This window comes from Anas platyrhynchos, chromosome Z, assembly GCF_047663525.1.
Source record: "Anas platyrhynchos isolate ZD024472 breed Pekin duck chromosome Z, IASCAAS_PekinDuck_T2T, whole genome shotgun sequence".
Taxonomy (NCBI): domain Eukaryota; kingdom Metazoa; phylum Chordata; class Aves; order Anseriformes; family Anatidae; genus Anas; species Anas platyrhynchos.
Genome location: NC_092621.1, coordinates 50,417,781 through 50,489,869, shown reverse-complemented (window position 1 = coordinate 50,489,869; position 72,089 = coordinate 50,417,781). Strand labels below are relative to the sequence as shown.

Genomic DNA, 72,089 nt, shown 5'->3' with positions numbered 1-72,089 from the left:
TCTGACAGCATCCAGGGATTAATTTCAGTACTACATTTTTGGTCAGGTTTTGTTGTTGTTTTTCCCCAAACTGTCTTCCTGTGTGAAAAAAAATCTGACTTTATTAAAATAACATCAGAGGATAACTTCAAAAGAAAATCTCAAAAATCTGTGTTCATAATGTATATTTAAAATATTTAAGTTAATATTTAACCTGTCTTTATCAAACTTTTAATATTAATCATTGAAACTTTTTAATAATTACTGGAAACAAAATCCTGTTGTCTATTCAATTTGAAGCAAGCTCAATTGATAATGATTGAATATTACTGCCATGTGGCAGCTATTCAGTTCTTGTGTGAAATGACTTGGTGGTCTAAGTGTGGTTCCTGTCATAAGTGCTGCCAAAAAAAATGAATGAACTTGCAAACATATTAGCAGTCTTAGCTCAGAAGCCAAAGACAAAATGATCTGAGAATTATGGATATGGAATAGCAGGGGGACATGGAAATCAGTTATATTCTAAATCAAGAGAATAAAAGTAAATATAAACTGAAAAGTTGCCTATTATTTCAACATGAGGAGTAAAAGAAAATTTAGGCTACATTGAAAATGATGTACAATAACAATGCTTGAGATCAGGTGTCTCATACTTTTGAAGAGAGATTATTTTATATACCACTTCTGCTCTCATACGCTAACTATTGTGTGCAACCAACTTGTTCATGAATTGGCAATTGTGTAACTTTTTTACAGCAACTGTTTACACATAACAATAACACAGGAAGGCATTTAACATATTTGTATTTAATTTCTTAAATGAAGTGTAGCGTCTGGACATCAGAGGAGAACCAGTACCATAAAATCAGTTAGCTCTCTGCAGACCACCAACACGTGTTTCATAAACTACAGATTTTGTGATCAGCTGCCCTAATGAAAGTTAAAAAATGCTTATTTTGAAGCAGAGCTTGAATGTTGCTTTCATAGAAAGTTGAATACAAAATAAAAGGAGTATTTAGATTCAGATTATACTGCATCTGTTAACCACATCACTCCTTCTAAATGAAGCCATTCTATAGAAAAATTCTTTGATCCATTTTAATCGGTAATTGCATCACTTTTTCATTGATACAGGCTGAAATGAAATATTGCACTTTACTTGAATTCTTTCTTTTTTTTTTTAGGATGCTATGCAAATTACACCAACTTTCAAGCATCAGAAAATGCATTTGGTGGATGAAGGATTTAATCCAGAAATTATATCTGAACCTTTGTATTTCTTGCATGAACCTTCATGTTCCTATGTTCCTTTGACAAGAGAGATATACAAAAATGTGGCTTCTGGTGAAATATGTTTGTAAAGTATAAAAATAAAAATGTTCTACAATATAGAAAGCAAATTTTAAACATACTACTGCAATAATTTCAAGAAAAATCTATACACAATGTTTGTTCTAAAACCATAAAATGATCAAGTTAGTCTTTCTGTGATAGTTTGCTCCTTCATAATACCGACCCACAAGTTATTTGCATCATTTAAGCTGCATTGAATCTGTTCATGTTGCTTCCAATGGCTGCACATAGAAATTTTTATTTTACACATCTTGTTGATTAAAATTATTTTTGTCTAAGCCATCAGTATCTTAATTTATTTGAATGTTTTACTGCTTTAGATCATGATATTGATTCTGCTTTTAGAAAGCAGAAAATATTAGATGTCAAAGAAATTAATAAAATACAGAATGCGCACCAACAAAATACTTCACAGGTACTACATATAGGTGTCAGTTCAATATTTGTTAATTATCTGATATGCGTGTAATTAAAATATTTTATGTGGTATCCACTTTCAGATTTTCTTAGAAAATAAATATTCTATATTAAAATACAGCTCTAGTATTTAATTATCTTATCATTTTTCCCAGTTTAGACCAGCACTGATATAGATTAAACTAGTTGTAAAAATTCAGCCATGCTTTTTGTTATTACTCCTGAAATAGAGTTCTCATGCAAGCAGGACAGAAATGACTCTTACATTTTGTATTCCAGCTTTTGCTGGAAGTGAACATCTAGCATAAGTTAAAAGGTGCTATATAGGTTCCCAGGAAGAAACAGATAAGAGAATACATTAGTGTATCTATGGAAGTACTTTCCTGGACTATATATTGTTTACTGTTTTTAAAAATCAAGCAAGTTCATACTTAGGTGAGGGAAAACCTCCCTGTAAATTTTCCTAAATTCACCTGAACAGATAAATGAAACAGCTATAATATTAAGCTACTTCTTCTCACATTTGTAGCCCATTTCACTGACTTGCACAGATTTCTCAGACACAAAATAAGATTTTTTTTCTTGGTTTTCAATATGTGCTATTGCTACCACTACTACTGCCATAATGAATTGAAATGTGGTAACTGACCAAAACACTACTTGTCTATTGAACAAACAGAAGCCAGTTGTACCCCACAAATGTTCATTATCTAATTTAAGAAGCAGTTTGACTAACAAACAAAAAAATTTTAATGTGACCATAAATGCCTGTGATCCTCCCTGTTTTCTTTGGTGGACAAAGTATGAGGTGGTGTATCTTTTAGGACCTAATTGTGCTTCAGCAATTCCAAATTATGAGAAAAAGTCCATGTGCGACAAGACCTAATACATCCAGTGGAAATGGGATACTCAACATCTAAAAACTGGTAAATAAAACAAGTATATAGAATGGGAACATACTCTAACCAGCATACAACATATACCAATGGCACACTTACATTTCCCTTGAGGCAAAGTTTCTGGGCTTGGAGTGAGGTAAGCCAAGTTCCATGAAAAAAAAAGTTTTCCAAGTTCTTATTCTTAAGAACTGGCTGTTTGTGGACTAGGAAGAATACAGAGGACAATGTGGGACTAAGGTAATGTCTGAGATGGGAGGAAACAACCTTCATATGGTTCTCCATTTATGGACATCCTAGTGTCAGAAAAGAAGTGGTCAGTTACTAAAGCCTCTCGAATACACTGATTCCTCCACCTACTTCCCCCATTGGTCTTCTAACACACAAAATAGGGCTCATCTAGAGCTCAAAACTTGACACTTTTTTCCCAAAATGTAAAAAGTCTTCAGATTATGCCATGGTATTCACATGGCACTGAACAGGTTAGTGAAAACAAAACATCAAAACATTTCTAATTTTCTTATGATCTATTTTTTTTTTTCAATACACATATTTGCACCCCTTCAACATATATACTTTCAAGCTTTATGGGCACTATCATCACTACATTATTAACTGTTCATAGCAATGGATTCAATTTTAGGTTAGCAGTATTTAAAGAACTTCAGAAAATCCAGACAAAATTTGGTCAGACATTTAGCTTGATTTTTCTAACAGAGATGTATTACAAACCACTCTTTTAAGACAATGAAATAATTAAGATAATGAAAAACACAGACATCAATTCTATCCCTGGCTGCACAGTTAAAATTCAGTAGCTTATACACTTGCACCTATGCTGACCACAAAACATTTAAATAATAGAACAAACTGTAAACATAAAACTGGAAGTACTAGTACAATGTAATAAAAAATTGCTTCAGAGAAAGACACTTGAAGACCTATAGCTTAATTGGAGTCTGATATTAAAAGAACAATAAAATTTGTTATAGTATTCATATTATCTTGCTATTGTGATTTACTCATCTCAAGAAAAATACTTCAGGATTTACAAGTGACAGTCATTATTAGAAAGTAGGCATTATTTTGTGTTTAGGAAACTAGAAGAAAAAGCTTCTAATATGACACAGTTTTGTAGGTACAACAAATGGTAAATACTGCATCAAAACAATAAATACTGCATCTTGAGGTTCAACAAGGCCAGGTGCCAGGTCCTGCACTCAGGGCACAACAACCCCATGCAACACTGCAGTCTGGAGGAAGAGTGGATTGAAAGCTGCCCAGCGGAAAGGGACCTGGGGGTGTTACCAACAGCTGGCTGAACATGAGCCAGCAGTGTGCTTAGGTAACCAAGATGCCAACAACATCCTGTTTTGTATCAGAAATAGTGTGGCCAGCAGGACTAGGGAAGGGATTGCCACCCGTGGTTCTGGTGAGGCCACATCTTGAATACTGCATTCAGTTTGGGTCCCTCACTACAAGAAGGACATTGAGGTGCTGGAGCATGTCCAAAGAAGGGCAACAAAGTTGGTGAAGGGTCTAGAAAATGAGTTGAATGAGGAGCACATGTGGGAACTGGGTTTATTTAGCCTAAAGAAAAGGAAGCTCAGGGAAAACTTTATTGTGCTCTACAGTTACCTTAAAGGAGGCTATAGAGAGGTGGGGATTGGTCTCTTCTCCCAAGCAACAAGAAATAGGACAAGAAGAAATGGGTTCAAGTTGCACCAGGAGAGGTTTAGGTTGTATATTAGGAAAAATTTCTTCACTGAAAGAGTTGTGAAGCATTGCAACAAGGTGCCTGAGGAAGCAGTTGATTCGCCATCCCTGGAGGTATTCACAATGTAGATGTGGTGCTTAGGGACCTGGTTTAGTGGTAGAGTTGGCAGTGGTAGGTTAACAGTTAGACTTGTTCCTAGAGGTGTTATCCAATCAAAATGATTGTATGATTCTAATATAGCATCCTGCTTTCAATAAACTATGCTTCTTACTAAGTAATGTGAAACAAATTACCAAAGCAATAATTTTGTATCAACTATAAAATATATTTAGCTGTAATGTTTAGATATTGACTTAATTTCTATACATTATAACCAAGAACTTCAAAGTATATACATGCACATTTTTGTATAATGTATTTTTTTTAACCTATCTTCTCCAAAGAAATAAAGAACATCTTTCCAGTAACTGAAAACGGTAATATAAACAGATAGAGGCATAATGCTTAATGCCTGAGGCAGTGAAAATAAGGAAGAATAGACATTATGTGACTTCAGGGCATTTTAATGTAATTATAAAATTGATGAGAACAAAGTCTTTACCAAGCATTATAAAAGACAGATGTTATGACAAAGAATCTATATTAATATAATCAGGTCATATTTTTAAAAGCACATCAGTTGTAAGCAAAGAATATTTTTCTTCCGCTTTGAGGATCTTCCTGAAAGTCACAGAACCTGTCAGCATGGCATTTTGTTTTAGAAACATACATATCTATTTGATATGCCAGTAAGGCATAGATCATTTATAATCTTTTATAATAATTTGTTGGAAAGCAATTGAAAAATATTTCATTTCAAAACCAAAGCAACCTAATCTTCTGAAAGGAATTATTAGAATAGTACCAAGGAATCACAATACTGTTTTGAAAGGTTGTCTTAGCAGGCATGTAGACACTACATATGATTATGTGTGTAAGGATTTATTTTTAAAAATGCTATCACTGTATTTGGTCATTTAAAACACAACAAGATGGTAGCATTTCTGAATGTTACTGATACTTGCATTCCTCTCCAGTAAGTTTCAACACAGAATTTTACGAAGAGTAGTCTGATTTTTAATGACAGAATCACAGAATGGTTGAGGTCAAAAGGTATCTTCAGTGGCCATCTTCTCCAACTGCCCCCCTCAATCAGGGCCAGCTAGACCAATTTGCCCAGGAACATATCCAGATGGCTTTTGAATATCTCCAAGGAGGGAGTCTCCACAATGCTCTGGGCAACCTGTGCCAGGGCTGTCAACCTCCCAATACAAACATGTTTTCTGATGTTAAGGGGGAACCACTTGTATTTCAGTTTGTGCCGATTGCTTCCTCTCTTATTACAGAGTCCAACTGAAAAGAGCCTGGCTTTGTCCTGTTTGCACGTCTCTCAGCTACTTGTACAGCTTGATAAAGTCCTCCAGTCTAGGCTAATCAGTACCCAGCTCTGTTAGCCTTTCTTTGCAGAAGAGATGTTCCACCACCTTAGTGCCCTTTTGTTGGACTTTCTCCAGCATGTCTATGTCTCTTCTATTTGGGAGACCAAAACTTGACAACATAGGCCACCAGTGCTAATGAGAGGGGAAGGATCACTTCCCTCAACCTGCTGGCAGCACTCTTCCTAGTGTAGCTCCAAACACTCTTCTTTTTAATATTACCTAAACATAAGTGTCTTCTAATAATGAGCTAATGTTATTAGAGAGCTCCCAAAAATTCACACAAAACTCCGGTTGCATATCCAACTTTATTTTCATTATAAAGATGCTTTACAGAACATTATCTGCCCATTATGAGAAATAATGCCTTTGTTCCTCAGCCTTGTATCCTCTACATTCAACTTCTTCCCCACATTCATTCTGCAGAATGTGTTAAAAGTACTTGTGGACTAGACAAGGCAACAACTGTATCCTTGCTACACAGCGAAAGTCAGTAGCTTACTCACTTTCACATATGTCCTGGTTTCAGTTAGAACAGAATTAATTTTCTTCCTAGTAGCTGGTGGAATGCTGTGTTTTGGCTTAGGATGAGAAGAGTGCTGATAACACCCCGATGCTTTAATTGTTGCAGAGCAGTGCTTATACTAAGCCAAGGACATCTCAGCCTTTTGCTCTGTCCTGCCAACGGGCAGGCTGGGGGTGCAGTAAGAGCTGGGAGGGGACAGACCCAGGACAGGTGACCCAAACTAGCCAAAGGGGTATTCCATACCATCTGACGTCATGCTAAACAATATATAGGGGTGGCTAGCCAGGGGGAGGGGGCCGGACTGCTCGGGGTTAGGCTGGGCATCGGTCAGCGAGTGGTGAGCAATTGCATTGTGCATCACTTGTTTGTACATATTATTATTATTTCCCTATTATCACCATTGTATTATTATTGTTATTATTATTTTGTTATTATTATTTTCCTGTCTTATTAAACTGTCTTTATCTCAACTCACGGGCTTCACTTTCCATTTCTCTCCCCCATCCCAGAGAGGGAGGGGGGAGGGTGAGCGAACGGCTGCGTGGTGTTTAGCTGCCGGCCGGGTTAAACCACGACAACATATGATGCCCTTATTTACAGGCAGCACACTCCATCTAAAAGTGTGTATCCTGAGTGTTTTCTAAAAGCCCCAGAAAATAAATTACATCTCTTTTGTTTCAAGTACAGCTCAATATTACTCACTAATCAGTCCACATCGGTGGTGGAGCTACCACTACTTTGTATATGCACATGAAATATAAAATAGTCTTTATAAACTAGAGAAGCAGTAAGATGAAAAATGTGTAAAGAGCTAAATGCAAGGAGGAATAAATTGTAACTATGAAAAAAAGAAAATCGTTTAACAGATATTCTCTGTAGAGTAGTGTGTATTGTTTAGAGTGATCAAATCTAAGACCATTTCTTCCAGAGTAGTTATATGCTGACTGAAGTTGATTCTCCAAGCAGACCATGAAAAGGAGGCTGCAACTACAAAACCATTGAGGTCACTTTGCATACAGAGCACAATGGTAAAGCTAATTTGACCTGCATGAAAGCTTATTCTTCCCACAAGAGTAACATGATTACATTGCTTCCAGAATAGCTCAGAGCACAGAGAGAGGATCTGAGTTACTTTTACGTCCACATCCATTCATTCCTCACTGAGAATACAAAATGGCAATTTTTACAACCCCTGACTGTAGACATATCACTCAGTTAATCATACAAGCTGTCTGAAAATGACTATCTCTTCCTACTAATCATAAAACTTTCAAATCTGGGTTCTTTAGTTGTACATAAATTAGATGTCCACAGACTAGTGAAGAAAAAGGCCTCTTTGAAAGGACTTTTCACATGGGTTTCTCTTTGTTCTCCTTTTGTCCTATCAAATTATAAGAACAGACTTTTAGAGGCAACAGAGCAGAAGCATAGAGGAGATCTATGTGAAGAGCTCAATGTCTGAACAGTAAACCAAATACTGCCTTCAAGGTGAGAGAATAGAATGAGACCGCTAGCACTTTCACACAATAGAAATTAGTAGACTGAAATGCTTGTTATTGGAAGCTTAAAAATAAATAAATAAATAAATAAAATAAATAAATAAAATCACATTAGGCCTAAACTTCTGGCCAGGACATTTCCAGTCATTCATGATGGACTTACTTGAAAACATTATAATATGACTTCAATTGTGAGCTACCTAGTCATTATGGACATTCTCAGAAGACTGTATGTCTTCATGAAACAAGGATGCGTCACATGTATTGCTCTGGTAAGTAATATCTGTTGGTGAGATATATATCAGGAATACTCTATCTAGAGATGACTTTCCGTGAAGATGTGCTAGATTATTTCTGAGGGCCCCTTCCTGTCTTATGCTTTGTAATTTTTATTCAAAAATGGTAGGAGTTTTGCCACAAGACTAGAAGTAATTTGGCTTTGTATGCATCACTAAGGTCTAGGTGACCTGCCAAAATTCAGGTTCTGTGAGGTTATTCTGGTAAGAACAGAAACAGATGGCAAAGTCACGTGCTTTTCCATACACTTTCATCTGCTTCACAGTTCAAAGCCTTTAGTCACCTCTGTTAAACTCCACTGTTAAGCTTTCTTTCATGATTTTTTTTTTTTAATTTTGTTTTGTTTTTTCTTTAGGTACTTTCCATGATCATCCACTTTCCATGATTTTAACATCTTCTCTGTTTCTTTTTTTGTTTTGTTTTTAATTCTTTCTCACACCTGCAAAAAAAACAGTTCAAAAGTTCAAAACAATATCAATAACATCTAGATTTGTTATTTCAAACTCCTATATGGATGACATTGTTTTTGCTTTAGATGAAGATATGCATTCAATTTTACAAATTTTATTACTTTAAAAACTTATTTTCATAAAAGAATTCCAAGATCTATACAACAACATTAAACAAATTGCTTAATGACAAACAGTTGAAACTCAGTGCTTAAATAGACAAACCACCATTATAGAGACTAATTTAAAATAATATGGTAAGAATTTTTCATATAGAAAAGCTTCTAAATACATAGCTAATTAATCAATATCACAGCTTTGTGTGAAACAATAACCTACAGAATTAGACACTTAAAGAATTTGAAGTACTGAACATTTCATATGCTGACCAAAAAAAATAAAGCGTACTACTGTCTTTACTCAAATCATGTAATCCTTTTAGCTGCAAGGATATCAGAACTTCTATTTGCTAATAAAGCTGCTTTTATTTTAAGATCTGAAGAAAGTAAGCCTGTATACAGTTGAAAGAACCTTGTGTTAAGCTTCTGTATCAGTAAAAATGATAGAAAGATGTATCTATCATTTGTATGTAAGTGAAATATTTAGCAAAGACTTGCCCCTTGTTATTTTTATCTAGGAACTTATGACCTTTAGACTTCTGAGATTTAGAGCTTGCTATTGTCATGGATTTTATTTTTTTTTTTTTCCAGTATAAATCTTCTGTGATAACCATATCTTGAAGTCTGTTTCACAGAAAAAATGAATACACTTGTACTGTCAAGGCTTCTGCCCATGCTGGTGTCACACATGTAACAGTTCTGCAGCCTCCAGAGAATTCTTGCATCTAGACTACTGTGCAAAGTACAAACTCAGCATTCTGCTGTTCCTACACATGATTTAATTTGTGCAAGAATAATCCTTACCTATTAATAAACCTGTATTAAAAAAAATAATAAAAATAAGACAAACAGACAAACAAACAAACAAACAAAAACACCTCCAAATAAACTGCAAACTGAAAAGGAGGTCAAAGACACAAAACATTCTCTGGAGGACTGACTTGAGGAGACAATGTTTATTAAAGAAGGAAAAGCATTAAAAACAAAACAAAAACAAAACAAACAAATAAAACAAAACAAAACAAAACAACAACAACAACAACAACAACAAAAAACAAACAAACAAAAAAAAAAACAAACAAACAAAAAAAAAAAACAAAAAAAAAAACACTACACATCTCCCCCCACCACACCCTTTCCCTCTTTTGGAAGAGATAAAACTAGACAGTTCTTTAGCCACAAATCCTTGCAGTCTCTTTGGATTTCTATGGAGCCATGCTGCCAACAGTCATGTAAGAGACCACAGCCTGTCTCCTGCACAGGAACCTGGAAACACAGTAGATCCTGGGAAGCTTTCACTGTGTGCAGATACTAGGCATTGCAGGAGCTCCAAGCCACATGTGGGCTGGTAAACATGCTGCCAGAAAGCAGTGTTTAACCTCATTAAACACTCAGGGCATCTAAGTGTTGTACGGCTTTCAAACTGATGTTTCACATGCTGATTTTAAAATATCCCAATGTTTTTTATGTGGCATTGCTAATTTTATGTGGCATTGCTAATATTCTGTTAGGCTTAAAAGCCTTTGTTCACAGAGCTAGATTAAGTATAATTTTTTTACATGACAAAAAAGTTTGACATATTCCAACATTTTTAATTAAAAGTTGTAATTAAAAGAACACTTATAGAAATAAGCAAATGAGCAAACAAGAGAATTCCATAACTGTTGGGAAAAAGAACAGAAGGCCCTAACTTAAGTGAACAACAACACAAATGCTGACCATTTTACAATCTCAAATTAAAACATAAATCTCATTAGCTGGAAAAAAAAAAAAAAAAAAAAAAAAAAGGAAAAAAAAAACGAAAAAGGAGGAAGGGAGGGAGGGAGGGAGGGAGGGAGAGAGGGAGGAAGGAAGGAAGGAAGGAAGGAAGGAAGGAAGGAAGGAAGGAAGGAAGGAAGGAAGGAAGGAAGGAAGGAAGGAAGGAAGGAAGGAAGGAAGGAAGGAAGATAACATTAAAAGTATTTATACTGAAAAGGGAAAACTAAGTTTTTTTTTTTTCAGAGCTTTGTTCATTACAATTTATAACTGTGGTTTTGAAATACACAAAGCACATTTGAACATTATGCTTAAACTTTGAAATTCGGTGCAGAAAGGAAGTTAGGACTGCTGTAAATATGCAAAAATCCTTCAAAACCTCACACAGAGCAGAGAGGAACAGGGGTGAGCAAATTTCAGTCCGAGAAATCCTGAGCTGCTGATGAGACCTCATACAATAAACCAACATGAAGACCAGAGTTTGGAACCTAAACATACTGAAATTGGACAAAAGAGTGAAATAAAAGTTCTAAGATGAGGGATCCTTACCTACAAGACAGATAGGCTAATCCCAAATGGGCACAAAGATAAATATTTCAAAATAAATTATTTGGTATAGTTTTATTCAAGAATCATATTTATACTATTTTCAGAGGTCCTATAGCGAAAGAAAAGTTCTGAGAGACCTCAATTTGGTGTCAAGAAGGGAAGACACTGAGAAAAAAGACTAAATGTGAGTTTTAAACTGTTCAAGGTTTATTGGAATCCAGGCTTAGATAACACACTTCTCAATATAACAATAACAATAACAATAACAATAAATAATAATGTGACAGTATCTTTAAAAGTAACAGAACTCTTGATTGTAGAATCCTTAATGAAGATAGTCTATAGACTATCTTAATAGAGAAATCTATTAAATGGTTATTCCTTTACCTATATTCTATTGAGCAAGGCCTCTCATATAATTTTTCTGAACTGTTCTTAAAACATCAAGGAGATGATACTTGAAATTAATTAGTACTAAAAATCAACATTAGAACTATGGCATACTAATGGGAGCAGTTACAGAGGTAACCTTACGGTAATGAGAAAATACTGCCATAAAATGGCTGCTAAATGTGGGCAGGTGAAAATGTCTGCCAACCTGAGAACTTGTCCTGGGAAGTCAGCATGGGAACCTGTGGCATCCCTGAGTATCTCTGGACACTTGAGAACTGCAGACATCCTGAATATGCCACTGATCAGGGCAAAACAAGAAACTGACAAACAACTTACTGTCTTAAGAAAGGGGGAACAGACACTGGGAAAGTATGAATTGATGACTGCAACTGGCAGTTCAAGTGAAAAGAATAGAATATATTTTGAATATATATACATGTAAAATTATTTATTTTTTTTTTTCTGAGAAATAAGAAAATAGGTGGTGATTACCACCTATTGGCTGTCTCATGAAGAAGACAGAAATCAATAGTATCTATTGGTAACTTGAAGTGATGGTGTTCTATGGTCTCTTTTATCTCTATAACATGAACAAGGCCAGATGAAATGGAGCCTTTCCCTCTGAGGAACTTTCTGTGCTGTATATGCTTCTCTTTCTACTATTTTCAAACAGCTGAAGCTTTGCTGGCACATCAGGTTGGCAACTCCAAAATGCTGCAACACTCCAAAACTTGTGATACAGATCAGCTTAGAATTTAAACTCTGTTCACTATTTTTGTTTCCTCTCTGGGCCCACTTCTTGGGAGTCTGAGATCAGTTTTATTAATTACACTCTCTGAAGCCAGTACTACCATGATCTGGCATCAGTTTGATGCATTTAATTCCAATGATTTTATGAATATAAGACTACATAAATCTGTCATAAGTACAGTCTTGATAAGTATAACCTGTCATAAGAGTATTTGCAATTATAGCATCGTTATGTCTGTAATCTATAACAACTATACTTACTTCCAGAGTATTACTGATGTTGAAACTACAATATTGATCTATACTTGCTACTGATTAGTATGTGACTGATTCTTACTGCCTTTAGTTTTCTTTCTACTACCTTTAATTGCTGTTGCTACTAATTAGTACCATACTTTAAAAATCTAGTGCATTTATTTGCTTCCTGCTAATATCTGTAATAGGTTATTATCTATCTATCTATAGGTTTGCCTTATTAACCATAGTATATTTGGGAGTGGTGGTTGGTGGCAATCTGTAATGGATAGAAATATTCAGAAAACTAAAGCCTCCGTGTCCTTGTTTATTACAGGATCCTACAAACCTAGGCTGAGTAACCCTTCATACATCTTTTCTCAAATTACTTCACTAATCAGTACAAATTTCTGAATACAGCATTTGCACACCATGCAAATTAAGTAATTTTGTTACTTAAAAACACAAATAAATATGGAGTAACCATATCCTGAATACACTCTACACTAATTCATAAAAAGATTTTTAGCAGCTTCCATATGTTAAAAATCTGGATGTTTTATTATCACTTTCCAAGGTACTGCCCTAAATTAATAACAAGGCTCCTTCAGAAAAATGTCTTTTGTGGCTCTAGGATCCATCAGAAAACCTGATACTTATAAAGGCTGTATTTCTGAACTATAACAATAAAACATACCAACATGTTTTCAAACTTTGTAGGGAAGTCACAAAAATAAATAATCAGTACCGAAAGTTTGAATAGCTATCAGGCTTCATAGAACCTGATTATGTCATGTTCCTTGTCTGCTTACCATCACTACACTCTGACAATGCAAAGATGCAAAGAGCACATGCCCAGCCTTTGGGAGGCAATGTAGTGCTGAGGAGCAAAGGATAGGATGCAGACAATAAAATAACAACAAAAAATAATGACATGGCATGTAGTTATCCTGTGTATCCTTCCTGTTGTTGAGTTGTTGAGGCAGATGACTGCTGCCCTCCTTGCCTGCAGGCAAAAAAAAAAAAAAAAAAAAAAAAAAAAAAAAAAAAAAGAAGAGAGACTTATAGACTTATTGTCATTTGCCATGCCTGATACAGAGTTCTGTCTAGGCAGGCTGCTATAGTCTCTATGACACTACTACTACAAGCATGAAACTCTTCTACAAGCTGTGATTTTATTCCTCCAGCTAGGATTAGTTTATTCCACAAGCTAATAAGGCATGAAATTTCCTGCCTTGGCATTCTGTAGCAATTGCAAAAGCAACTCTAAAGCTCATTTCCCCAGTCTGGTATCATGGTTTACATACAGACTGAAATGCAGGAAGACATACTAACCACGAAGACTCCAGTCAGACCATCTGTTTGATGCCCATCTTTTAATATCTTTGCAGTCAGCTGAGCTGCAGAGATCTTCCTGAATTCCTTTTTCTTTCAGTGGTATGGAATAACTCATAAGACATTTTCACTGTTGTCAACACAGTGGCACCTTAGTGGAGAGTATGCTAGCTGAGAAAACGCTAAGAGGGATTATCTCAGCTTGTATTAGAAATTGTTTGGCTGTTAACATGCTGTGAGGGGATTCTTAACACTACTGAGACAGGAGTATGAAATTGTGATTAATAATGTTGCAAAATCAGACCATTTATTAAGTGGTTATGGTACTAGTGTACAACACAGGTTACTAATATTCATTACAGTAGGTCTTTTAAAAAAATTGTCCACTGCACAGACATATCCTTGAAAATTTCTTTTTCAACACCTTGGCATGAAAGTTACATTTTGCAACAATATCATTAATATAGATATAAAAACTTAAATTACATCCAGCTGAAGGTTTTCTTTTTTTTTTTTTTTTTTTTTTTTTTGGCAAGCAAAACACTTCCAGAAACAAAAGCATAGTTATTTGCTTACATAATGCTTTTTTTTTTTTTTTTTTTTGGTAAGTGTCTATACTTGCCTCATTGTTACCACTTTCTTTTTTGCTTTTACTGCCAAGTTAGCATTTGGACATACCTACATATTTACCTCCCTATTCCTGAGATAACCATTTAATAACACAGACACACCCCAATCAGTTAAAAACTGAGAAAATCACCAATTGGTCTGAAATGTTCACATCTTACAACTTAGAAACACCACAAAGAAACACATGCACATACAAAAATATTTTATGTCTATGTAGTAGTGATTATATCAAATAAATACAAAGACATTAATATATCTGATTAAGTCACTTTTTTTTGTTTCTCATTAACTTCACAAGGTGTATCAACCAAGGTGGTTTTATACGACAGATCTAATCTATACTTATGAGAAATTACCTGGAATCATAGAATCAAAAGATCATAGAATAGTTTGGGTTGGAAGGGACCTTAATCATCTAGTTCCACCCAACCAGGCATGGTCAGGAATCCTACCTGAATTAACATAAAGGATTTGTTTTTCTATAAACACTTTTCAGAAAACTGTTAAACACATGTAGCTCCAGGATGGAATCAGAATGGAATCAGAATGTCATGATGGGCAATTGTGTCACAAACTAGCTTTAACAACCCTGGCCAATGTCACCTGGGATCTCCCCTACCCACTCAAAGAGCACAAGAGCTCCATTTAAGCTCTAGCCTGGGCAGCCACTCCCATCTGAGCTATGCTGTCTGGTCCTGTGGATGAATCTTGCTTTATCTTTGTTTCTAGTTCTGCTTCTGATCTTTTTCCTGTCTGGACACACTGTATGGATCCTGGAACTCATTCATCCCCATTCCTTATATGGGACTTCTAACAGGCCCTATGTTGAAGTACTTTAGACCATGGTGTGTTCAGGTGCTGCAAGACTGCCCTCTGGTAAGGAAGGGTACCACTGACTGTATTGTGGATGTCCTCTGGACCTGTCTTGTCACCTCCTGTTGAATAGCCTTGCTGTTACTGCTTGAATGTGTGAAAGGCAATTACAGTAATATTCATCTCAGTCAGATCTTCAGTCATCTCTCAAAGTAGGCTGCCTTGTGAAGGGGGAAAGGTGAATACTAGGGAAAAATGGGGAGCACAAAGAGCATGTCAAACATTGCTTCAAGCAAGCTTGAAATTGTGTTTGAAATTTTTGATTTGATTTGATTTGATTGAAATTTTCTGTGCCAGAAACTCTTATTAGCTGTAAAGAAAAAACACAAGCTCAATACAGACGACTTAATACAAGAACAATTTGCTTCACAATCATGTTTACCAGGATCTAGGTAGAAGATGCTTGAGGAGTGAGTCTTCCACACCACAAAATGATTGTGGTTTAAGTATTCAGAAGAAATGGCCCAAACATGTGTGGAGAAGTGCAAGTATCTGTAACTTTAAGTACCTAAAATTCTTTTCTCCCCTCGCCCACTCTAAGTCGGTTCTTCAGCTTTCAAGGGAGATGTTTCCCCTCTTTATTTCCATATGACAGGAAAAGAGGCTGTGAAAAGAAACCTGGGAGAGAAAAAAAAAAAAAAAGTATTAAGTGTATTTCTTTCTATGGAATTTACAGAAGTCAATATTTTAGCACATACTCCAGTTATACCAGACGACGAAGTACTTCTGAAAATGGTGTCACGTATAGAAGACACTTTTTTAAAAATGTATGGACACATTCAGAAATGGCAGTACAATTACAGGAAAACACTATTAGCAAGAAGCAGTACTGACAAACACCAAGGAACATTTCTAGTGCAATCAGTAAAGTGAAAAATAATGAAAGCACAAATAAGTGACAGATGTTCTCTGGCATACTATTTAATATTTTGATGGAAACATTAAAGCTCAGAAAACAGAGGCAAGTTGAAAACTATCTTAGACATGCCCAAAGGCACAGAAAGCAAACACCCTGTTCTAATCCTTTGAAGGATGATTCTGACAACACTTTCACCTAGAAATTTCACAGGATAAGAAAAAGACTTAATACTTCCAACTGGTAGCTATTCAAAGCACCCTGATTAGAAATATATATATATATATATATATATATATATATATATATGTATATATGTATATATATATATATATATGTACATATATATATATATACATATAAAATAAACTTTGATCTTCCTAGAAAATACTCACAAAACAGAAGCAAACAGAATGCAAATACTAGGCATCTGGTTCAGAGAGAACTTCTTAGAGATAGTTTGTCAATCCACATTGCTGCAGTTTTGCTCAAGGCCTTCATATCTCAGATGTGCTCCTTGGTGTTTTGAGACAGGTCAATATGCTGGAAAATTTCCCTGGTGATCACTAGAAGACTTTCTGCTGGACTTCTCTGTTATACTATTCCAACACAGATAAGAGTACATAGAAGTATGTTTTTATTATTCACCAACTCTTTAAAAAATGTATTGGGATGCTACATTCTGCATTAGTAGTCTAGAACAGCAATTAGAGGGTAGCCACAAATGAAGGAATGGAATGCCCATAGGTTAGTAAGGTACTTTCAAATCATTCATAACTTCAACCAAGTTAAACTAACAGTCAATAAAGGATTTAAAACAGATGACACTTTATACTGAGATGAGCTCTTTCACTTCTCAGTTCAATTCTTTCTAGCTTTCTCCTTTTTTTTTTTTTTTTTTTTTAGTTTTCTTGTATATCTTGCACCTGACTGTCCATATTCACCACCATATTCTTCCTAAAGGATTTACATTCATATTCAAATCTTCATCTGCTTGTCATTTAAGATATGCTTTTGATCTTTTTTCTACAAATTATATCCTCAAGTTAGGTAAGTGACTCTTTGACAGGTCAGCTGCCATTTCCTGTACTTGACTAGCAAAGCAGTAGTTTTGTAAGGAGTAAAATCAAAAATGTATTTGCCTGAGGCTATCACAGTAAAATATGAAACTCTTCCATATCAGTAATATATTTCATCTCAAACGCATACACGGGCAACTAAATAAATTTAAAAATAATTTTTTTTAAAAAGTGTGTCTTGCAGATTGCTACCCATTCTTAATGCAGATCACTTCTGGATGACAGTGAGACTGAATCACAGCTCTATCTTTGTAGATACAAAAATAAATAAGTAAATAAATAAATTAAAAAAAAATCACTTTGTGAGCTTATTCAACCAGCACACAATAAAATTATTTCAGGAGTGAGAAAATCTGAATATTTCCATTTGTTTCTATAGAAGACTATAACTAAATTTTACTGGAACACTAAAAAATTGGCATAATATACAGGAAAATGGGTCCTAGTACAAACACAATTTAATAAATTCTGGAAAAGCTATAGATTTGCACAAATGTGCAGAAAGCAATAAAGTGCACTATTTTTTATGCTATAGTATATTGACAGTAAGGCTCTCTGTTAATATACTACACCTATCAGAGATGATATTTCACTGTTATTCTTGAAAGGCTGACGCAAGTCTGTAGTGTTGAGATCCTATAATGCATGACTCGAGACAAAAAACTTCATGCAATGTAAGTACTTTAATGTTCTCACAGAAATACAATATAAGGAAGCTTCTAAAATATTATAAAAATGACTTATCACTTCCTGGATTTGAGTCCTAATGGACTTGATTTGAGTCCTAAATGCTTTGCAATGATTAAAACCTTCCATAATGTCCTGTCCCTGTCATCACAACAGCCCTTGTCTTGACCTCCTGCACTACCTCTAGAGTGATTATACCACTCATTCCCAAGTTGCTCACATCACATTATTTGTCAAGAGTTAGTTCTGTGTGGCTGCTTCAGTCCTATGACTTGCTGACTCAGCCATCCATTCCAGATTTGCTTATTGCTGGTTTTGTTTTAGATTTTAGACTTTGCTAGAAATAATGTTCACAGACAGGTTGTGGAAATAATATTTTCTATATTACGTTTCTGTAATTTAAAACAGGAAGAGCTTCAATGGTTACTAAGTGGCAGACAATGTAAAAGACAATCTTCAGACTGTAAAGCTGTTTCCTTCTATCTCAATATTTTCTGAATTTTCAGCATTCTCTAAAAAGTTGAAAAGCTAGCTGTTTTTAAGTCATAGACGCTCTTTTCTTCTAGAAACTTCTACTGCTTTCTCTGCTGTAAAATTTGAAACTTTTATTCCACAAGAACTGTCAGAATTTTAAAATTACTTGAATAAAAATTTAAATACATAGATGACTATTCAAAGGTATGCTGTTGTTATACTATTGGGGGGGAGAATCATATGCATAAAAGAACTTATTTAAAACAATTTAATAAATTAATTAATCATTTTTTTTAAGTGAAGTATTTAATTTTCTTGACATTTATACTTCTACTAAGTATACTTATACTAAGACATAGCCCTTAGTAATATTAGCTAGGTTCAGAGTTAATGTGAATCTAGAAGCAGCACTATATTGTATTACCTGGACGTTATAACGTGTCAAAATGATGACATTGAAACATTATGTTTTTTACATGTGGCAATTTGTGTATATTTTCGTACTGCCTAGAGATGTTACCAGGAATGTTTTAGTTTTATCTAATCACATTTTTCAAAAACGTTTTTTTTCCTGTGTTGCAGCAGAAGTAAATTAAAATCTTTCATTATTGGGTCATACCTAACTCTTGGTTAGGTATGTTTTCTGTTGAAGGGAAACTGAGTACAATAATTATAGTGTGCTAAGTTGTTTAGGGCCCAATGGTTTGTCTGTAGTCTGAGTTCTATATAACATCAATAGCAAAGAAGACTGCAGCTCATGAAATATAAAAAAAACAACTGAATAACAGGTAATTTTCTTGCTGGATATTGGGTATTCATCAAAAACATGTATCATTACATGTAAAATATAGGATCATATAAGAGTTCTCTTTTTTAAAAACATAATCTTTTGAATAGTCTTAATTAAGAATTCTTCAAAATATTAATAAACCACTTCCAAGTATGTGCTAAGTTAGCAGTTATCAATTTTGATTTCATATTAATATACTTTTTTTTTTTCTTTTTTTTTTTCTAAGAGCATTATACAGTGCAGAGACATTGTCTGAGTAGCCAGGGATCAGGTTAGAAAAGCCAAAGCTCTTTTAGAATTAAATTTGGCCTGGTACATAAAGGGACACAAGAAATGCTTCTATAGGTGAACTGATGATAAAAGAAAGACTAGGGAAATTGTGTACCCTCTCCAGAAGGAAATGGGAGACCAGGATACAGAGAAGGCTGAGGTATCAAATGACATTTTTGCCTAAGTCTTCACCAGCGAGAACTCTAGCCACATTGCCCAGGCCCCAGAAGGCAAAGGCAAGGACTAGGAGAAGGATGAACTGCCCAGTGTAGAAGATCAGGTTTGAGACCAGCTAAGGAACCTGAGGGTGCACAAGTCATAGATTCATAAAATGACTTGGTTTCGAAGGGATCTTAAAGATCATCTAGTTCCAATCTCTCTGCCATAGGCAGGGATACCACCCACTAAGTCAGGTTGGCCAAGGCCCCATCCAACCTGGCCTTGAACGCCTCCAGGGATGGGGCATTGACAACTTCTCTGGGCAACCTCTTCCAGTACCTCATGGCACCTGATGATATACATCCTCAAGACCTGAGGGACCCAGTGGATGAACTTGCTAAGCCATTGCCCATCATATTTAAGAAGTTGTGACAGTCTGATGAGGTTCTTGATGACTGGAAGAGGGGAAACATAACCCCTATTTTTAAAAAGGAAAAAAAGGAAGAGACCTGGAGAATTACAGGCTAGTCCATCTCACCTCTCACCTGGCAAGACCATGGAGCAGATCCTCCTGGAAACTATGCTAAGACATGGAAAATAAAGAGGTGATTGGTGACAGCCAGCATGGCTTCATTGAGGGCAAATTGTGCCTGACAAATTTGGTGGCTACCTAGAATGGGGTTACAGCATTGGTGGATAGGTGAAGAGCAACTGACATCATCTACCTGGAACTGTGCAAAGCATTTGACATTACCCCCAGGATATCCTTGTCTCTAAATTGGAGACACATGGATTTGACAGATGGACTACTCAGTGGGTAAGGAATTGCCTGGATGGTCATACTAAAAGAGTTGCAGTCAATGGCTCAATGTCCATGTGGGGATCAGTAACGAGTGGTGTTCTTCAGGTGTCAGTACTGGGGCCAGTGCTGTTTAACGTCTCTGTTGGTGACATGGGCAGTGGGATTGAGTGCACCCTCAGCAAGTTTGCTGGTGACACCAACACTCTGAAGGGAAGGGATATCATCCAGATGGACCTGAATAGGCTTGAGAAGTGGGCCTTTGAGAATCTCATTGAGATTCAACAAGGCCAAGTGCAAAATCCTGCACCTGGGCCGGAGCAATCCCAAGCACAAATGCAGCATGGTCAGAGAATGGATTGAGAGCAGCCCTGAGGAGAAAGACCTGGGGGTGTTGATTGATGAAAAGCTCAACATGAGCCAGCAATGTACACCTGAAGCCCAGAAAGTGACCCATATCCTGGTCTGCATCAAAAGCAGTGTGGCCAGAAGGGCAAATGAGGTGATTCTCTCCTCTTCTCTTCTCTTGTGAAACCCCACCTGGGACACTGCTTACAGCTCTGAGGCACCCAGCACAATGACAATGAAGGATTAGAATGAGTCCAGATAAAGACCATGAAGATGATCAGAGGGCTAGAGCACCTCTCCCATGAAGACGGGCTAAGGGAGTTGGGGCTGTTCTGCCTAGAGGAGAGAAAGCTGGGTAGGGTGGGGAAGGAGCATTTGTCAGGGAGTATTCTGATAGGACATGGATTAATGGATTTAAACTAAAAATTGAAAGATTTATATTAGTTTTAAGGAAGACATTCTTCACTTTGAGGGTGGTGAGGCACTGGAACAGGTTTTCCAGAGAAGTTGTGAATGCCCTGCCCCTCAAAGTGTTTAAGGCCAAGATGGATGGGGCTTTGAACAACCTGGTCTAGTGGAAGGTGTCTATGCCTATGGCTGGCGAGTTGGGATTAGGTGATCTTTAAGGTCCCTTCCAAACCAAACCATTCTATGATTCTATGATTCCCATGTTTTAAAGCAAGTACTAAAATGTTTTTTTCAAATCACTTTAAGAAATGAGTATGAAGCTGAGCTTTGGGTTTGAATCAAATTGCCAAAATTAAATTTCCATTATTCCTTGTGTTCTTCAGTTTCAAAGACATGAAAAACAAATGAACTGTTAAGATTGGTGGCAGATTGGTACAAAAAATCTACCTTCAAAAGCTTTGATGGAATCAAGTCTTTCCCCTCAGCAAATAAAGTAGAAATGCTTAGATTGCATGATGTGGTACGTATGCCAGGAAGCCTCAAAAACAAATTTATGATCCACTATTTCAGTTATTATTCTTCTATAGCCATTTTTGTTTCAAACATTGGGGAACGCAGTGTGCATTGTTATTTAGAGTGATTTATGAGCTTTTGAGTTTATGGAACAGAAATCTGTATCACATCTACTATGGAGGAGAAAATCTTCTTATAGTAACACAATAATTCGAAGAATTGACTGAAGTATTAAAATTATGTCTCTTGGGTTCTTTATTAGTTCTGTGATTTTCTACTACTTAGTGGACTACCAGGAGAGCAATTGCAGTATGTGACATGCTTCAATGTTGTTGATATCTTCCTTTTGTGAGAGGGCAGGTCTGTCCCTTAATGAGACAATTGTGCTGTGGTTTAATCTGCGTGCAGGCCTACTGGCTTGCCAAAAACAGTGCAAATCAGCAATCTGATTGCCTGGCTTCTGCATTCTTCATTATCAGCACAAATCCTGTTAGCCCTTTTTCAGCTATTGCTTTCTTGCAAATAAACATTTCCATTCATATGTCATATATGAGGGGGAGCTGTGGGAACTGGAGAAAAGTTTAGCCTAGAAAAAATAAGGCTCAGGGGAAACCTTATCATGTTCTACAGTTACCTTAAGGCTATAGAGGGGTGGGTTTCTTCTCCCAATCAACAACTGATAGGGCAAGAGGAAATTGCCTCAAGTTGCACCAGGAGATGTTTAGGTTGGATATTAGGAAAAAATTCTTTACTGAAAGGTTGTGAAGTATTGAAACAAGCTACTCAAGGAAGCAGTTGATTCACCATCCCTGGAGTTTTTCAAAAGATGTGTAGAGCTGTTGCTTAGGGACATGGTTTAGTAGTAAAGTTGGCAGTGCTAGGTTAAAGCTTTGACTTTAGAGGTCTTAGAGGTCTTTTCCAACCTAAATGATTATATAGTTCTTTGATCTGAGTAGCACACAGAAGCTAGACAAAGAAAATTTTGCAGGAAAAGCTCCATAGTTTTGGGGCATCACTGCTTTATGTCAGTGTGTAGTCATTTTTGTTAGGTCATTGTATAGAATGAACTATGTTAAATAATGACCTTACTTTTTTTCAGCTCCACTGCACCCTCCAGTATCCTCTGACATATAAAAAGATCTTCTTTGTCAAGAGAAGGAAGACATTTCTCATAGACTCAAAAGTGACATAGCTGGCTGGCTTGGTATCTGAAGAATACAATGGAAAAAAGGGCTACACTGTCTGCTTTTCGTTAAGACATACCATTTTGGGGAGTAACAAGATTTGAATATCAAGTGCTAGTGGGACAGATGTGAAGTACATTCTTGCAGATATCACAGTAATACTCTGCAGCCCTAGTCAAGAACCAGGACAGTATCCTGGTACATGAGGTAAATAGGTTAGGGGTGTGGAAAACAGCAAGAGGCCAGTTTATTCTGGTGTGATACTGGCATCAGGCAGACCTATGATGGGATCACAGTTGGATGTGGCATGGGAAAGGAACTCATACTGCAGAAGAGTCCATATTGTGAACCAGTACTTTTGGTCTTATGACTTTAGCAAAGTCAGAATTACTCAGAAGTGCCTGTATACCCTGTAAAACAATGCATGTACTTAGTCTACAATAAGTACTGCTGAATTGCTGTCAGGATGCACTACAGTTGTGTTCAAACTGTTTGTAGCAAGCACAACTGCAGAGAATATGTTATTCAGAAAACAACCTCAGTTTTTCATGGTTTGTGTGACTACAGGCTCAGTTGCAATAAAACACATGAACATCACTTTTTAGGCATTGGAATGGGTTGCTCAGGGAGATGGTAGAGTCATTGTCCTTGGGGGTGTTTAAGGGAAGGTTGAACATGGTGCTTAGGGAATATGGTTAAATGAGTGATATTGGTTTTAGAGGGATGTGTTGACCAGATGATCTTGGAGGTCTTAATGATTCTATGGTTATGTGTCTCAATCCAAGGGCAACCACAATGGAAGCCTGGCTCCATCAACATGTTGACATGCTTGGAATGACAGACTTCAACAGCAGCAGTATCAACATCACGACGAGGTGCCCACAGCTTTTTGCTAGTGTCATTCCTTCGGCACGAATTAAGACCTTTCTGTGGTACGCTGACCCTGAACCAACCCTACATTTCCATGTGGACTAAACAGCCCTCGCTCGGCCGCCACCGCCTTGCGCAGGCACCGTCCCCCGGGGCTGCTGCCGCCGGGGGTGGAGAGAGGCGGTGGAGGCAGCAGCTCCCTGCCTTATGCAAGCGGCTCAGGGAGCGGCCGCCCCCGCCTCGCCGGCAGCGCAGCGCGGCCCCGGCAGCCCCGAGCTGGGGGCGGGAGGGCCGGAGGGGGCCGCTCTCTCCCCTGCCCGGCCCTGCCCGCCCTCGCCGCTCCCAGCGGGGCGTGCCGTTCCGCAGGTGCAGGGCTGGTCGCGGCGGGCGGGCGGCGGAGAGAGCGGCCGAGCAGGGGCTGAGGCGGGCGGCTTGCGGCAGCCGGCGGCTGGCTGGGTTCCCCCCGTGCTGCAGTTGCCCGGCGGGGGTGTTGTTGCGGACTGCAGGCGCTCCTGTCTGTAGGAGGAGAGGCAGGGGAAAGCCTCGACCTCTTTGGGGTCTCCTGTCAGGCTCCGCTCCCTGCCAGGCGGCTCCCCAGGTGCCGACTCCGTGCCTCGAGCCGTCTGGCTGTGGGGACATGCGTGTCTGGGACAGCCTTGCTCCATTCCTAATGCTGCCCTCCTGGGTTCCAGGCGTTGCCGCCGGGATTGCCTCCTTGCACCTCATCCAGAAACTCCTCTTCCCCTACTTCTGGGCTGACCTGAGATACTTGCTGAAAGTACTGATGTATGGGCTGAAAGTGGAGATCTACAGGCTGCAGGGGAAGATTGTCACCGTCCTGGATAAGTTTGTGAAGCTGGCTGAGGAGCAGCCCCACAAGCCGTTCCTCATCTACGAAGGGAAGGTGCACACCTACCAGGATGTGGACAGGCGGAGTAACAGGGTAGCCCAGGTCTTCCTTCACCACGGTGCTCTGAAAAAGGGTGACACAGTGGCCTTGCTGATGGGCAATGAGCCCGACTTCATCCATGTGTGGTTTGGACTCGCCAAGCTGGGCTGCGTGGTGGCTTTCCTCAACTTCAATGTCCGCTCCAGATCTCTCCTGCACTGTCTCAGTAGCTGTGAGCCCAAGATACTGATTGTGGGAGCAGGTAGAGTATACAGTTACTTTGCACATCCAAAGCTTTAAATGTCACATCTCCCCTGTATATGTGTCTTCAGCTCCTACACTGAAAACCAAATTTTCAGATGTTCACAGAAAGAAAGAGATCTAGGGCTAGAAGGGACTTCAAGAGAGTATAATGCTTAAGCCACTTAGCCAGAGTCAAGTATATCCATGCTTTGGGGGCATTGTTTTAAACTGTTCTTAAAAGTATAGGTTGCTGGAAAGTTTGCAACATCTAAATGTAGCCTGTCCCAAGTGTTTAATTACTTCAAGAGTTGCCAAACAGGTGTCAGAAAAGGTTAAAATGACCTTAATTAAGAATAATTTCAAATTCTTTTTAAATAGTCAATTTTTATCTTATCCAAGTCATGAACTTTCTTTTTCTGTTCCATAGTTGTAGTGATCAATTCCTTTATGATCTAGAAGGCCAAAGCTACATATTATACGTATTCTGCTGTACCACTATGCACAGAGGTATACTTGTTTTCCAATAATTAAAATTGGGAGTTTTATAGATGCAGAAGATAGATTTGCAATAAGCAAATTAGTGTTGGCATCAGATTGTAGAAGAAACTGCCGTGTCTGAATAGGTGATAACAATGTTTTATATAAGTTTCCAATGTACTACATTATTTATTACATGCTTCAAAAGAATTTAAAATCTTAATGTAGATATATTGTGCATTGTATGTTGTAATTGAGCTTCAGTTATATAGATGTATAAACCAAAGCCAGAGATATAAAACGTAAAGTTGTGCTGCTGAGCATCTCAGCATTTATGATTAATTGCAAGTAAAACTACAATTGTGAAAAAAATGACACAGAACCTTGACTTTTTGGATGGGGGAAGATATTTCAAAATATGAGTGTTGTCCTCCCTCTCTAAAATTATTATTTCAAGTGTAGTATGCCGTATTTCTAGTTCACAGCTTCATTTTCTGTTAAAAAGATTGTGGAGTTTTGTTTGCATCAGTGACACCTAACTGGTGGAATTTCCTTTTGTGTGCTCTGTGCAGCTGCTGCAAAAATATGCTTTAATAATTTTGTTTAATATTTTTCCCTTGCATATTTTTCAATTCAGATTATGTAATTCCAGTTGTTTATGCCATGGCGGTTTAAGAATAGAGTGCTTGTTAATTAAAATGAGCCAATTTAAATATAATCCCAAAGCAAATGATTAAAATGTTTCTGAACTGGCAATTTTTAATTTTGCCTTCTTACTTAATAAAAAAAACAAACTCATTTAACATACCCTCTTTGAATATGTGCTTTTGAATGTGACTGAGGAATCAAATTAATGTTAAGGCAATTCTTGATCATTGACTGCGGTTAAAGAGAACTTTGGATCAAAATTTGTATCTAGAGGTCATCTTTATTAAAATCAGAGGTTAAATAATGAATGAGAAAAGCATATGCAAATCAGGAACAGGATCCGTGTTGCTCCACTCTTAATCTGATATCAGCAGCTTCTAGTTGTAGTGACTATGTTGAACCACAAACTTGTTTTAAGAGTCTGGCCATCTCAGCTCACAGGGGAAAAGCTGTGTGTGAACATGTAGTATCAACAAGCTAGTCTCTGAGTTGGTCTTTTACATGTTGGTGAACCTTATTCATGGATTTCATTGTGTGCATTAAGATAATCGGTCCCTCAAGCCTACAAGGCATCACAGTATTCTTCAGGATTTGGAGGCTCAATTTGTGCATCTCTCTGACAGAACTGGAAATTCTGTTTCGTCCTTGTTTGCTGGCCTTGTCATATAATAGAGGAGCCTCTCCAAAGGGGTCTCTGAGTTTTGCAGTTGAAGGCTCATGTGCTCTTTAGTGGCCATGAGGACTAACTAACATCACTTGCAACAAAAGCACAGTATTATACATCTTTATTACACATAACACTTCCCAACGTTTATGAAAATTGCAGGGCAGTATTTAACACTGAAGTTACACAGTCAATTAGATACATTACCAGAGGTGTATTAACATCTTTTCATCCAGTGTTTGTGTTTAAAGGGATTCTACCTTAACAGTAGGCATGACCTGAGCTTTCCTTGTGTGCTTTGCACTTTTTCCACTAAATTGGACATTCTTTAGCAAAAAAATATACACTAAAAGCATTCAACCAGTGGTCCAATATCTATCATTGTCATAGTTAGAATCATGTTTGGCAAATAAGAATTTATTTATTTATTTATTTTAATTTTATTGTTAGACATCAATTTATAAAGGTATTCTTTCTGAATAGAGGAAATTCTATTTTTCAGCTGTATGCATGCTTTGCAGACCCCACAGACAAATCTAGGCTTGACTCAGCAACTCCATTAAAACAGTTACAAATCTATCTTTTCAAGACTTCAGATGACCTCTTATCTAGTTTATACTAGTGTATACTAGTTTATACTGCAGCGCAGCATAAATCATCTCTTTACAATTTGGTCATTAACTGTCTGTGCTCAGCATGACCAAATTTGCTGTTGAAATTCTTGTCTGTAATGACACATTAAGTCTGGAACATGCATTTAAATCCACTTGAGATTTAATTTCTGTTGAAGGGGACTTCCCACCTTCTGCTGATATCTGGAACAGTTCACACAGATCATTGTTTATCGCTAAATCTTCTCTGTTCGGAATATGTTGGTGTCTCTGTGTGCAACAATTGTATGTGAATTCTTTTATTAGTGCATCCTGTAATTTTTTCAAAAATGTTTTAGTTTTTTTTGAATGTGATGCCCCTATCCAAATAGTCCAGGTATTGTTTATGGTTGTATTTTCTTCCATACCTTCCATGCTTCCAAAATCTATCCCATTTTGTGGACTTTGTACTCTTCAGTTGTCTTTTTTGTCTGCATATTTTTCAGAGGATGTGATTTGGTAGCACAGTTCAATTAGTACAGTATTATCTTCCCTTGCAGTCAGGTCTTGTTCAGTTCTGACAATTCTCTGATATTTTAAATACTTTATCTAACTGCAGATTGGGATATTTTAGTAATACTTAAATTTGGGGATTTGGTTTCGACTTAGGTATTCTACAACCTCTCTGTAACTGAAACTTTGATTCTTCAGACTCTGATATGTTATTCAAGCTCCAGAATTTCTCCTTTTATTGGTTTCTTGTATGAAATGGTTATCTCTAAAAGGCTGAATTTTTAATAGGATAACAATGTTCTTGTAGTTCATTTAGCATAATCTAGTATCTTGGTTCCTTCCTTCTCATTCAAGCACTGGCTGTAAAAGAAAGAGATTCTCTGGTTTGCTAATATTTATACCCTGTTTTCCTTGCTAGAATTTGCACATGTCTTTGTAGAAATTAATGAGTTTTTGCTTTAACTACTATCACTTTCCTGCTGTGCTCTCAGAGCATTTCAGCTGCTCTGGGATTTTTAGCTCTTACTTCAGTTTATTGTGTAACATTCTCAGTATTCCATCCCCAGAAACTCTCTGTCACCACTCCCATTCTGGGGAATGTTTTTTGTAAGAGATTCAAAAGTTGGAGTTTGAAACTGCCTTTTTAATAAAACAGGTAACTAATGTGCAAGCAAATAAGGAATTTGTGAAGGAGAAGGAAGCTGTATGCCTTCTCTCTGTAAGACTGCTAGTATCAGTTTAGCAGGAATCTGACCTGTTTATAAGGTGCTTACCTGTACTACCTTTATTACCAGATTCTGCTGCCCGTATTCCTTTAAAAAAAAAAAAAGTGCGATAAACAGAGGAGTAAGGTACTGTTCTGTGTTATCTTTTAAGGCCCTATGGCCTTTCTAGGGACTATTTCTATTCATTGGAGTCTTACCTGACCAAGGAACTACATTTTACCTTTAGGACAAAAGCTGTATAGAAGTAATACGTTCATAACCTAGTGACCCAGTATAAAGGTACAAATTGAATTTGTTGGTGTGTTTATAGTATGTTATAAACAGAAGAGTTCAGATCTTTGTAGGACATCCCTGATTGCCATCATGACTTCTGATTCAAGGATTCAGTTGTGAAAGGATTGCATTACTAAGCTCCAGGAGATTGGTTTACAACAGTCCTGATAGCAAATGGTGTTCAGAGTATATTCAGAGTACATGCTGTATGGATACGCATGGACAGCCAGCTCTAGGTGACTGTGCTTAGGCAAAACCGTGACTGTTTCAGACCAAGATGACCTCCAGCAGTTGTTCCTTTCCAACCTCATCCATTCTGTGATTCTGCCATTCTCACAGCTGTGCAAGGTATAGCATTTTCTTGGCCAGGGTTCTGTACTCTTTAGGCATCATCAGTGCTTTCTGCTGCTGGTGAGCGTAATCTGAACTTTTTGTCATTTGAGCTCAGAACCAGGGTTTATTGCTGACAGGTGTAAAGTTAAGACAATTCCTGGAGAAAGAGATTTAGGAAAATATTCTTGGCATTTGTGGATTATGATCAGGTGATATATACGAATACCAGTGTCATCTCTCATATGTTAGTCATCTGGAAAAAAAAAAAAAAAAAAAGGAATAGATTTTGTCAAAACCTTCATCTTTTCTTAAGTTTGGAAGAAATGATTAAAGGTATCTAGACCTAAACATCCAGATAAAGGAAATCACAGAAGACCTGCAGAACAGATTCTTGACGCTGTATCTGTTTGATCACTTGTTTTCTTTCAGTCTGTGTCTCTAAGACAGTGCTTGATCAGAAAACAGTGCCCGCTATGATTCCCAAGCTGGTTTCTGCTGTACTGCCTTTATTGTGCTGCCTTTACAGTGACAGTTCGAGATTCCAGCACTGATGCTGATCTGCAAATGAAATGAGATTTCTGTTATTATTGCTTAGTGAGAATAGACCCTAGGTGTAAGGAGACATTTAGGGATTGGTAACTAATCAGGTAACTGGTATCAGGTAATACAGGTAACTAATTTTTCTGATGCCAGGCAGTGTGGGAAACAGTTTGAACTTGCCATGGCTTATGGAGCATATCATTCAGAGTGCACATCAGATTTGTTAAGAACCATTTCATATAACTTGCTCTCTGAGTAACTTTTTGTTCAGTACAACTAGATCTCATAACCTCATTTATTCCTTTCATCAGTGTAGGACTTGTCTGTTTGCCAATAGGCTGCATTGTTTCTTTGCTAGAAATTAATATAACAAACCCTTTGTGCAACTTGAAGCCTAGGACAGTAGGTTAAAACCAAAACACATTTTACTTGTTTTCTCAAAAGATGTAACTTCATGTGAAGTTAATGTAACATAGTTTCAAAAACTTTCTTTTAAACAATAAGTTTCTATAAAAGCAAGAGAAAAAAATGTTTGAAGAAGCATATTAATTTCGACAAAATAATAGATTTTTTTCAGTGGAAGCCAAATAGTTAGCAAATGGGGAATATTCACATATAAAATATGTAAACAGTGCGCACAGAACTTCTGACTACATTGCCAAACGTTAGATAAATATTCATGTCCTCCAAAACAAATAAACCAAAACCTGAGTATAATTTCATAGTTTAAAGAGTCAACAAGTACTTGAGAGAAACCACAAGTTTAAATAGCTAAATTGATTTACTATTATTGCTTTACTATATGGTTGAGTACACATACAAGGTACTTCTAAAAATAATTGAACTGTAGATCCTCCAAGAGGGCTATTTATTCCTGACACATGGACAAGATTATTTGTAAAGACCAATGAGTTCTACACAACATCCGGCACAGAAGTTTTTTGTTCACGGAACAAAACATTAGTTGACTATCATCAGAATTATTCTTTGGGAATATATTAGTACAACTAAGAGTTATCTTCAAACACCCTATGCTCATGCCTGTTCCAGAAGTAATTTTAAGTTTCTGGCACTTTGAAAACAGCTGTTTTAAATTACTTTCTTCTTTGGGAAATGACTTATTGTTCTCTGCTATCTAGCTAGAAACTTCGTTCAAGATAACATATCATTACGAACTGTTCACATATTGTTCTGAGTACTAGATTCCCTAGCACAAAAGAAAAAACTATTGTATAATTCACTCACAGAACAAGTGCTCAATAGCAGTTAGAAAAAAAAAAAAAAAAAGTAAGGCCTTGTACAACAAAAAAAGCTTTAGGTTATATGTGTGTGTGTTTAGAGAAACAGTGAACAGTGTGCATGCCTAATTTGAACAATGATCTTAATTATTTAGTGCAAAAGTGTTTCAATCTACTAAAAGGGAGTTATGTCCTCCTGTCACTCTTGAATCTTAACTGATTATGCGTGTACAGTTGAAATCAGTAGTTGCTATTTTCCTTCCTTAAAAGACACAAATGAAAAGAGGAAAAAATGAAACAGAAGAGAGAAATCTTTTTGATAAACTTGCAGTTCATGTTACTCAAACACTTAGAGAAGTGGGTGCACATCTTATCTAGCATTTCTGAATACTAAAGAAGTATGAAGGAATTCACAAATATTTCTGTTGTGCAGTTCTGAACAAAAATGTCTTCTGTAGAGAAAACAATAGTTGGCCAGTATTACACTGGCCATCTTTATCACTTTAAAAAACATGGAAGGCAAAACAATTAAAGGCAATGCAAGGAGTAAATAATCTAGCTCTGGAAAATAAAGAAATTCAGTAATGGCATATTTAGTATCTGCAGTACTTAAAAGTGTTTTTTTTTTTTTTTTTGGTTGGTTTTTGTTAGTTTGTTTGTTTTTCAGGCCTTTTGCAAGAGGATAGTTTGTAATTCAACAATATGTAAACTTTCATTTACAATTACACTTCAGTTACACAGGAAAATTTTGCTTGATAACTTTTATTGCACATTTTTTCTCAATATTTGTACATCATGCTGATTATTTGGTAAGGTCTCTACACAGGACAGCCATCTGAGTCTGGCGGTCTGGTGTATATGATTGCTGTAAGTTGGAGAAACCACAAAATCCTTGGCATTAATAATTCAAAATCCTTAACATCTTTGCTGGCACTGTAGTTAGTGCCAATGCATCAACAAACAGTGGCAGAGGATGTTACATACTTTTACTATTTTTGAGAAGAGAGATTGAACTCCAGCAAATTCAAACACATGTTTCCCTTGCTAGATTCTCAGCCTAACTTGTACCTACACAAACTATATATTTATATTTATATTGTGTATTTACAAGACATTTAAGAGGAAGATAAAAATCACAATTGGAAGCTATTTAGTACATAGTTATTCTGTCACGCTTGGTGTATTAACAGCTGTTTTTCATGAGAAATATTACTGTTATATTTTAATACTTATGACTAGAAAAACATGCCCTAATTGTACAATGTGACAGCAAAGCAGAATTACTGATGAGTGAACCTGGACTTTTAGTGCATCAGGTTTCCTGCAGTTGACATTACTGTCCCTAACATGACGTTGCATTCACTTTAATTATTCTATTGCTATGTGTAGTGAAAAGGGACTGTACTCTGGTGATTCAAACAAGAGGCTATCTTTTAGATTTTCATAATTATTTAGGTAATTTCTTCCTCAAATCATTCTGCAGGGTAAGGAAGTTAGGACACCAAAATTTTTATGTCACACCCTATCAGAATGTTTTCTAAACATTCACAAAATATACAGAACTTGCCCTCTGGCTTCAGGTTTGTAAGACCTACATATAGTCAGGGACAGTACGCTATTCTCTGTTACGGTAACAGATTAGTATGTCATTCACTAAAACATTTACAGCAGTCTGTCACTAGCAAAAAATTTTTTGAAGGATTAAAAATCTTGCATTAATATGGTGCAAAGTATATGAGAGTGAGTTCTATTAATGATACCCATATTTAATATTTTCAAAATGAGCTTGGGGTTGACATTGGGAGTTCAAATGCTGGCTCTTTCAGAGCCTCATTATGAGGTTCTGGGTGAGTCATTTCAACTTTTTATGTTTATTCATTTATAAAAAATGAGATAATAACATACATTTATACCCACAGGGATATTTACAAGATTAATTGCTTAGGCTGAGATCCAGCAAAGCACTTAAGTGTAAATGTTTCTTTAAGTATATGAATGATTCTATTGAAAGCAATACGACTATTCTTGAGAATTTTGCTGGATTAGTACTTTAATGCCTGTCCAGTATTCTGTGAAAGTGACAGATTGTAAAAATGCTTAAAAAGATAAATACCAAATGTATTACTTAGGAACTGACCTCTACTTATATATATTTTTTTTTCCTTTTTGTTTAATCTAGGTCTCTCTCTCTGTTTCTTTTCTGCTTAAATGAACAAAATAGATCTTATTTACACTACTGTTGTTATAATTTTATAACAGTGAATTTGTATTTATATTTAGGTAAAAGCTAATGGAATGAATTCCTTTTAGTGAGTGAATGTTTGGTTATAAGAAAATAAAATCGTTTGATATACCTAAAATCCCATTCAAATATAAATACTGATATTTGAAACAATCACAGAAAGAGCCACATGATTTTTCAGAAGTGTATGAATAAGCCACAGGTCAGTATCACATTTCTATTCACTGAAATTCAGGTGTCCATACACATGATGCAGGTGTACGGACACCTGAATCATGCACAGGTACACATGATACATTTTACTTTTTTTCACATGATACTTTTTATTTTTTTTCCCCAAATCAGTCACTTCTGTGCTAATGAAAAAATACTGTTTGATGAACAATTGCTGTTGATGGCCTCCAACAAAACCTATATGTTTGCCCTGCATCTTTAACAGATTTGTTCATCTTTAATTTAAAGCTTAACAACACTTCATTCTGATTTCAGCAATAACAAAGGGTTACCCAAAATGCAGTGGGAAGCAGGAACTAGTAATCAAGGCTCAGTGTTTTGCCTTGAGGACAAGACAACAATTATACATTGTGGAGTCAGAGAGTAATCAGTACTTTTACCACCTTATATCTAGTTTTCAATGAATATCCATTCCAACTCATCATTATTTTACTTTATTATTTATTTACATTCATAGGGCTAAATACAATCCCTATTTCTATTATAGAAATAAGAACTTTTGAAGGAAAAATACCTTACTTGCATTTAGTTTTGTGAGGATGTGATGTAAGTAACATTATTTTATGTTAATCTTTAAGATTTGCTTGGGACACTAGAAGAAATTCTTCCTAATCTCCAGAAGGACATTAGTGTTTGGATAATGACCAAAGACTCAACTTTTCCAAGTGTGCATACGCTTTTAGACAAAATGGAGGCTGTTTCTGAAGACCCTGTTCCGGTTAATCGACGCTCTGCCAATAACCTCAAGTCATCTGTTTTGTATATATTTACTTCAGGAACAACAGGTACTGGTCTGCTAAAGAGGCAATATTTTCCTAAAGCATTCATCTAGAAACCTGATTTTCTGACACTCTAGTCTGTTTGTTAATCTTTTCATAATTGAATATCATTGTTTCATATCCTTTTGGTAGGAAATAAGCACGCTTGTTATAGTTGACTTTTATATTAAATATTTTATGTGCCTTTTTTATTTGTCAGATTGTACAAATAGTGCTAAGGTGTTTATAAAACGTTTTGCTTATTCTATGGGTTTTCAACAGTAGTAAGTGCTGTTTTGTGATCATATGCCACAGTACAGCTAACGTACCCAGAATTTTAAAAAACAATCTTAAAACTAGCAAATTGACGTTTACTTTTTCTTCCTTGAGTTAAGTTCTATGCAGGTCACTGTAGTGACAGAAAATAGGATTAAGTTACTAGCCTTTAAGTTTAGAAGCAGATGGCTGAATTTATTACCAGTCCTCCAGCAGCTAAGAAGCTAAGGCTTAAAAAAAAAAAAAAAAAAAAAAAAGTGATCAGTGACATGAAAAGCAGCATGATGTTGTTAAGATAAGCAGATTGGCATTCTCCTTCAGCTGAACACTACAGTAGCCACAAGAAGGATTATAATGAAGATTCATATTATGGCTTGTTTCCTCAATATAAGTAATTATTTAATTTATTTGCTTCAAATTCTTGGGAAAATTTAGAAACTGAAAGAGATGGTCTAGAATAGTGTGTGTATATATGTACATAAAATATGTATTTTTAAAGCTATTAATATCGTCCAGATGTCAGGTGTGTTGAAAAACTACTAATATAACTGAATGTTTACATATATTACATTTATTTACATTTATATATATTTTTTTCATACTATGCAATTAGAAGAATAAGACTGACTCAGCTTGAGAAGTGTGGGATAACTAGTTCTAGTCTAAAGTAATTCAGCATTTTCACATTTTTGATAATACCAGAGCATAGTTTTTAGTATAAAATCAATGGTGTATTTGAAACTTATTTGAAATAAATTATTACCTTGCACGGTCTATAGTCAGCTCTTTGTGTTGAAACCCCCTAGGGAAAATATAGGGCAGAAGAAAAAAACTCAGGACTCTCCAGCATCACAAAGTTATGGAATAGTCGAGGTTGGAAGTGATCTTTGGAGGTTTGAACCTCCTGCTCCCTCCTGGTCAAGCAGGAACACCCAGAGCAGGATGTCCAGGATCATGTCCAGACAGCTTCTGAAGATCTCCAAAGAGGGAGACACCAGAGCCAGTCTGAGAAACATATTCCAGTGGAATTCCTTCTTGCTATATGTTCATTGATAACATAGGCTTAATGCATTTTCTCTGCAGTGTTTCTCTTCAGTGTGAGTTTTGGAATTGGTTTGAAGCATAGCTAGAATCTCCAGAGATTACACTTCCAGTTAACAGCTTCAGTTAATCCTCAAAGTAACAGTGGCTATATTAGAATAGGTGATAAAACTTCCTGATCTTTTATAGCTTTTGAAATTTTAATAGTTCTCACTGTTCATCAGTAGGACTAAATCATTTTGAATGAATGTAAGAACACATATCAAACAAGAACACATTAAAATACGCACTCAAAATAGTATGTACCAGAGTAGAAGTCCAATGAACTCCTGTGTGAGTCTTCGTGTTCCTGAACAGAAAGTCTCTGCTGAACCTGAAGAATCTCGTACGGAAGAATATAATTTGAATGGACTCTCAACATCTTTTGCTGGATTGTGTCAAATTCTACATAGTCTTCATAGTGTTCTGAAAGACTATTTAGACTTAGATGAGCATGTTTTTAGATAAGCATCCACTACTTTGCCTGGTACAGCTCATGTACCTTAGCTCTTAACTACATTGCAGTCACTTTGGCTCCTGCTTGAAAGATGTTGCTATATTTTAAAAGAAGTACATATGGATAATGAATGTTTTTAACCCTTTTTTGGTTCTGTGTAATTTGATAGTGTGTTAGCTGAGGAGTTTCGTCATATTTCTTCCTATTTGAATAGATTTACATCAGAATAAATAACTAACACATGAGATTACAAACTGGCTCTTGCATGTTTATGTGTACAGAAACACACAATACTGTATTAAACATCCAGTTGTCTATTTAACTAAATCGTTGTCTGAAAATTTGTATGGTATTGATTCTGTTACAATTACAGAGACTTTGGAGAAAAAAAAAAAAAAAAAAGGCTTCTCATGAAGGGAGGCTTTATGCAAATTTTTTGTTTTCATTACAGGTCTTCCAAAGGCAGCAGTCATCAGTCACATGCAGGTTCTTAAAGGAGCTGCTGGACTGTGGGCTTTTGGTGCTACTGCAGAAGACATCATTTATATCACCCTGCCTCTTTATCACAGTGCAGCATCTCTCCTTGGCATCGGAGGATGCATCGAATTAGGTAGGACTCATTTCATTAAATTGTCTTTTTAACAGAGTATTAATTATTATAAAATTGTATTAAAACACATTTAGGCTCACTGCCATTAGGGAAACTGCAAATTAACAAATATGCTTTTCTGAATAGCTTTATGTTTATGAATTTTGGGGGATGTGGAAGAGTGTTGTAATAGCAAAGGATCTCTTTTACTGACTATCTTTGTGGTATTGGAGAAGAATTATTACAGTTACTTGTGTAAAAAGTGTTCTTACTTTTTTATTTGTGTAAAAAGGAACTTAGGGATTTATATTTTGACAGTGTATATAGCACAGTGTGTGTACAGACTAAGTATTGTACTCTGGAATAGAATTAAATGTCTTTTGGTGAAATTAAAAAGACTGCTAAATACAAATATGGCTAGCTAAGCTGCCACATAGAGAAATGCTTCGTTTCCCATTTTTCTGTTTTCCTAAAGGGGCAACCTGTGTCTTAAGAAAGAAGTTCTCAGCTAGTCAGTTCTGGAATGACTGCAAAAAATACAATGTGACTGTCATCCAATACATTGGAGAACTTTGCCGTTACCTTTGCAGCCAACCAGTGGTAAGTAGAACCAAGATGATTGCTATTTATCTGTAAGTTACTTGTATATGTGTTGTTCTTACTGTGGTTATGTTAAGAGAGAAGTACCGTATTGTACTATACCAAGCCTGCTCCTCTGCCCTTCATCTTATGTGAGGTTTCTCAAGTATTTGGTGGTCTATTGACCGCGCCAAAAAAAAAAAAAAAAAAAGTTTGAATTGTAAAAAATTAAATTGTAAAAAAAAATAAATTGCAAAAAATAAAAGTATTAAGAGAAAAGATTCAGATATTAACAAGTGAATCAAAGTGATTTGGTGAAGAAATATTGTTAAAGTTTCACTAACTAATGTCAGAAAGCCTTTATTACTGTTAAAAGCCCTTTTAGAATTTTCAAAACTTTGTTTCTTGGAATATAATTGAGAGGTCTACAGTTTTGTAGGTCATGTTTTAACACTGCTTTGACTTGTGGAATTTCCTTATATTTAGACCATATGGAACATGTTTTATAATTTTTAAGCAGTTTGGTATGATTAGCAGCTCAAAGGAAAGATGCCTTTGTTCTAGTTAGACAGCTATACCAGACAACAAAGCAACATTTGTTAAAATGACATTCCTCCCTGAAACTGTGTAAGCCCTAACTTGAGCATACTTCTTTTCCCTTGGCAGTCAGCGGTGTGATGTTCTATCTGTTCTATCAAATACTAAGTGTGCTGAACCTGTTATAAAAACCACGTACAGCTGACTCAGATTAATTGAATTAACTCTTGGTCTGGCTTTTTTTTGTGGTATGTTCCTAGAGCTACCCATTAGTTGAGAGAATCTGAGATATACAGGTTAAATTAAATTTGTTGGAATTAATTCAAAATGTAATATGGAATATATGTAATAGACAGAATGGGTCAAGCATATAACCTGTTGCATAGCAAGCCCAATTGACTTTCTGTCAAGTGCTAGTGCTCAGTGTGTCAAAATGAATATGAAACAAGCATTCATAGTCTAATATAAACTAAAATTCATCTTGCTAATGCTGGTAACTGTTGTTCCATTCATTTATAAGCTGCAGGTTGTCCTGTTGTGTTTTAATAAAACACGTTAAATCTTTCATTATAGATTACCTTACTTGGTAAATCATTTTAATAAATGTTTTTTTAAAAGTAAATTATGATCATAAACGGCTTTTATTTTGAATAATTCATAAAATTAATAACTGCTGTAGAGTAACTATATTGTATTAAGCATAAGGAGTAATATCTTTTAATTTAACAAAATGATTAGGAGAGTGCAAAAAAGACAGTGGATTATTTTTTTTTTCCTTCTGAAAATTTTCAGGAGCATATTTAACTAATGTAGAGTTAGGCTCATATGTCCTACATCCCTATCCATGAATGTCTCAGCAAAGAAAATATATTTGTATTAAAGAGGACACGGCTGATGTCCCAGTGATCACTAGTGGCTGTGGATGGAGAAAAGTTAAAGACTACAAAGAAAATCAGAACATTTGTAAGGCCCAGCTTTTTTAATAGGATTTTTTTCTTCGTTGTAGGCCAACATGATGTCCCCAAAGACATCCCCTTCTCTTTAACACTTTCCAACTTTTTCTGTGTTTCCAGACTCAGATATTAATTGTTCTTTTTTTCTGTCCTTTAGAAACTGTTCTCCGTAGAGTTGAGTATGGCATTTTGTGTTGTTCATTTTATCTGGTTCAGTGTCTTAGAGCAACAATGATAGATTAATGTACTTCATTTCTAAACAAAGTCTTTCTTTTTTAAATTCTTCCAAAACCATCATAAGGTTGAAGGAGTTCTGCAAATAAAGACGGTTATACCGAACCATCATTAAATAGGTATTCTATTTGTTATGTGAGTACTTTCCAAGAGCTGGCATATCTAAACTCTTTGCTCTGTGAGGCTACTGACTAAAGAGAAATCTAATAGTCCTTCTCAAGAAAAAAAAAAATAAAATATATATATATATATTATAAAATATAAAAATATAATATATATATTTATATAAAAATATATTTATATTTATATATTTTTATATTAAAATATAAAAATATTTTATGTATATAAAATGAATGAATTTGATATGTAGCTAGATTGTACTTGAAAAGTAGTAACTATTCCTCAAGTTTGAACTGGAAGAGAAACATGTTCACACATATAAGTGGAAGGATTCTGAGTAGGTTGTGCAATCCATCATTATTTTTCAAGCTAGTGAAATAATTTGCCAAGTTATCTCTTGTTAAGTTTAATCTGCTTAAAAGTGGTATGTATACTGGCAGCATGAAAAAGGTCTGGCTAATACAAGTTCTAAACTTCTATGAAGATGCTATGTAGACAGTGTTCTCAAGGTTCAAATACTCTAAAGCCCTTATAATAAGCATATATTAAAACCACAGTAATTCTATTAACTGCTCATTTTTTTCTTTAATTATAAATTTGAAATAAATGGTGTTTTTCTACAGTTGGAGGCCACAGTTCTCTGATGCTTCTTATTTCATAGATTTTGAAATGAACATTTGTCAAGTCTTTGTGGTAGCATCCAGACTTTTAGGTTAGCTTTCCTGTATGGGTTCTGTCTTGTTTGATCTTTCTGCCTCTCACTCACATCTGCAATAGCTCTTGAAAACTTCTTGCAATGGAATTCTTCTGAAACCTGTTCTGCATCAAGTTTGTTTTAGTAACTTGTTGACTGGAAAGACCACTCATTAGAAAAAGAATCCTTTTTTTCCTCTTAGTACAAGCACAAAGGTCATGCACTGTATGATGCTTTTAGTTTTTTCTGGGCTCCTAAAACAGTGAGTAATCCTCATGCCTGCCCACCTCTAAACGTCTGCTCTCTTTTGATTGTAGTGAAAGTACAACAGCCAGTACCAATGGTTACTAGCTATCAGTAGCAAGAAAATGGATCATGCTCTAAAATGGCTACTAAACGTCTTCAGCAAATTAATAATTTAGTCTTGCTGGTTGACATTGCTCAAAGTCTCATGTTAGAGTGCTCTAAAAAATATGAGAAGAAAGGACAGCTCGATGTAGCTCCCTATTTCCTCTTTAGACAAAGGCCTTAGATCCTACTAATCTGTGTATGTATTTTCCCTAGGGGGTTTCAACAAAATTTGTTTCTAATCTGAAGTAAGGATTTACTTACATATAACAAGACATGAAGCTTTTGGAAAGATAGGAGTCGAAATGTACCATCTCTTTCATGCTTTTCCATAAAGGTGTCCTGAATCCTGAAATGGTTTACAAATACAGGTTAGAAATCAGTCACAACCTGTTAGATTTCTAAGAACCTGTTAGAAATCTGTCACAACCTGTCAGACATTATGACATTAATTATTTGATATACAATCCTTTGCATGAACTTGGTAAGCTCTCTATTAAAACTGGAGTTCACCTCTACTTGTATTCAAAGTCCATTTCACAGTTCACAAAAAATCATTGCTTCAAAAACTTCTTAAGTATCAATCCTGTTTTTATCTCCATTTGGTGTTGAGCCGGTGTTATCCTTTGGCATCAGTAACATTTCCTTTTTCCTTGGGTTACCTCAAACATGTAAGATTTTGTATATCAGCTTTCAGGCTTAATTTTGTTAAGCTGAAGCAAGCCAATCTCTTTACTAGAACTAGTTTGGCCAAGGTTTTCTTTGGATAGGATTAAGCTCTGAAGTGACTTTAGAAAAGATGCTTAAGGATTTATTTTATTAAAACTCTTCTGCATTAGAACAATAGTAATTGAAAAGGAGAAAACAAGGAAGTTCATACTGCTGGCATCAACAAACAGAGTGAACACATTTCCCCGCTGTTGACTCAGGTGCTGTGGGAAGGGGTATAAGGGCAGGTATGTTGGATAACTGTGTGTCCCACCTGGAAACAGGTTTCTTTGAAGGAAGAAAATCTGATTGAGTAAAGTAGAGAAGGAAAAATGAGTCAGCAGGCACAGTTTTGTTCAATTGACGTTCTGTACTATAAATTGTTCTTAGTCTTGTCATTAACACATGGAGTGGATACCCTCCCTCCTTCCTACAGCCTTTGCTCAGGTAGTGATAGAGGGCAATAAGGTCTTCTTTCAGTCCCGTTTTCTACAGAGGAAACAGCCCCAATAGGAGTTTCCACTGGAACAAGGGAGTTTACTTAGCTGTTCCTCATATGTCTTGTTTTCTAGTCCATTCACCAGTTTCATTGCACTTTTCTAAATGCATTCCAGCAACTCCCTATCCTCTTCTGGTGAGGGCCCCAAAACTGAAATAGTGTTGTTCAGTATGTGAAGTGTGGTCTTATCAGTGCAGCGTACAAGGAGGTAATGACTTCTCTAGTCCTGCTGGCCACACCATTTCCGATGTCCTGATAGTGGAGCCTTGAAATCACATTCATAGTTTTGCAAAGAGAAGATCATATTCACAGAATACTTCAGAATGAAAATAAATAAATAAATAAATAAAAATCTGTACATGTTTTAATTCTCTAAACTGACCTTTGGAAAGTTTTGTGTAATTGTTTTGACATTTGGGCTCCTAGGGCAATCACTAAAAATACAATGATCTACTTTGTATTTCTGGGTGAAACACTGACAAAAGTGACTTTTTTTTTATTGGTAGATATTTTCTGAGGAAATAAAAGTACAGCTAAAAAAAAACATTCCCCACTAGAATCAATACCATTAGAATCTAATGCTATTAGATCATCAGGAGATTCATTAATGAAAGTGTGGTGAGAGTGAGCTGTACTGCAATAGTAAACAATTGATTCCTGAGCTGGAAAATGTACGCTGTTGCTAAGTTTTCCTGTTTCCTTCATATGCTGCATCAGTTCAAGACAGATGTAAAAAAATAAAATTTTCCTTCACTTTTATTTTTAAATTTGGCTATATGTGTTACTCAAAAAATCTAGATGAAGTTTACAACAAAGTGTTTGTGCAAGGTGAATTGAATGAAGCATATTATCTTGAAAAAAATATTGCATTCAGCAATTTAATGGCAATAAGTTATCTCTCATTTCATAGTGTCCCTAATAACTACCTGATGCCCCCTTTTTTTTACAGGGCTAATGAGTCAACAGATAACCAGTGAATGTACTGTCATATGCATTCCTGTAAATACATGAATGTAAATCCTGTATGGTCTGTCCATATCTTATATTTAACAGATTTTTGCAAGTCTCAGGCCCTGATACTGCTTTTAGGTTCATCAATGCCTCAATAAAGGAACACTTCATACCTTCTTTGCTTGAAGTTGCCTTTGCTTCTCTCCACTTTTCCTGCTGTGTAAATGGTAAAAGTAAGACAATTAACCTTTTTTCTTGGATGCCTTTAATGAAACTGCTAAATACGTTTTTATACAGCTGCAGTCACGAGTTCTTCCCACACCTGATTAATATAGTGTTGATGGCCCTTTAAAAGACTTTTTTTTATCAGTGATTTAATCATGCAAATAGTCCACATAGTTTACAAAGAACACTTAAGGAGGAAAGACTGGCAGATGAAGAATCCCAGCTATGTGCTATTTAGTATAATAAGGCAGATCTTGACTTGTCAATTAATTACTATACAAATGAAACAAGCTCACAGAATGGAGGAATAGTGTGTCAAAAACTGATTCAGAATGTATGCAAATATTTCCTATATGGTTCAAAGATTTTGGCTGAATGCACTAAATAAAAGTCCAGGTGTAAGGTATGAAGTGCTGTCTTATTAATGCTTCAGAAAGGCATTGAAAAAAAATTTCACTTCTACCGTTACAAATATTAAGTAGAGATTGAATCCCCATTTTATTTAAAAATCACTCAATAATGAAAGAAAATCACAGTGCAGGAAAATAAATAGTTTTAAAACCCTTGAAAAGGTGTTCTAACGTTCTGTTATTCTAAAATCATATTACAAATATTGTCTTCGGAATTATCCAGACAGAACTATTAATCACACTCAGAAACAAAAACATAAATTATCAGAGGACACAAATTGTTTGAGCTATCTATGATTGCGAGTCTGGGCAAGGTGCTGAGCCCTTCCTAACTCAGGGATTGTAAGGAAATTTAGGTCTTAGTGGAGGAGATGTTAACTGGGTACTCCACTTTTGCAGTATACTAAGAATATGCTTGCAGACAACTACGTTGTACCAGCAGCTGCACAGTAGCAAGCTGACTTGCTGCAGCTTGTTCAGCTGCCAGGGATAGCAGTTTATCTTCCAGCAAAGATGTGTACTAAGTGACTCTTTGAAATCCCTCCTAGTCTTATACCTCTAGGTTCTGTAGTGATGGGAAACTAGTTGATGAAATGCCATGTGAATACAGCAGAAATTCAAAACATGACTGTTTGGTGCCATAGGCTGTTGGCATATGTTCCTGCATATTTAGTTTATTTAGATATTCATATGTATAGAACACTCTGTGCATTGCTTAGCTGTGTTTTTAGCACGTGTTGGAATTGTCATCCCTTTTCCTCTCCTTCTCTTATTTATTGCATTTTATTTACTGCATAGGTATTTTATGGTGGCAGTGGATATCTCTGTTCCTGTCAGGTTTGGAGCTTGGCAATGAGCTGGACAATAATACAGATGATAAATACTTACAGATCGAATCATGAAAATGGTGTCAGTATAGTTAAATCCATTTTATTTACTGTGGCTCACTTTCCATTGAAAGTTAGTTATAGGTAAAGCTAATTGATGTCATATAGTAGTTATACATAAAATCTAGATAAAAATGTTAAAATTAGCTCTGTGAATGTATTTGCATTTAAAACTACAGCAAATTACACTGTTTAAAATTTCCCTCATTTATAATCTTCATACTCATTAAATATCTACTGGAAGATAAATTACATATGGTTTTCATTCTTGCAGTTGGAGGACTACCAAAAGTTATGCCAGTTTTAATGCTTTTTCCTCAGAAAGCCCTGCAATACCCTTCAAGTATCCTTGTATCAACAGATCGGTACAACTGTGATGGAGCTACCTCAATCACAAACACTGCAGTTGCAGCAATGTAGTCTAATAGGAAATTTACCTTAGTTGTGAACGATAAGCAAATTATTATTTTGTCTTTTAAGAAAGCTTTCCTTCTGCAATCAGTTTTTGATGACTTCAGATATTTAGTCTGTATTTTTGAGAAAGGCCTCAGTGCCTTAAGAGAATACTTCCTAAAGTGAGGCCGTCATACGTTGTGTTGTTGCAAGCACAGTAGAATGCTGACCAGGGCTAGAGGGAACAGCACAAAGCTGTATGGAGGGAGATTCAGCTTGGATACTGGGAAAAGATTCGTCACTGAGAAAAGGTGGTTGGGCACTTGAACAGTCTCTGTAGGTAGGTGGTCATGTCACCAAGTTTGCCAGAGTTCAAGAAGCATTTGGACAATGCTTTCAGATATATGGTCTGATTTTTAGGTAGTTCTTTGTGGTGCCAGGAGTTGGAATCAGTGACCCTTGTGGGTCTCTTCCAAGAACTTGGGGTATTCTATGATTCTATTTTGTGTCTTGCACTGGAGAAAAAATGTTGTGCTGTAGTAACTTAAAACAGCCAAAACAACAAGAGGAGCTGAACGATTTGAACTAACCAACCTTATAAATTATATTTGTCCATTTAAAAAAAAAAAAAAAAAGTAGTGTAGGTGATTGTTTTCTAGCTCATCCTAATCTGTGTCTTTTCAGCAAACTGTCATCAGTATTTTTATTAACATGATGTACAAATAAAAGCAAACTCACCTGTTTATTAACTTGGACTCTAGAGAATTAGAATGTTCCCAGACTGATGAATGACCCACTTAATTATTATGTATATATACACACATATTTGTCTCTTTTGTTCATTTTGAAACAAAGGATCTCTTGTGCTATATTTCATATTTTAGCAGAGGCAGAACATTTGAATAAATCAGTGGTGTCAGTGAGGGGTAACTGCAGTTCAGTTACTGGTACCTTAATTTCAGTTTATCAAGGAAACTGTAGAGAAAATATCCCACTTTGAATAGTTTTAAGTTGAGCTGTCTAGAATATTCCAAAGATGGTAGACAATTTTCTGGAAGAAAAAGGCTTTCCTGCTGTAGTACTGAATCACTTTCTTATTAAAATAAATAAATAAATAAATATATATATATATATATATGGTTCCTTGACAGTGTAATGATCTTTGAATATGGAACAGACCTTATTATTTCAGATATGTGAAAATCTACAGAGTTGCTTTGTGATACTGCATCTGAAGTGAAAAAAAAAAAATCACTCCAAAAATTACATCTGTGGGTCATTTTTAGACACTTTATTACAGGTCATGCCCATGGATAATTTCATTGTACTGTGTAACATGACACAATACAATTGTTAATAATGACTTAGAAAGTCAGTGAAGTTTGTGCTTACATGTTTAGAAATGACTTTTGCATCTACAGTAAAGTAGGAGAGGAGAAAGGAAAATAAAATAATTTAGTTGATGTAAAAAACAAATGGTTAGCAACTGAGGGAGGCTTGTGAGTGATATAGTTTTGGGATGATATAGCAGGATAATGCTTCAGTTTGTAATCTGCCAAGAGCTGTCTGCATCTAGTGAAATGTATGCATTCCTTGCTGAATCACTGAAGAAAGACTCTGAAACTGGATGAAAGATTTTGGCCTGTTCAGGACACTGGTTGGAGGAGTCCCTTGGGAGGCAGTCCTGAAGGGCAAAGGAGTGGCTGGGCACTCTTCAAGAAGGAAATCTTAAAGGTGAAGGAGCAAGCCATCCCCACATGCTGAAAGATGAGCTGGTCCAGAAGAAAACCTGCCTGCCTGAGCAGAGATTTGTGGCCAGGGCTCAGAAAGTAAAATAAATAAACAAATAAAATAAAGTGACCATTGGAAGAAGGGGTGGGCCACTCAGGAGGACAAAGATGTTGTGAGGCTGTGGAGAGGGAAAATTATAAGGGCCAAAGCCCAGATGGAGCTCAATCTGGCTACTGCTGTTAAAGACAATAAAACATGTTTTTATAAATACATAAAAAAGAAAAAGACTAAGGAGAATCTCCATCCTTTATTGGATGTGGGGGGAGACATAGTGATGATAGACACAGTGACAAAAGTTTGCAGACAACACCAAGTTAGGTATGATTGTTGATCTGCTTGAGGGCAGCAGGGCTCTGCAGAGGGATCTGGATAGGCTGGATTTATGGCTTAAGGCCAACTGTATGAGATTCTACAAGGCTAAGTGCCAGGTCCTGCACTTGGGGCGCAACAACCCCATGCAACACTACAGGCTGGGGAAGTGTGGATGGCATACTGTCTGGCAGAAAGGGACCTGGGTGTATTGGTTGATAGCCAGCTGAACATAAGCCAGCAGTGTGCTCAGGTGGCCAAGATGCCAACAGTATCCTGGCTTGTGTCAGAAACAGTGTGGCCAGCAGGACTGGGGAAGAGATTGCCACCCTGTATTTGGTTCTGGTGAGGCCACACCTTGAATACTGTATTCCGTTTTGTGCCTCTCACTACAAGAAGGACATTGAGGTGCTGGAGCATGTCCAAAGAAGGGCAACAAAGTTGGTGAAGGGTCTAGAGAACAAGTCTGATGAGAAGCAGCTGAGGGAAGTGTGTTTATTTAGCCCAGACAAAAGGAGGCTCAGGGGAGACCTTATTGCGCTCTACAATTACCTTAAAGGAGGCTGTAGTGAGGTGGGCATTGGTCTGTTCTCCCAGGTGATAAGACTAGAGGAAATGGCCTCAAGTTGCACCAGGGGAGGTTTAGGTTGGATATTAGAAAAAAAATTCTTCACTGAAATAATTGTGAAGTATTGGAACAAGCTGCCCAAGGAAGTAGTTGCGTCAACTAGGAGGTATTCAACTAGGAGATACTCAAAAATGTGTAGATGTAGAGCTTGGTGACATAATATAATGCTGAACTTGGCAGTGCTAGGTTAAAGGTTGAACTTCATGATCTTGGAGGTCTTTTCCAACCTATATGATTCTGTGATTCTATGATTCTAATTTATACTGGACTAGAATTGAAAGAGGGAAAGAAGACTGAAAGGGATCAGAAAATAAGGACCTTCAGCTTTCTGTAGTATATGTATATGTGCATGTGTATGTATGTATAGGGAGATTTGCATACATATGCAAAAGTATACAGATATACATGTAGAGATACATACAGATAGTCTTGGAGTACCAGAGTGACGTTCACTTCTAAAGGTATGTGGTAATAAATGATACCGTATTAATTTTGTGCTACATCATTTCTGTGGCATACTGTATTGCCATTTAATCATTTGCAATGATTAAAAACTGACTCTGGTTTTAAAATAAGTGAAATAGTATATCTATATATTAGATCTTTTGCTTTCTGATACTTCAACTTAAATTTGATTTTATTTTTAAGGTGCTCCTTGCAATCACTGTGTTTGGGAAAGTTTTCATAGAATCTGTCTCACTGAACTGTTTGAACACATAATATAGTATTTCTTGTAATAAAACATGAGAGTTGACAACAGAAAAGATTCAAGGTCACTAGGATATTCTGTATTCTAAGTAACAATAAACAAAACCTTGCAAGACTTAATGTTGAAAAAAATACAGAATATGACTCATGTGCAATGTGTGGGAAGGAACACAAATTACAAGCATGTGTAATCTGATTGTTTCTTTTAATCAATCTGAAGACACAAAGACATGGGGAAAGTAACTATTAATGTCTGATGACTTTAATCTCTTATCAGAAACAAAGCCTACCTTTCTGCATTTTTCTCAGTTTTCTAATTGCTCTGAGTGGAAACAGACTGAGATGATACACCTTTTAAAATACAGAAATACTTGTATAAATTAGTGTAGCCATTATTCAGGCAATAATTTGTTTATTCAATGAGATAATAGCTTTTGGATTGCAGTGTGCTACCTTGTAGCTGTAGCTGTGCCAGCTTCCTTTAACTTCCTATTGTTTCCCCTTGCCCTTGCCATTTACATTTTTCTTGCCCTTTCCCTTTTTCTTCCCCATTTCTTTCCTCTTCCTTTTTTCCTTTCCTTATCCTTTTCTCTTCCCCTTCCCTTTCCCTTTTACTTTCCCTCCCCTATTTATACTTGATGTATATAAGAAGTTACATTTAACCCACCAAATAGGCAACATCAAATGCAGGTATCAAAATATTCTGTTTTTGTTTGTTTGTTTGTTTGTTTTGGTTTGTTTGTTTGTCTAACAGAAGGATGGAGAAAAAAATCATAAAGTCCGACTGGCAGTTGGAAACGGAGTAAGAAATGATGTGTGGAGAGAATTTTTAGACAGATTTGGTGCCATTAAGATCTGTGAGTTTTATGGTGCTACTGAAGGAAACATTTGTTTCATGAACCACACAGGAAAAATTGGATCTGTTGGACGCACCAATTACTTTTATAAGGTGACTATTTATATTTTACTTTGTAAAAGGGTGTGCTGAAGGTCAATGTGTTTCTCAGTTTGACCATAGGGCATGGGGCTACAGTCGTAAGTATAAGGTAAATTTTCTAACTTAGTTATTGCAAGTTTAATTGATTGCCTATAAAACCTCAGCTGCCAAAGTCTCATTTTGTATTTCAGCAACTTTGATGAAGTTATATGTTTTGGGGAAGAGCAGTACTTGTAACTTATATCATACATGCTCTCTTCTCCTTCACCTGTCCAGTTAAATGAAGACAAATTGTGTGATGGGTTAGCTTATCAAGTGGTATGTCCACATACGTACCTAAAAGTATTTCACCAAACTTCACAGATTTTGCCCTTGGAGTGCTATTAATACCACTCTTAAACAACTAGAGAGAACAGTAACTAATGCATGTCTCAATCTCAAGCTTTAGCTAATAACATGTAAAATTACTTTGCAATGGTTTCTAAAAAGGAGACTAGGTATGTTATGTTATGTTGCTATTTATGTCAATTTTTACTCAAAATAAAATAAGACTACACGCGTTGCCTAGAATTTACAAAAGTAACTCAGATACCTATCTGTGTGTACAAATCCTCCTGACTGAAGTGGCATTTGTACTTCAAAGGAAAACTAACAGTAAAATATCCATACCAATCTACTTTCACTATGATGTAAAAATACTGTTTTGAAACACATCTGTGTGAGGTGACTTTGGATGAAGTGGAAATATGTTTGTAGACAGCATATGTCCCAGGTTTCACGATCTCAATACATCATCATCACATAGACTACTTCACAACTCAGGGCCCAGAGAAATTCCCAGATCTTCTCTTCAGGGATTGGAACCAATCAGCCTCTGTTTTGCCTTCAGACTCTGTAGGAGGCAACTTGGAAACATTCAGAAAGAGACCACAAGAGCTGCAGTGTTTTTCAGAAACTATTGAGAGCTCAGGAATTAAAGCAAATTTACTCTGCTGATTTTGTGTGTTATATATCATTGATACTTTGTAATTTGCACAGTGGATATCTGATGCTGATAGCTGTCTCTAGAAACATACAGATCCACCACAGGATATAAGGAATCTGGAACTTAGGGAAGTAGTAGCTGAATCGGGAGCCTCAGAGCTCATGTTACATTTTCTTTTAGAGGGCTAAATGATCTAATTACTTGTAAACCATTTTTTCCTTCTATCTCAGGAAATTTTACATTTGTTCAGAACTTGAATATGTTTTCAGAGTTTTAGAACTTTTGACAGATTTTTGTCAGAAGTCACTAATCTTCTGGACTAAGTTACAGCAGAAAAAGAATTATACTTGAAATTACCTATTTATTGGCTTTTCTCTACTTTTAGCCAAGTAGTAGTTTGTACTTTTTGCATGCATTAATATTGGCATGTCATATATCAATAAAATTTGTTTTATGCATTCCCAAAAGGTAGATTAGTGTTTGGGGCTTTTATTTATTTATTTATTTATTTATTTCACATGAAACACGATGCTTTTTCTTCTTCAATGACTGGATTTACAATTTAAGATAGTTGCTGCAGATTAGGAGAAAAAATAGCTCATGAAAACTGCAATTAAAAAAATAAATGCAGTTGTAACTAACTACTTGATTTCAGTAGACTCTTTCCTATATCTTATATCTTTTCTATAATTTATATGCTTTTTCAACTTCAAACTGCTGCAGTCTGTGGAAACATCAGTATAGTCTGCTAAGATAATTATGGATTGTCGCCTTGCTTACACAGTATGAATATGGAAAGACAATAAGGGATTTTATAAACCGGAAAAAGCCATTCATAGCATTTGGCTTGGCTTGAAATCAATTTATGTTCTGTCTTTTTTACTCTGTTTTCCTTAGAAATACATCTGCACTGAGTCTTCAGTTATTTCTTTAGTTTCTGTTATCAGGAACGTAGCTAAAACACATTATATATATATAGTGAGCAGGCTCAATGTTTAGCTACTACCGTTGTCCATGCAGGCCCTTCCACCAACATACATGAATTTGGCCTTCTGTGTCTGTAGAGAGGAACAAAGGTTGTCACTGAAAATGAGTTTCAGTGTGGAGACAAATTACCTCACCTTGATTACAAAGGCATGGTATCTTTAGCTAGGTTGGTGGGTGAATTATATGACCTTCATTATGTGGGAATAGATCTGGCAGAAATATCTTCCAAATTGAGGTGTTCTGAAAGATTTTTCCAAAGCCATATCAGGCACTTTTTCATAAGTACTCTGTTTTGATTGAGAACATATATGGTTGCGTGATGTACCTGATCTTTCTCTCAAATAATTTATGTCAGCAGAACAAAATGACATATTAATATTTTTGTATTACACTACTTAGATGTGTCAAATTATTTTTTTTCCAGTCTGTTAACTGATGGGACTTTGCTCTTTTTTCCTGTTCAGTCACTCTGGAATGACAGCTCCTTCAGTCTGCTTTGTGACACTTTCTAGTTTGCAGGAGCAGCTAGCTCCCCCGTATGCTGAAGCAAAGTAGTGTTGACATGAACAAACGTTTATGTATCTGTATGGATTGTGTAAGGAGTTGCAGAAAAGAAAAATCAAAACGAGGTCGAGAGAGAGAATGAGTGGTGAAAACATGAGACATACTTTTTGTGGTTTTCGTATATTAAAAAATAATAATACTAAAGTTTGGGGACCTACTTTTATATGTGTTTTTGATTATTCTGCAACTGAGTATTGTGACACAAACTCACACTGTGTTTTAATGCCATATCTAAGTTTTGACTTATTTAAGGCTTTTGCTGTTTTTAAATATATTTTACAGGTTGTAGGTTATTAGACAATGCATTCTGCAGTGTAGCTGTTGTGTTTGTTTTACTTCAGTCTGCATGATATCCACTGGACATCTAGTGATATGTAAACAAGAGCAGCTCTATTTCTGATTCTCTGACCCTTGAATGATCTGAAGTTTAAAAGTGAGACTGTCTTATGCTGGAAAGCAGAGAATGGCACAAAGAAGGCACATCTATCCAGTTACTAAATTATTTTGTTTCTGCAAAGAAATCATACTATGTTTGAAATCTTACCCTCTTGACATATAGGATGGTATGATGAGATATCCTTAGACATATATTCTGTGAATTTCCTACATACCTCTTTCTTAATCTGGGAACAGAAAGAAAGAAAATTGAAAAAGGGGAGAAGAGATTTGTATGACTGTACATGTGATAACAGCAAAGGAATAAACATACTCTCTATTGGCATAGTTACACAGTCAGAATGAAGTGATACATACATACAAAAAGCAAAAGTATAGTTGGAATAACAGCAGGTAGGTTCGAAATGTTTGAAATATATTACTTTTAGTGGGGAAAAACTAATAGAAATATGATGTCATTTCTTTTGTGCCTAATGGCAATAAAGGCACAGTTTCCAAAGGTGAAATGCTGACAAAGGTTACATCTGTAAAAAAAAAAAAAAAAAAAAAAAAAAAGCCCTCAGAGTGAGAAAAAATTTTGAAAAATTTTGTAATTTTTCATGAATGGTGGAGCAGTTGCCAGACATCCAAGAAGTGACTGTGTTTGAGATGTTAACTCAAGGCACTGCTCTTGTTTGCACTTATTTTTCACATAGTACTCTTTATGTAATAGGAATTGATTCATGTGCTTGAAAGCATCACTGTGGTATATCAATAAACCCTTAAATGTGGATATTCATAATGTTCATATAGACTTAGTGAAAAGAATAGTAGAATCATTTGACTAGCTTTTTAGATGATAGCTCTTGAAATATTTTACAAAGAAGATTGTGTAGATTAGCATAGTAGTATAATAAATTGCTGTCTGAAGTTTATACCTGACATATATCTGTATGCTAACATTTATGATTAATTTTATTATGACATTATCATAATACATCAAATGTATTATGAAATCAATTATGTATATACATATAAATTTTATATTTTTTTTGGAAAAAGACTCTCAGTAACGTCTATCAAATAAGTATTTAAATGTCGGTCTTCCACTGAAATATATTCTGTGTGACAGCAGAGAATATTCAATGGGGGAATAGAACTGATGAGATACAAGAAAGCTTATAATAAGGCCTAAAAATAATCCATGGCAAGAATACCTGAAAGAACAGCATACAAAATATGTATTCAAATTTTTATTTATATTTTTTCATTATTTTAAGTATAAGTATTGCAACAATTACAGGAATCTAAACCTTTCTTACTCAAAATGGTATGCATCAAAATCAGCTGTGAGCTGAAAAACATTTAAGTCATATTTTATGGAAAATGTAAATTGTTAACATTCATAGAATCATTGAATGGCTTGGATTGGAAAGGATCTTAAAGATCACCTATTTCCAATCCCCCTGTCATGGGCAGGTACATCTCCCATGAGACCAGGTTGCCCGAAATCCCATCCAGCCTGGCCTTGAACACCTCCAGGGATGGGGCATCCACAGCTTCTCTGGGCAACCTGTGCCAGTGCCTCACCACCCTCGGAGTGAAGGATTTCTTCCTTATAACTCATCTAAATCTCTCTTTTTTTGGTTTAAAGCCATTACCCCTTGTCCTATCACTCCATTCCCTGACAAAGACTCCCTCCCCAGCTCTCCTGTAGGCCCCTTCTAGGTACAGGAAGACAGCTATAAGGTCTCCCTGGAGCCCCCTATACTCCAGGCTGAACAAGCCCAATTCTCTGTCTGTCTTTCTGGGAGAGGTGCTCCAGCCCCTTGATCTTTGTGGCCCTCCTCTGAACTTGTTCTAATACATCCATATGTCATTTCAGCATTTAAAACATCTTATGTAAAACAGCAGCACAGAATTAGTACTATGCACATTTTTTTTTTTTTTTTTTTTTTTTCCGTAGAAGCCATAGAAGCAAATGGCAGAAGATATCATTTTTAGTTTAAAAGCTGTTTAACCAAGTCTTAAGACCCTGTGAAACTGTATTCATGGACAAGACATTGATATGTGTTTGTGCAAGCACTGGAAGCTCTTAAGTTCATTGGTCAATGGACACAAATGTGTATCATATTAACTAAAAATTAGTGTTGGTTCTGCTCTTTTGACTAGTTTTGATCTAAGATAATCTAAGGTACTTTAAGTGTATACCAAATTATCTTACTTGTGGTGGAATATATGATGATTCTGTTAATATCAAGCTTAGCTTTATTTTTTTTTCTTATTGTCATTCAGTATAAGTTGAAACTAGGAATATCAAAGCTAATTTTGAAACAACATTTAACAACTTAAATTTTCTTTCTTTCTTTCTTTTTTTATAATATATAGGGTTTTGCAATGCAGTTGTTAAATAACATCCAAATTGCACAGTAACAGACAGTAACGTTGCAGTTTAACTCACTTTAAGTTTCAACTAAGTAAATGATGCTCTTTTTTTTGATGCATTTACGTAGTGCTTTAGGGAACAAAATACACATTAAAATTATGAATGCTGCATGCGCTACTGTGTGAAAATAATATGGTAATGCTTCAGCAGTTCAGGCTCTCTTTTCCAATAAATTTTAAATGGGATAAAACAAATGTAGACCAGTACCCAGACTAAATGCTTTGCTCTGGAGCTTTCATTTTCTATTAGTTAATATGGAAAGAAAGCTGTTTGCATAAAGACAGCAGTTTGAACAGAAAGTATATTGGCATATGCTTTCATTGTGCATGTCTAATGCAATACATGTTGTTTTCACCTTTTAATCAAGTATTTGCATGACTTATTTCAAAGACCTAACTAGGCATAGATAGGCATAGATAATATGTCAAAGCTGCAAGCAGTAAAAGATATATGGAGTGACATAAATAGTAAGAGTCACATCAGTCTTAGATGATCTCAAATACTGAATTAAAGCTACTGACTATTTCAAACAACTTAAAATAATACATCATGCAGACTAATATGTTGACAAAACATATCTACTGAGCTCTGAAGGAGTAAATGGATGAAAATGGAACTGAGCAGGGCAAAATGCTATTTTAATCAAATAAAAAAATATCAGAATAACGTTTCATATTATAGAAGTAGTAAATATCATTGTTTAGAAAAAAAAGGGGGGAGGGGGGAGGTGTTAAATGTAGAAATCCAAAGCAAATTCTCCAAGGGAAAAACAAAACAAAACAAACAAACAACAAGAACAGCAAAAATCCCTTCTGTTTACTGTTCATTATGAATACCTTTCATGTGGCTTGTGAAGAGTAAAACAGTTATTTTCTAATTAAGGTAGACCCTTTAGCTCTCAAATTCTTGTCGTTGATAAACACTATAGAATGTTGTTATAAAGAAAAATTTCCTATGACTTTATTAAAAAAGTGTCCAACTCTTAGATCATGACTTGATTTTGCACAGTACACTTCAACCTTGTTCATTTGGTCAACTGTTTAAAATATCTTTTGATTTAGATTTAGGTTACAATACAATGGTCAGTTTTGAAAAGTGAAACATTTTTTTTCTAAAGGACGCTGAAACTGTGTGCTTAATGTTTGATTCAAGCCCCTATTTATTTGGACTTCTTGAAAACAAAATGATGTTATATAGGTACAAAGACATTTAAAGTTAGGATAAAATCATTGTACAACTTGTGTAAACTAGGTGCAGAAAAGCAAAGGGTTTTATGCTTTGGCACTTTATCCATTACTTCAGTCACTTTCATAACAACATCCTTCAATTACATTATATTTTTTTATAGTGAAAAGTGCAGGTTTTTTTAATTGTTTTCTCTGCTTGTCAGGATTTTTGTGGGAAAATATATTACATATCCTTGGTTTGACTAACATTAAATAGATCAAATACATTGTTAAATAAATTGCCAATATACTTCTTTATGAAAACAGAAATTAGAAGACTCCCAAGCTGGACAAATTAAAGCCTTAGGATAATAACCACAACAACAGTGGTCCATGTGGTATCAAGCCTATCGCTGTCTTTGAAGTCTAATGTAGATTTATATCACAGTAGAAAAATAAGCTGCAGTAAGAGTCAGACCCTGCATATCTAGTAGGAAAAATATCATGATTTGTAGTGTTGATAAGAATATCTTGCCCTCTCCTTCAGCTTATTCAGAGTCATATTCTCTGTGATACTTACGAGAGGAAGGTTGGTTGTAAAATAAAAGTAGGAGATCAGTTAGATCACCAGTGTTAGGACGCATGGGTTTACAGTATTTCCAAGAAATGCAGAACTGACACTGACATAACTATGGCACATCTACAGCTACATAACTTTGTAAAACGACATAGGAGTACATATCTTTCTGCTGATGCTTGTGGTAGGACTTCTCAGAGGGAAGAACTGAAGCTAGTTAGGCAATAAAGCCCAGTAGGAAGCAGGTTTCTGTTTGTAAGGATATGTAGTCCTGTGCTTTCCCATTTGTTTTAGGCACCAGAATATCCCTATATAAAAATATACTTTTCGTATCAGCCACCATTAAATGTCAGTTCAAATTTCCAATATGCCTCTATTATCCTGACTCTGTAAGCTGTTCCACTGATAATGTGCATCCCACAACTAATTTATAAGAAAATGAACAAAATCAAAATTCTGTCTTCACGAAGTATTTTTGAAAGTTACAGATTATATAAATATTCTGATGTTACTTCACTCCAGGAAATGGTGTAAGTTTACACACACAAGGTTTAAATGAAATGCACTCTTCTTTTAGATGTCCAAGACTAAAGGTTTCTTTGCTTATATCTGCTGCCACCAGATGTCACTGTGTAGATGAATAACTGATGACACTTTTTCCCCTTTTTAGCTTTTTTTTCCATTTGATTTAATCAAGTATGATTTCCAAAAAGATGAACCAATTAGAAATAAGCATGGTTGGTGTGAGAAAGTTAATAAAGGTAAGCATGTATTACAGTAGGATACGATGGTCTTTTGATTGCAATACAAATACTTCAAAGATTATTTTTTTAATTGCTATTGTATTACTGTAGTATGCCAACATAAACTATTATCGCTTGCTCTGAAAAAAGCAATATGATTTTTGATATAAGACAGAACATTATTAAGCACAGCAGTGCTGACACCAAAAGAATTTAGGAGATACTTGGATATGTTCACAGAGAGCAATGTATAAAAGTGACAATATGGTATTATCACTGAATATGTAAGTAATGTGATCTGTATTTTTTAAAGGAGGTTAACAAACTGAGATGATTGCCTAAGAGATCTACAAGAAAGTCTGTTGAATTAGAGCAAATGTTTTTTGGAGATTAACTGCTGTGGATAAAGTGTTCCTGTACTTAGTTTATCAAATATATACATATGTAAGAGGTTGCTTGATTATAACTGTCTTCAAAAGACTTATTAGATATCTAGTTTTTCTTTATTGTACCTATTTTCAAAGTGTTTATCAGATACTAAAGTATCCCTATTGTACTGTGGGAAGATAACAGCTGTAATTAATGCCTGGAAGCTGAAGTGAGAAAAACTCATATTTAAAGATCAGGCAAACTGCTTTAACAGGGAGCTGAGGCAGATTTTTCAAAGGAGTTTGGATTCTGTAGCACATCATAATCAAACATGGGCAGTTCCAGGAAAATATGGTTCCCAAAAGGTGTAAGTGACGTAACTTCAGATATATTTTTATTTTACATATTTTTATCGTTGTAATTCTTTTCTTTGATAAAGTAATGCAACACTTAAGCTTTGTTGTTCAGAACATGCTTCCAAAACTGTTAGGAGTTCATACTATTCCACTTTCAGGAAACAAATCCTGTGATATACAACATGCATAACAGGATTATCCTATTCCCATATCTCTGATTTTTGTTGTTGTTGTTTTGTTTTGTTTGTGTTTGTGTTTGTGTGTGTGTTTTTTTTTGCTTGTTTGTTTGTTTGCTTGTTTTAGTTTGTACTGTTTGTTTGTTTGTTTTTAGGAATAAAGAAAACATTGATATTTTACTCTGCAAAGAAAGCAACAATGTTTTATCACATTAATGAAAATTCATCAGAAGAGTCCTCAGAACTTCTGAAGTTCTGAGATTAAATAAGGATTTACTCTCTTGGTTGAACACCTGCTTCTTTAGAAACCCTAGCTTTTTAATTCAGTAGGAAAGTGCTGAAGTTGAGACTCATCACTAAAAATTTGGTAAGGTGTGGGAGGTGGGACATAATATTCACTTGGAGTGAGTGCTTTCAGAAGATAAAGTTACTGTGACTAAACTCACAGTTGATGGATGAGAACTGTTTAGTCATCAAGAAGAAATACAAAATACTGGAATTTAAGTGGAGAATATTGTACTGTGTCTTTATGGTCACTTTGCTACATGAATTGCAAAGCAGGTAAGCTTTTATTATTTGGCCTTATGTACTGAACCCTCACAAATTTGGTTCCTGGTCTTGTAAATATCACATGTAGCAAACAAACACTAATGTGCAGTACAGGAATTGTGTATCATAGGTTCATTTCAATTCATTTCAGTTTCTCTATATAGGTGAGGCTGGTCTTCTCATTTCCAAAGTGAATGCAAAGAACCCCTTCTTTGGTTATGCTGGCAGTAAGAGACATACAGAAAAGAAATTACTCAGTGAAGTATTTAAGAAGGGAGATCTTTATTTTAATACTGGAGATCTAATGGTTCAAGACCATGAGAACTTCCTGTATTTTTGGGACAGAATTGGAGATACCTTCAGGTATAATCATTGTCTCTTTTACATTTTTTTTTATTCATTAAAAAACATACATGCAGGGTAGAATAATACTTGTTCTATTTGTTTTCAGCAGGAAGTGTTCAGTTTATAACTACTGTGATGTAGTATATAATGATTTTGAAGTGGAGGATAGGAGCCTAATTTAGTAAAAAGTGCTCCTGCAGAGCTGGATAAATCATTTCCAGAAGGTTTTGTGGGAAGTCCAGGTCTTTGAACAATATTTCCACTGATCATACTGAACAATGATAGTTTTGGTTTGGGTAAGGAGAAGTGGATACTGAAATAGAGAAAAATATATCAATACTGAAGACTGGTCACATCTGATATATTTTGATATACATCAAAATTTTGCAAACCATTAAATCAGATTATGATAAATTTCAATTGTGCTTAATAGTGATAGATAATATCCAGTAACATTTTAATTACAAGTGCTAGTTATGTTTACATAACTTTATGTAATAACTTTAGTTAAAGTAATAACTTTAGTTTACAAGTGCTGGTTATCAGACCAATATACCGAGATGACATGCAGGAACACATGTGAGGTTTTAATAGCCTAAATTGAATGGAAGTCTTACTAAAGGTAATGTTTTTTAAAGAGTAGATGACCATATGTTTTCATGGCATTAAATTATTTTTTTCATGTTTTAGATGGAAAGGGGAGAATGTTGCAACAACAGAAGTTTCTGATATCATCGTAATGTTGGACTTCATACAAGAAGCAAATGTGTATGGTGTATCGGTGCCAGGTAAAGAAAGCTTCAGTTTTATGTTTTTCTTCCCCTAGGTTTATTTGTTAACTCTCATAACTTTTTTATTTCATGTTATAAGTCTATGAATCATTTCTCTTTGAGTCATCTGCTTAATACCTAGTTAAAATCTGTACATAGATGAAGAAAATACCAACTGTTCATGAATGAGCCAGTGAATCATGTATTTTTATCTGCATGCAATGTTGTGTACTTTTGAAAAATTATCTATCTTTCATGAATCTGTGATAGGTACATAACCTAAATAAAAGTTTCAAGCTTTATTAAATAGACAGCCATGGAAAATCCACACTTTAATGTGTCAGAAAATAATCACATCAACAAGGTAAGAATTAAAGTTACTTGAAAGTATATGAATAAAGGCTACTATTTTATTTCACTTTTAACTTAGCCTAATAACCATCTAAAACAGGAATATTATAAAACTAAAGACAGGGCAAGAAACAAACGGATAGAAAAATAAATTATTAATACATAAAATAATGTATTTTTTTTTTCAGTAATATTTTTAAGCTTAATTTCATGAGATTATTTGGGCCTGATCCCCATTATTGCTAAAGGCTTTTAAAAATATGTTCTAGGTGAGGCCGGGAGGGAGATGACTTCCGTCATAGTAACCTTTAAGGTTCTGTGCTTTGCATTTGTGGATAACACACCAATGCTTGGCTATTGCTGAACAAAGCTTACACAGTGTCAAGATTTTCTCTCTACAGTGTGTATGCAGTGTTGGGCAAGAGGTTAGGAGGAAATTGCAGCCAGGAGGGCCAACCGTGTCCTGGGGTGCATCAAGCACGGTATCGCTAGTAGGTCGAGGGAGGTGATTGTCCCGCTGTACTCTGCGCTGGTGCGGCCTCACCTTGAGTACTATGTGCAGTTCTGGGCACCACAGTATAAAAAGGACATGAAACTGTTGGAGAGTGTCCAGAGGAGGGCTACGAAGATGGTGAAAGGCCTGGAGGGGAAGACGTACGAGGAACGGCTGAGGGCACTGGGCCTGTTCAGCCTGGAGAAGAGGAGGCTGAGGGGAGACCTCATCGCAGTCTACAACTTCCTCGTAAGGGGGTGTCGAGAGGCAGGAGACCTTTTCTCCATTAACACTAGCGACAGGACCCGCGGGAACGGGGTTAAGCTGAGGCAGGGGAAGTTTAGGCTTGACATGAGGAGGGGGTTCTTCACAGAGAGAGTGGTTGCACACTGGAACAGGCTCCCCAGGGAAGTGGTCACTGCACCGAGCCTGACTGAATTTAAGAAAAGATTGGACTGTGCGCTTAGTCACATGGTCTGAACTTTTGGATAGACCTGTGCACTGTCAAGAGTTGGACTTGATGTCCCTAAGGGTCCCTTCCAACTCAGGATATTCTATGATTCTATGATTCTAAATGTAGATAGGGCAGCTGACCCAAACTAACCAAAAGGATATTCCACATCATATGATGCCATGCTCAGTAATAAAAGTTTAGGGAAATGAAGAAGAGGGGGGACATTTTTGTTTATGGCATTTGCCTTCCCAAGCAACCATTGCCCAGGCTGAGCCATTGTTTTCCATTAAGTGCCTGGATATTTGCCTACCAGTGGAAAGTAGTGAATTAATTCTGCTTTTTGCTTTGCTAGTGTACACATTTTGCTTTCCCTTTTAAACTGCCATGAGTTTTCTCACCTTCTTTCTATTTTCCATATTCTGTGAGAGAAGGAAAATGAGTGAGAGGCTAGGTGGATGTTTAGCCCTTGGCCAAGGTGAACCCACTACATAATGATAAGTGTTTAAAATGTGGAAAAGGTGTCACTTGCCACTAGTTTAAAGCCACAAAACAAGAAAAATCAAAACGAAGAAGACTGACTGAAAATCAGGATTAAAAATATGAGAGCATACATTTGCTTGCTGATTCTTACCTGTATGAAGAAATAGCTGAATCAGTTCATAGAGCTGTCATGATGTACATGAGCTGTACTTAAAACATATGCAAATCAATTTCCTCATAGAAGCTATTGCATTCGAAAAAAAAAGGGGGGAGGGATAGAAAGGAGAAAAAAGGTTGGCTGTTATTAATATCAGATGGTTAAAATGTGAAATTGTTTTTGATTGCTGATTTATTGTTTTTATTATCTACTTGTTTTGTTTGTTTTTTGTTTTTGTTTTTCTTCCCCAACAGTGATGCCTGCATTTCCCACAAACCAGTTAGGACTTTTAACTTCTCTCTGTTGTCAATATTCATATCCACAGTTTTGAGGGAACATACTTGCAAGAGAGAAAGGCCAAAATTGAAGCGAACGTATAATTGGTATTCCATGAAATCACCTCAGCACTCTTTTAGAGAGAGAGAGAGGGTTTTGTTATTTATCCTCAGATATTGATTAATATTGAGTATGGTACTCCATGACAGTACTCCATTTAGTCTTACCTGCCCAACTCATTTGCAGCATTATTGTTTAACTGATCACTCGAACAATCTCCAAAAGTATGTCATACTATATAAAATCTACATGTAATCTTTTTGTTTTACTGAAACTCAGAAGATGATATATTATTCGTGTAGTTCTTTTTTGTATCGCTCTTCACAAAAAATTAACTTTATTCATGTTAGAAAATTCTCATTTTACTTCCTTTTCCACAGATCATGAAGGAAAAGCAGGAATGGCCTCTCTCATTTTAAAGCAGAATAAATCATTGGACTTAGAGCAAATGTATAAGCAAGTGGTGACCTATCTACCAAGTTATGCCCGTCCTCTTTTTTTAAGAGTCCAGGTAAGCTGCATTACTGCACTGTGCATATAAACATCTATGTCATTTCAATACAGAGATAGTTGAATGAATAACAGAAAGAAAGTGCTTGCAAATATATCACTTAATTTAATTTTAGAAATGGCACAATTTGTTGTCTCCATTTACAGTATTTTGGGTAGAGGAATTACACAAAAAGATAATAAAATTTGCAGATTATGTTAAAATGGGAGTAATTGTATAAACCAGTAAAAATGGATACCATACAAAAGGGTTTGAGGAGATTAGAAGCAAGAACATGGGAGAACAAAAGGTTCAGATTAGTAAAATGTAAACTGTTGCATCTAAAATCTAAATCTATTTTATTTATCTATTTATTTTTTTATTGTATATCTATTTATTTCATAATCTAAAATCTATTTTATTTGATGGAAACAAGAGAATAGAAAAGTAAAGGTAGAGCAGAAGTCATATTGATAGTGCAAATGAGACAAATGAGATGTTATTTGCTGTGTAATGTAGTGACAAAAAAGACAAAAGCATTTGAAAAGGTGCCATATTTACTGGGACTAAATAAAAAATGTTTATTATTACTGTCACCACCGTAACCATCAGAGTGCCTAGCATGCCTAATTGTATACTAGTACTTTGCTGTGGTAACTTGTCCAGTTTGGAGGAAAAAAAAAAGTCCCTTTGCCAAAGAATTGAAAATTTAAATGTGATTACAATAGGCTATATATGGATAGGAAAAAAGATAGGGAGAGTATAGAAAACACACAGTATGGATCGCTGTGATAAGTGAAGCTTGTGAGCATCTTCATTTGTGATAAGTGTTTTGGGAACACCATGACAAAGGCAAACAGCAGAAGATGGTTATGAAGAAAGTCTTCTTTGTCCAAAGGGAAGCTGAAAAACAAAATCATTGAAAAAAGAACATAGGTTATGGGAGTTGGTTCTCTGGGTCAGTCAGAGATTGAATACTGATTAGAATAAAGGGGTAAAAAGGAAGAGACTGTGAAAAACCTTGAAAATGAGAAAAAAAATAGTAAGTCTAGAAAGCATTCTGCTATCAATCAGATATTATTTGCACATATATAGTATATAAATGTAAAGATAGAATAGAAGGCACCAGTAAGTGGAGCTCAGAAGACAGACGGAGGATAGACATAATGAAGAAACATACTCTCACAAGTCCATGGAGTATGAGAAAGTATGAATAGCAGACTTAATTAATTACGCATTAAGGATTGATGACAGATCAAGGGAATAAGCAGTAACTGCACTAAAAATTCATAAGTAAAATTTCATTAGGAACTTTGTCAAAATTATTTAATGAATTAAGTAGCACAACACTCAGAGATTTAACTGGCATGATCTAGAGTGGCAGTGGAGGAGTTGAATCCAAGACTGGTGATAAATCAGTTAAGGTTACTGAAGTTTGAGATGAGAATTAAATAAGTTAGTCACTGCAGAGGATAGTGGTGCCTGTGACACTGGGTTTTGATGGAAGACAGAAAATCCTACTTGTTTTGAATGTAGAAAGAAAATGTCTAGTGCTGGACTAAGAACAGAAGAGTAGGAAGATGGAGTATAGTTACTGGAGAAATTGATGTGCTTATTTTTCAAGGCAGATGGAAATTTTTTTTTTGATGTGAGAGAAAAAAAGGAGGTGTATGAGGCATGCCTGGAAAAAAAAAAAAAAAAAAAAAGTGGAAACAAGAGCAGAGTTCTATATTGTTCATAGGGACTGAAAGACAAGATGAAGTTTAGGAAAAAAAATAGAAATACAGAAAAAAAAATCTCAGTAGAGATGTTTCCTACTACTTTTTCCAAGGGACACAGTGACTCTGAAGAGAAGCTTGAAAACATTATAAAATGTGTAGTAAAAATCCAGCTTTATTTGGACCACAGTAATTTTGTGTGATTCTTTCAACCCATTCTTAATGCCAAAACAGTCAAAGACATAGAGAATTTCCTGATTTTTTTCAGTAAGTAGTTCCTGTTAATAGCATATTTTATTTGTTGAAATTCTTTCTGATGTGTGGATTTATAATGTGTACAAATGAAGATGCTAGGTTGTCTCAGGCATGGTGGGGCTCCACCAAAGGGTTTGATAACATTTGATAACTACAAAACAATTCAGAAAGCAAGAGGCTGCAGTGTTTATCCATATGTCAACAGGTGGTGGTCCAGCACAAAAATGCTGGGAAAAACATTGTTTTACAAAGTAATAAGGCCAAACAGATCTTATATTAAGTAAGACTTTTAAAAACAAAAACTTGTTTTCAAATCAAATGTTGTGAGCAAAAGAAAATCAGCTCTTCTACTGAATAATAAATATATTTTTTATCTCTTCTGCAGAAAACAATGGAAATGACTGGAACTTTCAAACAACAAAAATTTCGATTAGTGGATGAAGGTTTTAATCCATCTACAGTTACTGATCCTCTTTATTTTTTAGACGATTCTAAGCAAGCATACGTCTTGTTAACCAAAGAAGTACATGAGAGGATCTTATCTGGGCAAATGAAACTTTAATTAACCGTATAGGCTTATAGGCTATTAGGAGACAGTCTGTGTCTTTACATGAGCTACTGTGTTAGAAGCAGTGAAAATAATTACCAATATTTATATTTTATTATCCAGAACAGTATTTTATATACTTTATATTTAGTTTCAGATATGTCTTGTATCTTTCCTCAGTTGATAATTGTTCATTAATCATTTCTACCTCTTGAGATCAATTACAAGTAAATGACCTGTAAAACAAGATTGAAATCTATTTTATCTTCATTTTGGAATATAGATGCAGAGTCTGATAGGTTTTTTTTAGTACTAAATTAACATGAATGATATGGGGAATGCTAAATAGTAAAAAAAAAAAAAAAAAAAAAGATCCAACATATAAAAGTGTAGTGACAGAAACTGTTATTAGTTCTAGATAGACAAAATAAGCCAGTAACATATTTTTAGTGTAATTTACATTTCATGTGTACTTACAAATATATGTTTTAAGAAATAAGGCTTGAAAGGGGTTGGAAAAAAACTCTTATGTGGAGGACTTTTCTGATGGAACATAAGATGAAAGATAATGAAATAGAAGAAAGCCCTCCAAACAAAAACAAAACTAGAAAGTTAATACTAACATTATTGCTGGGATTTTTTTGTCATAATGCATGCTCTTTCATTTGTTAAACTGGCTCTTTGGAGTATCAGGTTATGAAGACAGACCGAACTTTTGTGTAATGTTTAGCAGCACGTCAAAAGTAGGAAGAAAATCACTCATATAGCACAAAAATAATTCTTAAAGGGCTTTATGTCGTACATACTGACTAATAAATAGCCTCCTTACTCTTACTAATGATTGCCAGAAATTGTTCTTTATGGGTATAAAAATATCAGAAATTTAAAAATTCCTAATAATATATTCTGATGCACTACTTTGCAAAAGTTTTAAAATAAAATATAAGATTATTTAAACAAATTTTGTACTGTCTCAGTTAAAGTCTGATTGCTTAAAGACTTTTTAATAGCCTGTTTCAATACTTTACTTACACAGTACAAATAATGGGACAATGTCCTCCTCTAATGGATCATGTTCCTAGCTTTGATCAGTGGCCTTAATGGCCAGAAGTATACCAGTATTACGGAATACTGCAAGGGGGATTCTGTTCTGTCTTTCTTTGTTTCTTTCTACTTTGTTCATCAAACAATGCATTAGAAATTGTGTCTACTTCTGTTTCTTTGATTATCACTTTCATTGATTTTACTTAAAATCCCAAACCAATGTATATGAGCCATTTTATAAGACACTGCAAGGAGTTAGGTGATTGGCTAGTAACTGTTCTTGCTTGTTGCTATCTCATGCATATTTCAAGTAGCCAGCTGTAACTTGCTTGGCTGAAGGTCAAGCCCACACAAATTCTATATTCTGTATAGAAGCTCACCCGTCATGCTTCAAGCTTTCTCAGACATGGAACCTGACCATATGGGGTGGCTGCCATAAGGGTGACCACATTGGACCATCCACTGTGACCAGAACCCAATACACGAATGTGCATGAACCGGTATTAGAAAAGTGCTGACCACTTAAATAGGAGCAAGCCTTAACCATGTACTGATGCTCCTCAGCACCTGGTGGTCTCCTTATCTTGGCAGGGCTCCTGTGGCTTCTCCTGCTGTCTGGAGAATTAATAAACTGCATTGCACCTATTGTCTACTGTTTGGATTCTTGCCAACTGTGAACTCCAGACCTTTTATTCTGCACACAAGAATGCAATAAAAATTATACAAAGACTCTTAACTTGCTTGCTTCTGAATGCTATATTCTTCATGGGACTGCCGATACAAATAAGCAAGTTTGCAGTTTTGTCGTTCACAAGTAAGCAAAACCAAACAATACGTCACCAACATCATGCTTCATGTTAGATGTTATTATATATTAGATGTTATGTGTTAAGCACATAAAGAGGAAAGGAGACAACTGCTAGGTAAGAGTGAAAGGGGTTGATATGGTCTAGCACTTCCTGAGCAGTTCCACTTTTTGTATCTGCTTCTTTTTGTAGTTCCCTAAATTGCTGTCAACACCAGAAAGATTTTATTTTTTGCTTCTTGTTTTGGTTTGATACAAATATCAATGTTTTGTTCTGAACACAGTTCCACTTTTCTAATCATGGACTGCAAATTTAAGAGTCAAGTATTTACAGTAGAGTTAAACCTAACTTTGCAAGATAGGTTACAATTTTCAGCAACATTGTTGTTGAAATCAAAACTATTTTATCTTTTATGTCCATCTCACCATATATGTGTTGACTATACTTCAGGATCTCTTTTCTTTTATTGCAACACTAATGTGGCAAATAATACATTTTTCATAAATAAAAAAAAAAAAATGTACCCTGAGATCTACAGTAACTTCTTAAATCTTGTAATAGAATAAAACTTAGTATATTGAAATCAAATACTCAACTTTGTTGTTATATTTACCACTTTTTATTTGTTCTGCTTTAAAATGTTTGATACTGCTTATGACTAGTGAAAAGGTTCTACATCAAAAGAAAGGAGAAAAAAAAGAAATATGAAAAAAAAAATACAAGCAGACAAGTAAATACTTTTCCATTAAAAAAAAAAAAGTTTGGGACTATCACTATTTGGTGGCTTAATTTGTAATGTACCTAAGATGGAGAAGACTGTTTCTGCATGGGAAGGTTAAGACAGAAACTGCAAAATTGTACCTGGGAAGTTTTATTTTGCGCAGTGAGGGTAGAGCAGCAACAGTGTGGCAGGGGTGTGGATGGAGAGCTGCACTGCTAAGGTCACTTATTAGAAAAAAGAAGGAAAAAAAAAAAGGGGGGGGATTAAAATAAATACAAGTAATTACTTTTGAGCTTTAGAGTATTATTTGCAAGTTGGGATGGTCAATGGTGAAAGAAGCATTTATTAAAAAAATTAAAGACCTGAATTTGGGATGCTTATTTAGGGAGTGTAAAATGCTAAGGGTCAACACTACCCACTCTCTTTGTCCTAGAAGACCTGGTATAGTTAATACAGCTGCAGTCTGGGTAAGTTTCACAAGTCTCTCTCAGAATCCTCAAGAAATGGCAAAAAATACAAAGTTATAAGCAGATCACAGCCTGAATTTTTTTCCCTTCCAGTAACTCAGGTGGATATAGCTTTTCAAGAGATGAGGAGGCATCTAAACTGCCCCTGTTTATGATTCTTCAAGCTCCTCCCCACACCAAATGGTGCACTAGGATTGGGAATGGGGGTTGTGGTCAGTTCATAAGGATTTATCTCTGCGTCTCTTTCTTCCTCATGCTCTTCCCATGCTCCCCGTGGGGTCTCTCCCATGGATGCCGTCCTTCCCCAACTGAGCCTGCGGGGGCTGCCCACAGGCAGCAGCTCCTCAAGCACTGCTCCCACACGGCTCTGTCCCACGGGGTCCATCCATCCATCCCCCAGGAGCAAACTGCTCCAGCACGGGTCCCCCACGGGTGGGGGCAGCTCCCCCCAGACCCCCTGCTCCTGCGGGGGCTCCTCTCCACGGGCTGCAGCTCCGGCCCGGGGCCTGCTCCTGCGGGGGCTCTCCATGGGCCGCAGCCTCCTCCAGGCCACATCCACCTGCTCCAGCGGGGGCTCCTCCACCCATGGGGGGGCTGCAGCGTGGAGATCTGCTCCATGGGGGACCCATGGGCTGCAGGGGGACAGCCTGCTCCACCAGGGGCCTCTCCCTGCACAGCCCGCAGGGGAACTGCTGCTGCCTGCCTGCCTGCAGCACCTCCTGCCCTCCTGCGGCACTCACCTGGGGGCTGCAGGGCTGCTTCTCTCACACTGCCTCGTTCCCCTCTCTCACCTGCTCTTGTGCAATGTTTTCCCCTCTTTCTTAAATCCTCTCTCTCAGAGTGCAACCAGCATTGCTGATGATTTGGCAAGCAGCAGGTCGCTTTTGGAGCCAGCTGGAACAAGCACAGGACAGTCCTCTCCCAACAGGAGATGGCCCTGCAGCTCCCTCTCGCTCTGACAAAATCTTGCCAGGTGAATCCAGTACACCCTCACATGCCCATCAGCATTCCTGTGTCCATATCAGCCACCACAGAGAAATTACTTCAATTGTTCTACAAACTCCCTGTAGATGACAAAGTAAATGGTTTTGATGGTTTTGATTTTTCATTTATTTTGTGTGTGTGTAAGACAAAAAGAGGTAGAGAGAAGCAGTCCTGCTTACATTTTTTTTAATTGAAAATGCTAGACAGATATGCAGGGAAAAACAAACAAACAAAAAAGACCCTTTGCTTCTAAAAAATAAGTAAATAAATATTCATTTTCTGTTAACTATGAAACTGGTTACTTGAACTGCATTCTCACTCATGGCAGAAATCATGACACATACTAATTTCTATGGAAATTATTCATTAAGTCAAAACCGATTTTAAGTGAGTAATTTCCATCTGTTTAAAATTTGCTATCTTCAAAAAGTATTTAATGTAAAATTAGGTGCAAAGATTCAGCAGACAGCCAAAGAATGTTCTAAATGAACAGCAGTAATTTTAGGAATAAATTTAGTGAGATCTTATATAATTAGCAGTGCTGTCAATAACTGACAGCATAGTCTGGTAATTAACTGCACTACAAGGGTAACATCAGAAAATCATCACATTATGTCCTGGGGTTCGGGACATAACTCCTGACGCATCATATACACCCTTAATGATAGATTATATTATCTAGATGGCAATGGTAGTTTAAAATAAACTAGGTCATTACCAGAGGGGAATGAAATTCCGGTATCACAAACAAATCCACAACTTCTCCATGGTCTGAGAATCTCCTACTGAAATAGTCTTCATTCAGTATCTCCAAACACTGCATCAGATATGGTTCAACTCTGGCAGTCAAGAGTTGCTTTTACTGACATAGTTAAAGGAGAGAGGGATTTAGCAAATCAGTCTTCATTGCTGCCTTGCAGCAGGAGATACACTGACCTACTTCCATCTGGAATTGTTCTGGCACTATGAGGTTTGCACAGTTCCCATTATTAAATATTCCCATATTGGAAATGTTTTCTCACATAAGATCTCCTGTCCCATATATATTTTTACTATTATTACTCCATAATTATTACTCATAAGAAGGACACTTATGCTGGCAAAAAATAAAATAAAAACAAAACCACATATATATATATATATATATATATATATTTGTTGTGCCTCCTTTTCTTCAAGTAACTGGTACTGATATACTGAAGAAATTAATAGTTCTTTCAAGTATGCATTACTGGTAAGTAATAGGACTGGCCAAGCCTGATAAATTGTGGTGGTTCTTGGTTTAGAACTCAACTACATAGCTAATAAATAAATAAATAAATAAAAGGAAAAAAGAACATCATAACAAATTGAGTTCTGAGCACCTTTAACTATCTGAAGTACATTTTTGCAAGAGAGGAGTGAATGCCTTGATTAGAATTCCAATATGAAGAATGCTGACTAATGCTCTTTCATTCAGTACAGCCTGCTGTGTGCAGATAAAGAGTTTTCATTCTTTTACAGCACTTAATGTATGGAAGGACATACCTTTGCTTTTAAAATACCATTGAAAAAAATAGGTTCAATCCAAAACCTGACATCTTTTTTTGTTATTCAGTCATTTGTCTAGTAATTGTCATCACTCATGTGCTTTTGACAGGTATTTGTTCATCTTTGTTAAGAGTATGTGGACAAAATATACTCACAGATTTCCAAATCAGACAAGTTCGCTTAATCTAACATGCATGGAAGGTATCTGTAATTGCCAAACTCTGGCATCAACACTATTTATGCTTATAATAGTTAATTAGACAGTTAAATAGCTGCATATCTTTTCAATTTTAGAAATGAAACTTTTAATAGGCATTAAGATAATATTTTCTGATTGAAGTTTCTCAACCTAAAAAAATACAAATGTAAAGAGGAAAAGGTCTCTGTACATTCTTGATTTGCATTCCAGCTGTGGGATGATGGATGGCAGAGAAACTAACTGGTGACTTCACGAGTAATGCCAACTAGAAATTTGCTTGTGATTCAAGAAAAACATGTTTTAGTTGTGATCACAGTTTCCAGTCAGTTCTCTTTTTATGCTTCATTTCTCATTTATTCTTTTCTCCTCACAAATATTAAAAAAAAAAAAAAAATGTAATCATAACAGAATATACTAATGCTGAAATTGTCACTTTGTGAGAAGTCTGTTGGACCTCTGATATTTACCTCTGATTTTCACCTCTGATATTTACCTCTGATATTTACTCTGATTTTACCTCTGATATTTATTTTAATATTTATTAAACCTCTGAGATTATTAAACATTTCCCTATCTACGTACATGTCTCCAAAGTGTTCTTTTGGAAGTCAATGTTACTAGGTTCTTTACAGTACTTTTCTAACAATGTATTAGCATGCCTAAATTCTATTATATTCTAATAGTTTTCTCCATTGACTGTAACACCCTGTTAAAATTACAGGCAGGATATGACCCCTTCTCCCTGCCCCTCCTTCCCCTGGACACAGCTTGTCAAGCTCAGGCAGAAACGTATATGCTATACCAGTCTTAGTTCATGAGCAAAACAGTAAAGAGGGATTAATTTGTGCCAAACTGTGCTTTCCATGTAATAGGATTCTGGCTGGTACATTCAGTTTTACTGATCTCTGGAGAGACAAGCCTGAGCATTAGTTCACTCTGCCTGCTTCTTGTCCTAAAGGTATGTAAGAACAGCATGCCCCACATGAATATTTACGTTAGTAAGTAAGAGCCCTCTCAGATGTCTATTTTATTGACACTTGAATTATAAGACTTCTTAGTAAGTTCATAATAGTCACAGAAAGCAAAACTAACATGAAAGGTATGAACATTAAAATTGTATTCTGACATTTAACTTTTTTTTTTTTTGTCAAGGAAAACTACCAGCTATATTTAGTGGATGCATAAAAAGCTAATGAAGTCATTGATTCAAATGTCAGAGTTTTAAACTTGAAAAGTATTTATGTCTGTCAGTTTCTAAAAAACAGCACACTCTTAGGTTTAGATGGAGTATCAGGAACTGTAGTTTGTTTTTCATGTCATTGCAGTGAAATTTAATACTTGTAGATTATAATTCTATTATTGTTCTCATGAAATGAACACAATTTATATATCTGAAAAACATCTTAAATATTTCCATTAGCTGCATTTTATTATGCAAGTTTTTGATATATTTTCTCACTTTTAAAAATAAAGTTGTCAAAGAAATTGTCAGTTGCCAGTAAGAATGGTAAACCCCAAATTAACCACTGAAATGTAAAGAATGGGAGGTGATTAAGTCAGTCACAGAGAGTGATAGACAAGGAAGAAAGAGACATTTTTTCCACCACTTGCTATCTTCTCATAGAGACTAGCACTTACTCCTGGGTATGTAAGGCTTCATAAGCAAGCAGGATGAAGTCCTCAGTCTATGAAAAAAATATTTTAAAAGCCCCAAATAAAAACAGCTCATTAGCTATATAGATTTGCACTGCACTAAGCATATCTATGTCCATCTATCTATCTATATATCTTTGTATGTATTTATATATATATTTTATCATATTGTATCGTGTATATATATATATATATATATATATCTTATGGATATATCTATAAGAGATCTAAGTTCTTGCTTCATTTGAAACCAATATGCTTGATTCAAATATTACTCATCCTTGAAGCTAAGTGGCTGAAAGAACCCAAGTAGCTACAGGCATTGTTCCAGTGCTTGGATGTTCAACAGCTTGGATGCTTAGCAGAATTCATAGCTATTAAGCAGAGTAACAGCTCCTTATAAAAAGTAAAGGCAGAACTACATGTATATGCCTGAGAACAGGATACATAAAACTCAACTTGAAGAGCAAGAACTGCTTAAATTGAGTAGTGGGGAACAGTGAGAGAGGATTATATAGTAAATCCTCCTGGCAGCCTTTAGGAATATAATTCTGATTTGCTGGGGGCACAGAGTACTCTCCTGGAATTACACAAAAACAAACAAACTTTTTTTTTTTTTTTTTTTTTTTCCAA

At 35.8% G+C, this 72,089-nt stretch overlaps 2 protein-coding genes across 10 annotated transcripts in view; both read left to right on the top strand.

The window, feature by feature from the left end:
• The window catches only part of LOC101798994 (long-chain fatty acid transport protein 6), a 20,185-nt gene extending 18,571 nt beyond the window's left edge, over nt 1-1,614 (top strand). For all 9 annotated transcript variants that reach the window (XM_038171286.2, XM_038171294.2, XM_038171292.2 and 6 more), the window contains one exon: nt 1,164-1,614. In XM_038171286.2, coding sequence (XP_038027214.2) covers nt 1,164-1,340 — 177 coding nt within the window. In that variant the 3' untranslated portion in view covers nt 1,341-1,614. The remainder of the gene's footprint in view (nt 1-1,163) is intronic.
• A 22,277-nt stretch (nt 1,615-23,891) lies between these two features.
• Nucleotides 23,892-65,742, top strand: LOC101799927 (long-chain fatty acid transport protein 6). Its single transcript, XM_021272371.4, has 10 exons — nt 23,892-24,834; nt 33,871-34,077; nt 36,315-36,473; nt 36,928-37,052; nt 48,181-48,375; nt 56,134-56,224; nt 57,821-58,019; nt 58,692-58,789; nt 61,423-61,553; nt 63,891-65,742. The coding sequence occupies exons 1-10, from the start codon at nt 24,321-24,323 to the stop codon at nt 64,065-64,067; spliced, it is 1,896 nt and encodes a 631-aa protein (XP_021128046.4). The 5' UTR covers nt 23,892-24,320; the 3' UTR covers nt 64,068-65,742.
• The last annotated feature ends 6,347 nt before the right edge of the window (nt 65,743-72,089 follow it).

Excerpts from the sequence above, each read along its gene's own strand:
- LOC101799927 (XM_021272371.4), top strand. The coding sequence starts at position 24,321 with ATGCGTGTCTGGGACAGCCTTGCTCCATTCCTAATGCTGCCCTCCTGG. Across the intron at positions 34,078-36,314 it reads ATTTACTTCAGGAACAACAG|GTCTTCCAAAGGCAGCAGTC; the intron begins GTACTGGTCTGC and ends TTTTCATTACAG. Across the intron at positions 48,376-56,133 it reads GCACCAATTACTTTTATAAG|CTTTTTTTTCCATTTGATTT; the intron begins GTGACTATTTAT and ends TCCCCTTTTTAG.